The following is a 72,089-nucleotide window of genomic DNA, read 5'->3' on the forward strand; positions in this document are numbered from 1 at the left end:
GATGAATTCTCTCTTTATTTTATAGCTTAAATATACGCACATAGGCAAAGAAACGATAAATCTTTGTTAAATTTCCTGCATATGTTGTTATTCATATGAAAATTACCTTTTGATGTAACCAATGAAGGCTTCAGATAAAGTTGACAACAGCTAGAGAGATATACAGATGACCTTCATGAAATATCAATGCGAATCCAGAACAAATTGCTAAAAGTTTGTGGATCTGAAAGTTGCAAACTAAAAGTAACCATCTGCTTATTGATAGTGTTTGTTATCTCTGCAGCTGTTGTAAGTTGCACCCATACTTCTGCACTTTCACAGCACATTCCCTGCATCTTCACTTTCTGCACCCCTTTGAATCATCTCACCATCGACCGCATATCCTATGCACAACACTCCATCTCACTGTTGCTATGCTCCACCATCTTCACCTTGCTGCACACTCAATCTCACATGCACTATAACACTTGTCCTCCCTTGTGCACAACACTTCATCTCACTGCTACACTCTCATGTTATCATGTAACTCCCTGTGCACCTGCTACATAACATCTCACTGCCACCAGCTATGGCTTCATCACACAACACTTCATCCCACTATTACCTCTCCCTTTTAGTACCCTCACCACCACCTTTTGCTGCCCATCACTCCTTCATGTACTTATACCTACTGCACCCAGCATCATCTCTTTACCATCCACCTCTCACACTATACTTTAGTCACGTGTGCCCATACTTCTGCACTTTCACAACATTCATACCTATACATTATTGTGTATTCATATTCCCTGCATATTGTTACCTCAATGCTCATACCACCTTTGTTTTTTGCAAACAGCATACTCACTACATCTAGACATCTTACACTCTCACAACATCTCCTTCACACCCACAACACTATACCTAGGGGTGGCAAAACCTGACACGACCCGCCAACCCGCCTCTTAGGCGGGTTCAGATTTGGCTTAAACTAACCCGTTTAATAAACGGGTCGACCTGCCTAACCCCTTTAATAAACGGGTTGGGTTCGTGTTAGGGGTATGCCAACCCGCCAACCCGGCTGACCCGTTTAATAAACGGGTTAGACAGGCGGGTCAACCTGTTTACCCGAACCCGACTCGCCAACCTGAGCCGCCAACCCGCCCGCTAACCCGCCAACCCATTTACTCGACCCAACCTGTTTATTAAACAGGTTAACTGGGTCGTGTCGGGTTACCCGTTTGATAAATGGGTCGGGTTCAAGTTTGCGACAGTCGACCCGTTTAATAAACGGGTCGGTTCGTGTTGAGGTATGCTGACCCGCCGACACGACCCGCCAACCCGACCCGATTGTCACCCCTAACTATACCTATATGCTCCACTACACTCTTCACAACATCACCTTCAGCACATGTACTTGCACAACATATCTTTTGCCACATGTTATGTAAAATCAATTTGCTATTGTAGCCTCAGTCTAGGTATATCAGTGTTACCATTTTCACTTCCTATGTTGTATACATGTATCTATTTCCAATCCAGCATCTCATATACATTTTCTATTCCATTTTATCATATCATATGTATTTCTTCATTAAGCATAGGGTATGTCATGTGCATTTTCCATTTAGCTTAAGCATTGCATTTGGTATATTCATTTCTTCATTAGAATAAGTATTTTCAGGTATGTCTTTAGCTTTAATACAATATTTTTCAATTCTTCCCTATATTTTGCCTTCTGTTGCTCTGTGCTAACCCTGTTTTTGCAGAAAAAACATGAAAGATCATATTTTCTTCCTAGATTAGGGAATTTTATTATTTCAATTCAAAGATTGTAATAAATTGATATTAATGAGAATTTCTCCTTTTTAGTTTAGAATAGAAGGTACGATCATATAGATCTCATAATTGCCTATGACATCTCATTTTACTTTTATTTTTATTTCAAAAATCCACAATGGTGAAACACGAATGGCACGTGCACCTTTCTAATAAGAGGTAAATAATTCTAAGTAAATGATTCACATTTATGGCCATAATCAAAATGTGAACAATACTTAGGATTTTTATCTTTTATGGAATAACATTTGACCTCCACTTAGGTCTCTTTTGAAAATCATCATATTTTTCTGAAATATTATTTTCTTCCTTTATCAGAATTTAATATGTGAATTGACTTAAGATATATTTGTGACAATAGTCATGGATATATTAAAAATTAATTTCATTTTAAATCCTATAAAGGCACAAAAATTTATTTTATTCTTTATTAGAACTTAAATAAAGAATATATTATAATACATTTATGACCATAGTCATGAATGTATTATAAGTTAATCTTATTTCAATTCTACTAAAGAATAAAATATGCTTTTAAATTTCAATCTTCAAATAAATTTCAAAGCATTCATCATTTAGGATAGAATTGCATTCCTTTTTAAATTATTTCAAATCATTTTCCAAATTCCAAGTGATTTTTGAGATAAATTTTCAAATATAGTTCTCATTTCCAAATTCAAATCATTTTCAATTTTCATTTACAAATTCAAATTCATATTTTATTCTCAATTAGTCTTACATCTTATTTCAAAATTCCAACTTTCAATTCTTATTTCTGAATTTCATATTTTAAAATTTCCAAATTCAACTCATATTTTCAAGTTCCATTTTCAAGATTTCACTTCAAGTTCCAAATTTCATCTTTTTCAAATCTCCCTTCTTCGATTCGAATTTCAATTTATTTCAATCTTTGATTATTTCAACTTCAGAATTTCAAATCTCCTTTTTCAATTCTCAAATTCATTTCAAATTCCAAATTTAGATTCAAATTCCAGTTTTCCAAATCACATTTAACTTTTTGAATCATTTCTTCAAAGATGTTTTCAAACTTATTTCAAAATCAATTGGAAAAGTCCCAAAATTTCTGAGGCATTTCTCAAAAGCATACATCTTTGCATTTTTATTGCACAAGCATGACTCTATGTGCATTTAGAACTTCGAAATAATCATTTAGATAATTTTTAAGGCAAAGCAAAAGGCATTAACTCGATCCTTAGTTCAATGACCCCTGGTAAAGGCGTCAGGAACGGTTGAACCTCGTACCGACGAGCGAATCCAGTCTCTCCATCTTTTCTAGCAAAATTTTCAAAAACGAAGGTGAGTTAATCTTTTCAAAATAATTCTTTTTCAAATAAAGGTCAAGTGAGACCTTGCAGAAGATTTTCTTTTCGTTCTTTCTTTCTTTTTCTTCTCTCTTCTTTCTTTCTTTTTTTCCTTCAAAAAGGGAAAAAGGCGGAAAGGAAAAAGAAGAGGAAAGAGAGAAAATGGAAAAGGAAAAATTTTGCAACGATCACAGAGCACCATCCTCTTCATTGTCTCGATTTGCCCCTCCATTCATGGCTTCATCTGCTCCTCTATGCTGATCATCTCCAGCATCCTATAAGAGAACTGAAATGTTAGTATTGATAAACAAAATATAATGAAATAAATGATATGCAATGCACCTAATCTAAGGCAATTAAAGTAACATGGTTGAATGACACATAACTAGCAATAAAGTGAAGGACATTAACAAAATTCTGAGGCCAACAAAGAGTATATGTAGAGTCCCTACAGAAGAGCGCAAAGGCAGGGACTCTGCTCCGACCTGCAAGAAAAACAGAGATAGAGCAAGCCTCTATCTGCCAGGCAAAACTTAGAGAGAAGGAGATGGGGGCCATGCCCCATCCCAGCGAAAGTAAGGTGGCAGGGAGGGACCCGGTCACTCACCTGCATCCACAGAGAGAAGCAGAAGAAAACTGGCAGGGGGGATGAAGCCACCTACCTGCCAAAGACAAAGACACAGGGAGGGCTTCTACTACAGGGGTCTCCTACTATCAACTGCAGCAAAGATATATGCATCCACCACAATTTGTGGGGTCTGGTTCTTGTAAGCAACTAAGCCAGCTTGAACGGAGCCTCCTACTAAAGGAGCATCCTCTACGTGGACCTCCATCCTTCTCTTTTTTTACCAAAGGATGGGAGTTGAATCCTGTTATTTCACCAAGTCCAACACCATCTGCTTGTTCTTCAGGACATCCATTAAGCAAATTTTCTTGCATTGCCATCCCATAATCAGATGGGGTGCCTTCTGTAAAAGAATTTCCCACACCCTTCTGGTCTTGAAGAAGCTTCATTGGATGGGCTGAAGAGGCCTCATGGAAGAGCCAAGAATGCTAGTCTTTCTAAGGATGAAGCAAACACACCATCACCAATCTCCAAAGAATGTTCAGGATAAAGATGCTGATTTTGATGCAGCAAGTCCATCAGCAAATGACTTTATCTCGGTTCCTCAGCGGCATGATTAACTTCACTATTTCTTTATTGCAGTTCTCTTTCAAGATGCAACTGGTGGATATATGCTTCCATCCAATTATCTGACTGTTGTCCAGGCTGTAGAAGATTGTTGAATGGCAAGTGTTGTTCTGGCCAACGACCATCCAAAGCATCCCACTTCACACCATGAAATGAACTGAGATTGGACCGAAAGATTGGTGGGTGAATTTCTTGGTTGAATAAATCCAGTTGACCTGCAAGTTGTGCCTGAGCATGTCATTCCTGTAAATCTAGACCTTGAAGATGAGCAAGAGTGTTCACCAAATCAGCATTTGCTCTTGAAGTTGCATCTGGTATAGAGGTCAGTCTCTTAAATGGCAGTGAATTATGATCATATAGTCCACGCTGTGGATGTTGTTGTAGTAGGAGGCTCCGTTCAAGCTGGCTTGGTTGCTCAAAAGAACAAGACCCCACAAATTGTGGTGGCCACATAGATCTTTGCTTCGCCCCCTGCTGAATGAAAGAACCAAGGACAGGGGGCTCCGCCCCCTGCCGACTAAATAAAAACAAAGACGGTGGCTCAACCCCTTGCTGAGAAGCAACAACGACAGTTGGCGGAGTCCCCCTGCCAGCCAAAAGAGAACAAATTCAGGGGGCTGAAGTCTCTGTCAGTCGAACAAAAACAAAGGCAGGGGGCAGAGCCCCCTGTCGGTCGAGCAAACACAAAGGCAGGGGGTGCATAGCCCCCTACCGATCGAGCGAAAACAAGGGCAAGGGGAGGAGCCCCCTTCTGAAAAGGACCAACGACAGGGGGCGGGGCCTCTTGCCGACAGGTTGGATAGAGGGATAGGGGGGAGGTAGGATCCCCCCGCCGACTAGAGACAACGGCAAGGGGCTCCTCCCCCTACCGACCGAACGAACGAAGTGGCAGGGGTAAAGTTCTCCTACCGTCCGGACTGCGATGAGAAGTAAAAGAGAGATAGAGAGGGAGCTTACCTGAGGAGGAGGTCGACGGTGACAACTCCTGTGTCACCAAAAAAACATAGAAGAAGAAGAAGAAGAGGGCAACGAACGGAATGTCGGGGCACTGCCTGAGAACCCAAAAAGGGTACGAGGGTACGAGAGGCAGTGAACAGGCGAACTCACAGACGTGGTCGCTGGTGGACTTCGGTCAAGTTGCAGAAGTGGGAGGAACAGGCGGTGGGTCGCCGGTGGGGTCGCTGAGGGAACAAGGGGATATGGAAGCGATCGAAGAAAGGGTAGCCGATGGTCGATAGTTCTCGGTGGCAGCAAGGAAGAAGGAGACGATGGTGGTGTTCGGAAAGGTGGCCAACATCTTCGATCGTAGATGTCTGCTCGAAGGATGGGAGGCGTCGGGAGGCGTAGAGAGAGAGAGAGAGAGCATGGGGGAGGAGAGAATTTCATGCCCTAGATGAGCCATTTTATATCAAAAAGTAGCGACAGATTAATGACAAAAACATTTTGTCTCAAACTCCACTGCAAATTAGCGACAGAAAAAATTTATCGCTCATCCATCTTAAAGTTGCGATGGAGTTGGAGATATTATTTTTTGGCGCTAATTAGCAACAGATTTTGTGACAAAATTTTTTCGTTACTAATTCTGCAACTAATTCCAATTTTAGGGACGACTAATTTTCTCTAGCTAATCCATCATAAATTTGTGATGGATTATTTTTGTCATAAATTTTTGTCGCTAATTAGCACATTTTTTAGTGGATTGTGAATTAACTGCACATTTTCAAGTAGGTTCCTTGACACTTTTCTCATATATACATAGGCTTCTTCGCTTTTCGATGCCAAATCTATTGCATGCATAAATCACCTTCATAGTTGTTGGTAATGGGAGGCTATGTGGTACTTCTCATCAACACCAGATAGACTGACATTATCTGTATTCAACAGTTTAATCTTTGTTTGTCTCGTCCATCTTCATATTAAATATAACTCAGGTATTTCTTGTATCTTCTCTTGATTAAGTGCCTTTAATGCATGACAACATAAAATACCTTTGAATTCATACATTTTGCATGTACATTCAATTGTTCTGTTGTCAACATTATACGTAACATGTGCTTCTTGCCTTTTTGGATGCTCTTCGCCCTCCCATACAATATGATATTTGTGTATATTTTTGGTTTGCATACGTCCTTCTATGTTGTAATTCATGACATGTATAACCTTATTCTTAATTCATTCAAATACAGTTAGTGTATACAGATCTGCAGATCACATCAATATTTTCATGCTCAAAGTTACATGGCGTGTGTTAAAGCATTTCACATCTTGTTTAAGCTTATTCTGTCTAAGACCGTCTACAAATAATTCATATTGTTTCATGAAGCAAAACATTGTTAAACATGAATACAAGGTTTTCTTTAGTGTGGCATGCATAGATTCAACTCTTTGTGTGCTTATCATACATGTACAGAAGTATTGTCTTCCATATGACAATGCTCACTTCTCTTTGTCTGCATATAAATTTTGTAACCACACACAGTCTTCAAGGTCGTACATCTAAATTATTTTCTCTCAATCAGACATAAAGGTGACATCGTCTACGCTCTCAAGTACTGTAAGACCCACAAAATTTCAGGTATTCTTATTATTTTTCTTTCAATTATAATTTGTGTTTCTAAGATCTAGAATAAGAAACTGATAGAACTAATTAAACATAGAATGATTAGTCAAAAATGGATTTTTAGTAAAATATAGCCTTATATTTGAATTTCGGAAAAATATAACCTTGTATTTAAATTTTGGGAAAATATTGTCGTGTATGAGAATTTTAGAAAAAATGTAACCTTTTATATGAGTTTTGAAAAAATATAACATTGTATTTGAAATTTTGAAAAGTATGACCTTGTAAATGAATTTTTGAAAGTATAGCATTATAATTGAATTTTAGAAAATATGAAATTTTCATAAAGTAAGTAATAATATTTCAAAGAATAAAAAGTACATAGTTAGAGTAAATGGAAAAGGCAACTAAATTGTTATAATCTAACTACAAGAAATAATACAAAAATTGAAGTAACTAGAAAGTAACTAAGAAGTACATATTATGTAAACACTACCAATTAAATTCAAACTAAGCGAGTACACTAATGATTAGATTGATTTTCTAAAATCCAATGAAATATCTACTAAATCTAAAAATATCTCCTACAAATTTAGAAAAGCTAGCTTAATAGGTCTTCCTAATAGGGTCAGGGGTTATGCTTGGGAGAAAAATGTCGGAAAAGTAAGATGAGTTAATCTCTACCATTGATTCCTTGAAATTCATCTCAACCCTTCATTTCAAAAGTAATCATGACTCTCCTCCTATAAATACCCCCTCAAATGGAGAGTTTAAGCATCCAAGAGCTCCTCTCTTCCTTCTCTCTCTTGTTTTACTCTCTTTTTAGTTTTAGTTTTTAGTTTTTTAGTTTTCTCCTTTCTTCACTTAAGAATAATGAAGGATGCCTCTCTATAAACTCTTCCCTATTCTCATAGTGCTTTAAAAGAGTCCAAGCAAGAGGAGGTCCAAGCTTAGATCCCAAGTCAAGGTAAGTGAAATTATCCCTTATGCATCTTGATATTATTCCATTTCTATTCTTTTTCCTAATTCCTATTCTCATCCATATAGGCAAGTGTTTCCATAACAAATGTAGGGTTATGAAATGAGTTGTTATTATGCTTTTGATTTTGTCTTTGTTATTATCCCTATTCAAGATACATGATTTCTCTTTATGATGACTCTATGAAAAGATGAATGAATTACATGTCCTAATGATAGTCCATCACATTGAATATGCTTAATTAGTATTATGAAGCAATTTCTTGATATATGCATTCATGCATTTTAGAATTTTGCAAGTTATGTTTCATTCAAGCTTTTAAAAGATTTTTTGAAAATCCATGGGCTAATGACAAGAGGGAAATTATACTCTTGGAAATTTGTATGAAAGGATATGTCTTGATCCTAATTCAATTGTTGAATTTGATTCATGTAAATATGGGAGAATGAATGCTCGAAATTCGTGTGATATAAAAATTTGTTTTTTTGAGAAATTCGTACAACCATGATCTTTAGAGTCATGCCTAAGCAAAACAATTTGGATAGTTGTGGTTTATTTTAATTAAAAATAAGATTCTTGATCTAATTCAATAAAAATCAGATTTTTTGGAATGACTATTGTTTTTTTTTAACTAATAGATTTATGGATTTCAAAATTTGGATCTTGGATCCATCCCAAGTAGATTTGGATTTCTAAATTTGGATCTTGGATCCATCTCAAATTGATTTGGATTTCTAAATTGGATCTTGGATCCATTTCAAATGGATTTGGATTTCTAAATTTGGATCCCGGGTCCATCTCAAATGAATTTGGATTTCTAAATTGGATCTTGGATCCATCTAAAATGGATTTGGATTTCTAAAGTTAGAACTTGGATCTATCTCAAATGAATATGAATTTCTAAATTTGGATCTTAGATCCATCTCAAATGAATTTAGATTTTTAAATTTGTATCTTGGATCCATCTCAAATGGATTTGTATTTCAAATTTTGGATCTTAGATCTATCTCAAATATATTTGGATTTGAATTTCTAAATTTGGATCTTGGATCTATCTCAAATGGATTTGGATTTCAAAATTTGGATATTTGATCTATCTCAAATGGATTTGGATTTCTAAATTTGGATCTTGGATCCATCTCAAATAGATATCGATTTCTAACTTTGGATCTTGGATCCATCTCAAATGGATTTGGATTTCAAAATTTGGATCTTGGATCCATCTCAAATCGATTTGGATTTCTAAAATTGGATCTTGGATCCATCTCGAATGAGTTTGGATTTCAAAATTTTGGATCTTGGATCCATCTTAAATGAATTTGGATTTTTATTTGGATCTTGGATCCTTCTCAAACGGATTTGGATTCAGATTTTTCTAAATAAGATCTTGGATCCTTCTCAAATGGATTTTGAATTCGAATCAACTCAGATGAAGTTAGATTTATCCAAGAAAAGCTTTGTAAATTAATATTTACTTAATGAATTTCAAAAAATTCGTATTCACCCAACCACACCATGGGAAGATGTCAAAAATATTCTACCAAAGGAATACTTCCCAAAAACGAGTCTTATGCAAATCCTTAGAATGGATTTAATGTGATACCACGCACCTTGAGGGTGCAATGCTCAAAGGATTGAGGCTACCAAGAAGAGTACATGGAAGTTATTATGATCTCAATCACCATACGATTTGTGAATATCGTTGCCACGAGAAGGCTAAAGCTTGTCTATATTTAGACTACAACCCAATGTTGAAAGGAGTTCACATATACAAAGATACATGCTATGAACTCAAGCCTAAGGGCCAATATAATAAGGTTGCATGTGAAAAATACATATGTGTGCTTACAAATATGATGATGGTGCATTGACTTAAACATACAACTATACTTGAATTACATGTTTGTCTATACATTAAAGTCAAACATCATGTGATAATGTATGATGCCTACGAACATAAAAGAGGTAGGCAAGCAAAGATGCACATGAAACACACAAGTAACACATGTTACATATAGGCTAGTGATATTGATGTCCATACTTTCATACATAATGCCTTTTGTAAGATGAAACATTGTTGCACATAACATAGCATACTACTTATTGTTGCATTGAGACATGATGAACATCTCATATGTGTGCGGAATGAATTAAATTGTAAATGACAATAGGTCTCTATTGAGAGCTGAGTGATTGCACCCCGTGAGATAAAGTCTCACTACTTTTACCAACTCCCACACATTAAATCTGATATTTTTGCCTTCACTGGCAAGGTGCCTTTTCCAAGGGGGCACGTGATTTGGGTTGGGCATAGACCTTATCATGACATGCTACCTTGCGTTAAACCTCGTACGACACTAGAGCATGACCACTAACACCTATAATAAATATTGAGTTGCCCAAGTCACCCATTCACAAATAGGTTCATCAAGAGAGGGTGGATGGTACACCTCGAGTGACAAATGTCGCATGTATAGTTTTATAACTACATGTCATACTCATACCAACTTGAAAAATGAGAAGCAAAGCGCCCTCACACCTCCGTCACTCGAGGCATGAAGGTCTGGTCACCTGAGGGTGTACCTTAGATGTTGCAGCAGTAGGAATTGAAATCCAATTTGCCCATGAACCAGTTATCTCTCTCGGTTGTAGGAGGTCGTGGCATGGGAACATGGATCCGGGCAGCAAAAGCTATGGCAAATTTGCCCATTGCATAATAAACACCATAGTAACTCTCGCTATCGTGATGACCACCTTTGCATACCCGGAGGAGTAAAACTATCGAAACTTATTACTAACATTGCTCACATACTGATATAGCTAGCTGCAATTTATTTGATTATATTGTTGAAATAGTGATGTTCTTATTACTGTCTTATTATCATCTTGCTACTGTTGTCAATTCATGATCATTACATTTCATATGACTCTAGCATGTTATATACTATATAATAGATATTGATGCCTTATCATAATGCATGATATTTATTTTTACTTACCTGCTCACAAGAGTTTGACCCCATTTGTTATGGGGCGCAGGTAATGAAGAATGAGGCAGTGCAAGAGCTAGATGCACGATGGGACCCTGAGCCAAACCTCCCTAAATAAGTTTCGATCTTGAAACCAACTTTTGTTTATCTCATTCTTATGTGATATTTTGATTAAACCATAATGATGTATAAACTTTAATAGCTTGTTTTATTTACAATACATGGAATGACTTTCATGATTATGCAACTCTGTGTCAAACATATTTCTCATCTCTGCAACACTGCCAAAATTATCTGACTCTTTCAAAACCCAAACTATTTTCGCTGTGCTATTTCAAAAAAAAATTAGAGTTAAAATTCTATGTTTTTAAGTTAGAAATTTTGTTGCATTATAAGTACACACCTTGTAACTTTTTATCAAACACTGTCTTCTGTTTAAATATGTGTCTTATGTTCTTTACTGCATTTTGAAAGATATGCCACAAATATAGGCAATGCTGTACATTTGGTCATGCATGAGACACTGCAGCCACAATTGCATGATCATCATCTATAAGTATAGCTTCAGGGTGCTTCCCATTCATTGCCTATGTAAATACTCTGAACAACCACTCAAAGGTTTCCTTGGTCTAGTCATACAAAAAAGCGTCGCCTAATATGCAACTCTGTGAGTGATGGTTCACTCTGATAAACTGCGCAAATGGCCACTATTCGGTATTAATCTTTACTGTCATATAAAAAATAAGCATATCATTGAAGTATTCATAATCTACTCTTGACTTTGAATATGCCCAAAACATATTCACAGCATATCCATCTTCATCCAGTTGCATTGCACTAAAGAAACTAGGGTCATTGCTTGAATGCTTCTATAGGTAATCAACCAAAGAACATATTCCTTCATTATTCATGTTGTTTGTCATCTTCCTTCTCAAGTGGTTTCTTAGACCCATTAGTGTAAATGACACATTCTCGCGACCACCTTCTATGTACGTGCATAAATTATGTCTTTTTTGGTGCAATGCCGATGCTATCAGCTATTTCAGCAATTACAGCAATTACAGCATGTGCTTCAGTTACTTTACGATGTGACTTTAACATAGGAGTCATAAATGAAGCTGCTAATTCAGGGTTATGATCACTGTATAAAGTAGGAACTATATATTTCCCATTCAGAAGTCTTCTTAACACCATTCTCGCTGGACAACCACATCTTGAATTTGACTTGCTTCTTATTGGATTTCCACTTTACTTCTTCCAACCTTCCTTAGAACAAACATATGTCTTTCTCACCACAACACCCTGTGCATTTCTTGATCAAGAATACCTTCTGACATTGAAGCCAAGTTTTAAGGCATAATCTTGTAAAATTTGTATGCAGCTTCTTCATTATTAAACTGCATTCCTTCTGCAAGAACATAGTCAAGTGTACTATCATATACATTCTCAATGCCTGCACATTTATCAAGTGTACTATCATGATTGTCTACCGCTTTATCGAATTACATTTCTTCTGTTGTAACATTCAAGTCAAGAGTGAATCCAATGCCTGCACCCTTCTTATCATGTACATCATTAGTGCACATGTTCACTTCTTCAAGTGCGTCATTAGTACAAATGTTCACTTCTCCATAACTTTCCAAAGATTGAGATACATCATCTTCACTGCTAACAAATGATAAGCTCACCACTGTCATAAGCAAGATATCAATTTGTGTTAGCCAACACATATGCTTACTACGATTTATTCAAGATGCATATAACAATGAATATCGATTAGTTAACTAAGTCAAAGAAACGATTGAATGAATCACAGTATAAAAGCAACGACGATTTGTTATTTGGTTATACTATGCATCAAGTTGTTTTTTACTATGCCAATAAAAGAAATGATTTATCGTATATGTGTGTTGACGATAGCGATTTACGTGACAACGATTTAATTGTATCTATGACACTGTGAAGCGATTTTAATAGAAATCGCAAAATGTGCAACGATTTAAATATGCAAATCGCTACCGCAAGGGCGCAACAATGTAAAATCTACACGCACATGTTTTAAAATTATACTACAAATATCTTACAAGTCGATACTAGAAAACACATAATATCTTATAAATCGATATATATGTCACATAATATATTACAAATCGATATTAACAAACAAAACAATATCTCACAAATCAGTAGTATGTTACTACCGTGATTTGCGTTACATTATATATACTGAGTGAATGAATGATACTGGATGGGGTAGAGACCCTTCCACGCATCTGTAACCAAGCATTATTGTCAAGAGGTCCCAACGTCTTACAAATGTCTTTAATTTTTCAACCGTATAAAAGCCAACTTCCACCTGTAATAACAAAACAACTATTAATGGCACTCACGACGACATATGTCCTTCAACAATAGCATGATGACATGGAAAGGTACTCATGACGCCTTAATGGCACTTGTTGGAATGTTTGTTCGTCATTGCTTTTTTTCATGTTGCCTAACGAAAATGAAGAAGAAGAGAAGTGTGCAAAAAAGAGATGGCCGACAAATCCCACCAATGATCGAACCAGTCAATCGATTTATAGTTATCGTCATGAGGTATGAACGAACCCGAGAATGTTTTATAACACATGACAGGAACAAGAAGGCGACAATGTGTTGTAACACAAGTTAAAAAAACAAGGTGGGAACCTGGACTTGCGGGAATGTACAAAGCTATTTACGGGAGGACATTTCTGTCAAATGTATATCTATCTTACGAGAGGACATTTCCATCAAACACATATCTATCTTTCTTATATGCTATTTATCTTTTTTATATGTTATTTTATTATAAAATCATCATGGGTAACATTGGCATATGAATTATTGCGGGTCCCAAGATATTCCTCCATACACACCCAAACACAATAATTTGTGTTCGGGGGAGAACACACAACCCCTTCTCAAGATAAAGACACCAGATCCAACCTCACTGGCACATGTGTGTGTTCGCAGCTTTCAGATGTAGGTCGCCTAAGGTAGGGTGGTTGTGGGGCCTCACCCAGGGTTTTTCTTGTTTAGGTAAGGATTCTTCATCATAAAAAAAAATTATTGGGACGATTTGCTTATTGCTTTGAATATCGAGGAATCCTATTGGAGACAAAAGTCTCATATCACTTGGCTACGTGATGGTGATTCCAATACTACAATTTTTTTCATGCTTATACTTGAGCTTGAAAACCAAACAACATTATCCATAACTTGCTTCATGAAGATCATGTTTTACATGACTTTGGAAAGATTCAAAAAGTGTGCAGTGACTTTTATAGGGTTCTTCTCTTAAAAGATCCTTCTTGTGGGGGCATGTTTCTTGAGATGGCCAATGGTCTGAAGGCGTCTCTCTAAGAAAATAGGTGCTTGCTCCAACCTGTCACTACATAAGAGGTTCGTTTTCGAAACCCCAAGTGACAAGGCTCCTGAAAAGATTTCTTGCTCTAGACCCCTACCAGATATCTCTTAAGGCCCTATGTGGCAGAGGGATTCGAACCAGAGCCTTCAGCTTGGCACAGGACACTTACCACTTTTTGGGACATAGTGAGAGAGTATGTCACTAAATTTTTGCAAAACTTTTTTTAAAGTAAATTTTTTTGTAAGGTCAATTTCTCCCATTTGGTGCTTATCTCTAAGGCTTTTGATGCGACTTCTCCTTTTGATTTTCGTCCTATTTTCTTGTGTAATTTTCTATATAAGTTCATTTATTGTGTCATTGTCGAAAGGATGAAAGCATTCCTACTTGTATTATTTCTCACAACCAGGGGCCTTTCTTGAGGGGTCTTAACATTCAAGAGAGCATCCTTCTTTCCCATAAAGTGAGCAATTCCTTGTGTTCCGAGCTGATCTTTCAGAATACAACATATGCAGTGCAGAGATCTACTGAGTGAAAAATGCATCGAGTGTAGGAACACACAGTATGCATTCGCTTGATTGGTGACGTGCGTTGGTAGCACGACATACGATATGCATCAATATGATCATGAGTGCATTGTTGTGTGGCGACATAGACGTAGAGCGTTATTCGGTTAAGTAGTACCAACAGATCAGAGGATGTTGCCTTTGAAGATTTGGTTAAGGACCTCTCGACTTGCAAGATTGGCCCATGCGTAGCGGTTGGATGCACGGAGGTGCATGTGGGTTAGGGCTAATTCCCCCAGGAATCACCTTAGGTGGTTCCAAATGAGTATGGTGACTCGGAGCTAGGCGATTGAATGCCTAGGCACCGATGAATGAGTCTGGGTGGTGCTCTTCGCTATGATGTTCAATCATCAATAGGTTTTTGGACTGGGAGCCCTAAGGTCTTGTTTCATCGGTGGCAAGGTTTTGCTGTGTCTTGCGTACAATACACTTCATGACACACAAGGCTAAGAAAAAATTTATGCCTCTTTCGAAAGTGATAGCTGAGATGGGACGACTATGCACTAAGCGATAGGGACTACATGAAATAAGCATTTGGAAATGCGCTTGATCAGCTTCTGCTTGGCAGCTGTGCATGGGGTGGTGCGCAGTGCCAATAAAAATGATTTACACATAGAAAGGTGTTGGTACGCTGCCTTTGACCGTTCGACTGACCAGCTTGGGCAACTTGGCGCTTCGCGGGTTTGCGAAGCATTCTATGCTCGTGATAGAGCGATAGAAAGGCTTGCGACAGTAAGGACCGTTGCGTCGTACTGTCTTTTTGAAAAAAAGTAAGTCTGTGACACCTTATTTGCTTATAATATTTCATGCGTTCATAAAAATTGGTCTATCCAAAACATGTGATCACGTCTGTTGGGATTGGATCTCCACCATCTTTGTGTTTCTTTACCTTCATTTTTTGTCATGGTTAATGGATCCATGGGAGATTGGTTTAAGAGTTCCTGCAACTTGCGCCAAGGGAACCTCGTGTCTCGGTGTTTCTTGTCCCTATGGAGTGTCTTAGGCGGCGCCTCCTTTTTGCCCATGATGAAGGACAACTTCATCCTAATTTTCTCCATAAAACGGAGCAGGTAAGTGCCATGACTATTCTACTCAACAAATCACATGACAACATTGTATGGGGTCACAACTATAAAGTGCATACCCCACATGTATGTAATGCTATCATGTGATTGGCTGCATCGAATAGTCATGGCACTTGCCCGATCTCTAGATCCTTGTTTGTTGTCATCAGGTGATTTTGTTTTTGTTTTTTCGCTCATGATGCTCTTTTTGAGTCAGTGTCTATTTTCATATCTTTGTTGTGTTAAATCAATTCTTGAAGAATTTAAGAATTTTGCATGTATGAAAATGAATGATGATAGAAGCTGTTAGTGCACGTCTCCTAGTGGTGGGACGTTGCAGGTTCAAACCTCAGTGGTAAATTGAATAATAACTGGAGGGGGTTTTCTTAACCCCTGCTTGCCTCTAGAAAAAAAGGTGAACAATGATAAATCTCTTGTGATTCCCTTTCAAATGGACGATAAGGCAGTGTGGGAGTTGAATGTGATCCTTGGATGGTGAGTGGGTGAGTTTTCACTTAAATACCTTGGCAAGTGGGGGCTTTATTCTTTCCTCATAAACAAGGGGAGGGATTGGCTCCCCTTGGTTTTTAAAATTTAGAAGGGAAGTATCATCATATGGTGACCCCTCATCTATTTTGTTAAAAAAAAACACAAAAAAGGAAAAAGAGATCGGGTGCACCCATGAGGACTGCGTTCCGCTTTCCTTCTCTATTAAAAATAGTATCAAAGAAAGTTGAAGGCCCAGGATCGAATCCCCCTGCCACATGAGGCGACAACTGTTTTGGTAGGGGTCTGCCTAACCCCAGATTGCCTTCTAAAAAAAAAAATAGTATCTAAGAAAGTTCATCGGCTCACCACCGATTAACCCTATAACAACAACAACAACTACGCCTTCATCCCAAAACAATTGGGGTTGGCGATATGAACCAAAAAAGAAAATCATTTTGGGTCTTCCACGTGAATCCTTCTCCTCCAATCATTTCTATCCAATGCCATGTCCTCGGTGAGGTTCAAAGCATTCATATCCTTTCCTATCACCTCCATCCATGTCTTCCTAGGCCTACCCCGACCTCTTTTAACTAGTATATTTTCCCATTTCCCCATCCTTATAACTGGAGCATCATTAGTCCTTCGCCGAATATATCCAAACCATCGTAAACGATTCTCTGTTTCTCAGAATGAAAGGAGATGGTGAGCAAGTGATCCCTTTCTTCTCTTTATAAGAGGAGAACAAAAGAAGTAAGGCTCTGTTTGGAAACAAGTAGCTGGGATAGGAAGTGCCATTTGAGGAAGTGAGAACTGCCAAATCCAAGATTTGGCAATACCTGTAAGAGGTGGTAGCTATGAATTCCATGCTTTAGTGTAAATACAAAGCTGAGAGGACTTCACTTCCCATCTCAAATGCATTAACTCCTGTCCCAGCTACCAGTTTCCAAACGACCACCACAAGGTTGTCTTACCAAGTTTTTGATAAATTCCTTACCTACTATCCCGGCTCCTAGTTTCCAAACAGTGCCTAAGAAAAAAAGGAGTAAAAAAATTGAGATATGGGTGTGATCACGAGGACCATGACTTTATCATAGCTCTTTTTGTTTGTAGTACCGATATATATATATATATATATATATATATATATATATATTTTGATACTTAGCTTATTTTTGTATATTGTTCTTAATAACTTTTAGTGCTTAGAAGTGTAAAATAACATGTTGTCCACATTTTTTATTTTGTCAAAAATTTAAATAATTTTTTTGTCCTAATTTGTTGAGATTTTCTCGAGATTTTTTAGAGAAAAACAAAATGTTCAAAATCTCTGGAGATTTTTCCTTGCCGAGAAATTCTCGAGGACGATAATTGTACTAATGAGAAAACAACATATGGCATCATTGTTGCAACTGTTAAAAAAAGCCTTGCAACATTTTTTTGCCACGTGGAGAAGCAATAAAACCTTTATAGGAATTTCTGTTAATGCAAGAAGGTTAACTTGTTTTTTAAGGAACTTCAGTAAGTCATTTCAGCGTCACGTTTACGCAACTCAAACCGCGGTAACTATAAGGGCATCGACGGGTGCGATCGGACGGGGTGAGATTCAAGTTTGCCCTAGCAATTTTGGCGCCACAAGGCGGGATCCCTTCTCCCCCCTTTTTCCTGCTCTCTCTTCTCGTTACGAAAGAATCAGTCCATCGTCTTGAACCACCAATCTGAAATCAATGGCTTCCTCTCCGGGCGTCGATGTAACTCTCTCTCTCTCTCTTTATTATCAGAGAATTGGTTCTGAGTTATTTCTACATGTAATGGTTTTCCTCAACTCAGGATGACGATTTTGGAGGCGATTTTCCCGGAAGCCATAGCGCTCGGCGTGGTAGGTTTCATCTCGCCTCTCCCCTATATTTTCTACGTTTTGAAAGCGTTTTAGGGCGTTGTTTCGTTCTTTTTTCACCGTTCGTATAATCGGAGCACTTTGTAGTCTCTAATTTGAAGGAATTGCAGGTAGTAAAAGGACTTTCGGTGATCTCGATGACGAAGAGGAGGACATATTTTCATCGAAGAAGGTAATCCTTTCCATCCGTCGATTGTCATCCGTGCAACGATTTTCCTCCCATGATTACAATTTTAGGGAGTGTTTGCATGCACCATCTTATCCTGAATAGTTGGATAATTGGGATGCTGAGTTTTGGAGAACGATATGGTACCCCAAAGGGTCGGTGTTTTATGGATATAGGTAGATGCATCCAAAGTGCGTCCAAACACGTAAATGATTTCTTAGATGAATAGTTTGGATGCTTTGAGAGGGTTGCTGCATTTCACTAATGCCGCAAAACGCAACGCAGGCACCATTGTTCTCTCCGGTTTTAGCTTAAAACAAGAAGGGGCATGAGCGTTATGGAGATTACTTTATTTGCTTGGTCATGAAAGCAATATGCACTGGGGCTCAGATTGAAATTATGCTCATCGTTTGCCTTATTACGAGTCTTTGCCGTTGACAGTTGTCTATGCCAAATTTGTGTTTACTTGGTCCTTATTTTCTGCCCGATGGTATGAATTCAGGAGAAATTCAAATGCTAACCGCGCTTTTGGAGATGTTTATGTTCAATAATCCAATGGATACCATAACATGGCACTAATGCTAGTAAGGGCTAACCACATTAAATGGAAGGTTATCCATTTCTAAGGTCATTATTGGTACTATATTGAAAGTCACATTACTCTATTCTGTTCGTGGCAGTGTTGTGAAAAGCATCGAGGGGTAGCGAGGCGCTCCACCAAAATCTGAGGCGAGGCGTAAAGCGTAAGCCTCAATTTTTTTTTAAAACTTAAAAAAACTAAAAAAAATATCTAAAATTATAAATAAATAAAAAATTCTTTATTGATGAAGCAACAACCAACAAGAAATAAAAAATCTCAAATAAATACTGAAAAATATGAGATTAACATGTAAAAATAACATTAAGGCAACAACTTGATCTATGTAAGTATCTAAGAAATAAAACATGAGCATTCATTAAATAAAAAATTAACATTAACAACGAAATGCATATTAGCATTAACAATATCATTTCATAATTAGAAAATGCATTTTAGCATTAACAACCAAATGTTAATATATATATATATATATATATATATATATATATATATATATATATATATATATATATATATATATATATATATATAGGGTTGTGACTGCATGTAATTGCATGGCTTGATTTTGCCACTAAAAGGGTTTAACGTCATATTCTAGAAGAGATTATTGCTCCTACGAAATTGAATACACTGAACAAGTTGACACAGTGATATTAATTTTTTGTGAAACGAAGCAACTAATTAACGTGGTTGCTTTGAGTGTCTATTAGATTGCAAATTGGTGAACCTGCTACTAAGGGTGTCAATGGATTGGGTATGACCCGATCCTGACACATATTGGATCTTATAGGGCCAAGGTTTGGTTGCAAAAGGGATTCTGATTAATTATTCAGGTTGGACCCATGAGGTCCGATTATTATATGGGTTGGGTATGGTTTATAAAATTTTATACCAAACCAGGTCTGACCGGAGTTTCGGTTAAGATTCTCAAATTTTCAATGTAAAATAATTAAAAATATTATTTTGCCAGGTATGGACTGGGTCTAGTTTATGTAATTTTATCGGATCTGGGGTATAGTTTTTCTTATAAAAATCCAGTGAAACCCGAATCTTGATTTGATACTTATATTACTTAGTCGGATTCAGGTTTGGACTCACTCATTTTAACATAGGTCCAACTGATGAGTTGTGGAGCCTAATTCAGAGTTTTTGCCCTCGCAGTAAGGGGGGTCTGGGGGCTCCCCTCGGCACGGGTCCCGCTGCGGGTTCAACGGACGGGGATTAGGGGGGCTGCCCCTGGCGGGGGTCTTAGGGGGGCAGCCCCCCCCGAAGATTTTTTTTTTTTTTGGCTTATGTTTGAGACCCAGTGTTTTTTACTCCCTCTCGAATTTGTGGGGAGGTTTTTCCACGTAAATTTGTGTGTTCTTGCTGTGTTTTGTTTCCTTCGATTGTTTCTTGCTCGCGGTTTTCGTAACACCAACCCATTGACACCCCTACCCGACACTGTCTATGCATTTATCATGCCTTTTTTTTTTTATATTTACACATAGAAACCACCCCTAGGATCAGAGACCTGGCCGTGTTGGCTTTGCCGAACGTACTTACGGTCAGCAGGCATGAACAAGGTAGTAAATGCCCTTTTTACTAGCAGCTTAGTTAAAACTGTGTAAAAAAAACCCCTAATTTTTGGTCAAATGAGGGCTTTGACCCTCATTTGACTAAAAAATTCAAGGCGTGTACGCCTCAAGGCGTATGAGGCTCACGCCTCGGGGCTGTTGCGCTTTGTACATGCGCCTCAAGGCATAAAGCCCCTTGCCTTGAGGCGAGGCACGCTTTTTGCGCCTTGAGGCACATTTTTAATAACACTGGTTTGTGGTCTTGTAGGTTTCTTCCAAATGGGTTCACGTTATGGTTATATGTAAATTGTCCATGTTTTTCCTGGCTCTATATTTTGTCCCATTTTTGTAAAGCCTTAACCTTCAGTCTTTTCTAGGAGAAAGTTGTATTTGTAATTCTTGATAAATGACCTACTGAATTATACTATCTAGTGTTTTAACATAAGCATCTCCTTTCACCAAGTCAATAGTTTGAGAAGGAATATAAGAGGTGCAAAGCAGACAATAACGTTGGTCTATTGGACTAAGCGCACACACATATTGGGAAAAGAAGGGAAAGTTTTTTATCACATCTTGAGGAGCTATATAACCCAGTGATTAAATCCTTTTTATTCTTTCTAAATTTGTTTATTAATGTTGGATTGGAATGACTTATTTCTTTCACCATCCAATATCCTTTAGAGGGGAAAAAGCAGATGGCCAGTCTCACGATGTGGTGGAGTAAAATGTTGTCTTACAATGCTTCATATGGCCAAAGAACTGACTATTGGACCTAATAAGTTTCATTCCATTCTATTTTTCTCTCTTTTTTTATCCCCTTTTATCTCCCTCATTTGTACAGTGCTGGGTAGACTAGTGCTAACCAGAATAACATGAGGCTGTTGGCCTTTCACGCAAGCGGACTGGTTGACTTTTGACAACATAAGTTGCTATCAATCAGAAATACCTGCTTTTTTTCATAGTGTTTGTAAGGCTTACTCCCTCAGTGCTCCTTAATCAGTTCAACCTTGTCTTCATCCTTTAAATATTTGTCATTATGGGGACGTTTGTTTAAATTCAGTGAGAATCATTTACTCACCCAAATGGGAGAATGATTCTCATTGTCTCCATTCTCTGACATCAAGGCAAACTGTGAGAGAATGGAGCATGAGAGAATGATTCTCATTTGCAGGGGCAAATGAGAGTTCTCTCATTTGTACCAGAAACAGAACAGCAAGGGGCCCCTAGCAAATCTGAATCACATGATTCCAAATTACATGCGATTTGGAATCATTTCTGGTGGGGCAAAACAAACATTCCCTAAATGCATTTTGGCAGTGTGCCCATGCATGACCCTACATGTCGTTATATTGCAACAATGGATAATTCTTTTATATGCATATGGCAATTTCTTTTGAAAGATAAAGATTTATGTTTCTTTTTCAAGGCTAGAAAAGGCTGATGTTATAGGTAATTTTGTGAAAATCTTGACTTTGTTTTGTTTTGTTTTTTTAAATGAAGGGGCATGGAATGGTGGAAGAAAGTGCACCTGGTGTGGCTACGGGGATGATTTTATCTCTTCGTGAAAGGTATTCTAAACTATCTACAATTTCAGCGAAGTTGTTATCAACTACATGTGAAGAGGACAAAAAAGGGCATCATTAGCCACCCTTACCCCCCTTTTATATCATCTTAATTAACTTATTTTTAATGAATTTGCTTTTCTCAGCCTTCAAAATTGCAAGGACAAGCTTGCAACTTGTCAGGTATGTTGACATTCTCTTTTTCTATTAAACGAACAACTCTAAAAATTGCTCCATTGTTCCTATTCTACCTATTCTTTTTTGACTTTTAAGCATGCTTGCTTATCCTATGCCTCAAATTTATCTTATGCAAAATAAATATAGTATTCTCTTGTTGCATTGCATTTAAAATTAAGAGTAAATTAAAATGATGTAATATGTTGCAGACTTGAAGTTTTATGGTTAAGTTTTTTTATTTAGTTTTTAATAATTTGTGTTTTATTCTTCTCAATAATCAATAGTAATGGATGCATTAGGTGTTTTCCTCACCAGTCAATTAAATTGATGCTTGGGTCATACAAGTGTACTCTCTAAATGAAGCACGGGAATGTAAAATATACCTTTTTGATTGTTTCTTGCAGTTTTTTTCTTTCTTTTTTTCTTTTAAATCTTTGATCGCCTATGCCAATCTGCAAAATTCTTAATTCTTCACACAACCAACATATTGATGTGTGAGATGCTACTCAGCAGTCAGGCTAGCTACATTCTGTTAATACAGATAAATAATAGTAACTGTCATAAATCTTTCGTTCTGTCTAATCTTCTAATTTGGAAGCTAAGGGGATTGGTGATCAGGTGATGATTTACTGATATGGTAATCCAACATGCCTGGTATGTGAACTTTGTAACCTTTTCTGCTTAACATTTCTTGGTGAGGCTGATATTCCATATCTAACCCAAGTTATTTATGCCCATTGATTGTCAATGTGTAGGGAACTCATATTTCTCATAAGTTTTGCCATGAAGCATGACTCAGTTAAGCCTGCCAGCATACATTTGGACCGTTACAGGACCATATCCACTTCTCTACTTATCATGAATCATAGCTACCAACTCATAACGGGCTTGGGTCAATGTCACTAGGTTTTAGCTGGTAATTTTTGGGGTCTATCCTTATTGTCTTGTGAGTATATATCAACTTTTCACAGTTGAACTCCAAAAACTTGTTTAATAATAAAGGACAAGTCAACTTTACCATAATACTTGGTGTTGATGTTCAGAGAACAACTTGAAGAATCACTGCAATGCATAAAACCATAGAAAGATTATACAAATTGTTAAACAGTCAAACAGATCCTGGATGCACATGACCATAAGTTTTTTTTTTAAATGTTCCCCTTTCAACAAGACAGTACAGTTGAACGTGCTTGTTAGTTCAAAAGGAACAAGAGTCAATTTACTTCTTTTGGGATCTCCTCTTCGCGGATTTATTTACAACTTGTTGGTTGCAATTTGCTGCATGGATTTTGTAATCTTATCTTAGTATCTAGGCAATTGCCTCTTGCTTCTGGTGACCTTAGAGGGTGAAATCCAAGATATAGCTTCTTCTATCCTGGCACTTCTGGTTGTTGATGTTGCTTCCTGATTCTTCTAACCATTACAGTGAACATGGGAATATCTCCCCTCAAGAACAGAATATTAAGTATTTATATGTTAAAAATTGAAATTTGCATTCACACATGTTTCTGAATCATATTTTCTAAGCATCAAAGTATACGATTGTCTGTGCCTGTTTCCAGCACCAAGAATTGTTCCTGTGTCAGTTGGTAGAATGGTTCTTGATATGTACACACCTAAATGACAACAATTGGGACTGTAATAGAAAGTTCATTCCTGCTGTCTATGATTGTAACTGGCATGCAAATTGTAATGGAATGAAAAATACACAATAAGGTGCCTCTTATGGGCTTACAATCATACAAAGAGAGCACAAGCAAAGACCAGTTATGGATCAATACAAATCACAGGCACAATAGCCTCTTATGGGCTTGGAACACTATAAAAATATAAGATTTTATATATTCAAATGTGCTTGAGAACAAGCATCCATAATAAAAGGAGTGACACCCTTTATATATACAAAGGAGACCACTTATATCTGTTGGGATGCTCCCAACGGCTATAAATATAGCTGTTGGGAGCTCCCAACAGCTATAATGGTCAATGACTATTAAGCCTTTACAAGGAAAATAAAAGACAGAAATAAAGAAAATAAAAATAAGAACATACAAAGGAGTAAAGTGCCCCTAGTGGACACAGTCTATTACATGGACTGAAAGACCAAAATACCCCTAATGGTTATAACCTATCACAATGACAGAATATATATATCTATATCTATATCTATATATATATATATATATACACACAAATCCTAATATATACAATTTAACACAAATATCATTTTATCAGGTATCTTATTGTCTCTGCATGCTTAAAGATACAGCAAGATATTTTAATATTGTTTACAATCATGTATGCTTTATTACAATCATGGGCAATTGTAGTTAAGTGTTCTTTCAGATATGCATACGCAAACAAGTTGGATTATTGGACCTAGATGTCTTGGGTGGTCACACAGATCTAGTGGAGTCTAGTATAGCCTGGCAAATGCATTATGTGCATCTATCCCAGACAGTCCAAAATGAATATGTAACCTTACATGTTGAAATTCTGTCTTTCACTTTAACAGTCGATTGACATTAAGCTGGTTGGCTAGGGCCCAGCTTGTGTATCTGTTGTAAATATACTTAGTCCTTCCTCAGTACAAACTACAAATGCATTTTATAGTAGAAATAGAAACTTTTGCCAGTTTGTCCATTACATTGTTCTGAACCAATCTTTTAAGCCATAATCTTGTTTCTTCCTTTCGACTCTGCATCATGGACTACTCATGATCGATACTCTGTGATATGTGATAGACTGAAAAATAGGGAAATGCATGTATATTCTTAACGGGTTCTTCTTTTCAAAAAATCTGTTGGTTTTTCACAAAAATGTGCTTTTCAGCTAGGCATGTCCACTAACTGTTGTGTATGTAAAACATGTATTTTATGCAAAAGAAGGTGGCATCACCACATATAGATTATAATATATGATCATCGATGCTTTTACTACATGAATGCTAATGTTATATTGTTTCTAGAAATACAGAGGAGTCATCCTTTGTCTTATCGAAATTATGAATTTGTGGTAAGATCCCATTGTTTCTATTGGCATTTGGCTAATGAGTTTTGTTTCCTCAACTTGCATATGCTGGGACATTCCTTGTCATGATTATCTGGCTGCATTCAAGGTTTTGATCAGCGTGATTTTTCCTTTTTCTCTAAAGGAAATTCCTCTTGTTCATTTCAGACAGAGCTTGAGACAACCAAATCAGAAATCCAGAAGTGGCATTCTGCATTTCAAAATGATCCTGCTATTCCTTCGGGCTCATATCCTGGTCTGTGGCTCTTCAACATTAATATTATTTCTTTTGGTTTGACTGAGTGATTCTTAAAAGCCAAGAATGGGTTCTTTGTTGCCTTTTCTTTTCGTGAAGTTTTGTGTTGATGTTCAGGCATACTGATTATGAGAATTTGTCACTATAGAGCCGGGATTGGTGGTAAACTATTTACAGAATTTGAGATCTTCTGAGGAGTCATTGAAGGAGCAGGTTGGTCTCTTCAGTGTTGCAATCTGAATAGGCAATGCCATGATTTTCCTATTTATTTGTTGATCTTGTTGGTTTGATCAGCTCGAGAAAGCAAAGAAGAAGGAAGCTGCTTTTGTTGTCACTTTTGCTAAAAGGGAGCAGGAAATTGCTGAACTAAAGGTGACATTTTGCTATGGATAGACATTTTCCATCCTGCTGTGTCCTATGCTGATTCCTTGACATATACACCCCATTTGGATGTTTTTATAAAAAGCTTCTTGCTATTTATGTTTATTTTAAATAGCATGTTTTGTGCTTGGTTGTATTACTTTTATTTATTTATTTATTTATTTTATAAAAATAAAGAGAAAGCACCTCTTTTTTTTAACAAGAGGGTTGTAATGTCTCTTTTTCCTACCACTACTAATTTTCTTGTGTTCCATCATGTACCATCACAATCACCACTACAACTTCTTTACCACCAACATCATCACCATCACCACCAACATCATCACCATCACCACCAACATCATCACCATCACCACCGTCCCCACCATCACCACTTCTTCACCATCATCACCATTACCACCATTTCACCATCATCACCACCACCACTGCCAAAACTTTGATAATAATTTTCTTTGAGACATTTTTTATTTCCCATTGCCTCATTGTGCTTAAAATATCCTATTGCATGGCATTTATGTACCTTTATAAGTTGAATATGCATATATCAATGATGTTGCTCTCTGTGTTCTTTATTGCCTTGAACTAGGGGATGCCATTGTAGTTCATATTTTTCATATTTGGACTGAAGCTTTCACATTAATTTGCTAACATTGCAGTCTGCTGTTCGGGATCTGAAGGCACAAATGAGGCCACCGTCAATGCAGGTGTCATTTGTTTCACGTTACCAATGAATGATGTTCATGATGTTGTTCAAACTTATTTAGAGTGTTGTCATGTGTTTTTCTATATTCCTTTATTGCAGTAAAAAAAGTATTGCTTTTGGATGCATTTTTATATTTGGATTAGCTGAGAGTTAAGTAAAATGTTTTTTATTATTGTTTTGGTTTTTTCTGAATTTTACATATGATACCTTTTCTCATCCCTTATTTTTGAACGTATTGTTAAATTTTCTACCTTTTATATATTGTTGTGAAAAAATAGTGCTAAAATCTGTCTTTTTTTGTATACCATGCTTTGTGTTTTCCTTGGTAATGTCAAGATTTTTTCGAGATTAATAACAAAAGAGAAAATATTCTGTGACCTCATCAAGATATTGCTGACTGATCATGCTGATTATGCCTTCTAGTAATGTTATACTCCCTGGTACTGTACCTCACTGAGATGAGGTTGGTAATTTTAGTATGTTTTCCCATCTTTGTGGTTCATATTGCCGACCCCAATTGTTTTGGGATGAAGGCGTAGTAGTAGTAGTTGTTGTTGTTGTTGTTGTCCCATCTTTGTGCTGCATTCAGGTGTACACATAAGGGAGCATTAATGATGTGCTCGGTTTCCTGTTTTTGCACCTGCTCTTCATGTTAGCTGATAACTTGATAAGCAACTGCGTGGTTTATGATTTTATGGAATATTTCGTTTGAATGTGGTTTTGTGGTAGCCTTTCTTGTCATTCTTTGTTGTTCATTGGATAGTAAAACTCTAGCAGAACTATCTCGATAAGCATAGATGGATGGACTTATGGATAGTTAATGGTTTTTTGTAGATCATGCATGGATCCTTGTAATATCTTGAAACAGTTTGGCATATCTTATGCATTGAAATTCCTGTAGAAATTTGTTATATGGACACGGGAGGGGCATTTGAAAAATTACCTTTCAAGATTTCTCAATACCTATGTCACACGGACTCTTCTAACAGGGCACCACACCCGTGTGCACTTGGACACGGCTTCCTTTGTGTTAGGTGAAGTCAACCACACTGAGGTCCATTTCTATCCAAAAGTAGATTCTGTTGACCCTAATCAAGTCCATTTTTATCTATATTATATATATAAATACATAAATGTACACAAATACACATAGTGTTAACTTAAAACTGTTAAAAATTATATATATATATATCCTCCCCGCACCCAAGTTTTTTTAAAGTGACCCATCGGCACCCACACCCGTACCTATGTGACATAGCTCAATACTACCGGACATTTCAAAAGTCAATCTAAGAAATTTTAAATTTGTTTTTATCCTTTCTATGCTCATAAAATTTCTATGAAATTTTAAATTTGTTTTATCCTTTCTATGCTCATAAAATTTTGTTATTCACACACACCTACCCAAACTGTGGTTTTGGGAATTTTAAATGGTACACTTCGTCAATCTTCTCGTATATCAACCATATTCCGTTTTTTTTTGTTGCAAAAAAGGTAATCACTTTCAAATCATTATCATCACATTTTAATAATAGTAAGTAGAACTGCAATGAACATTTTCTTTCTCAGGTGGGTAAAAGTTTAATAGATGATTTTCCTTTTCTTACCAATTTCCTCAAACTCACGCACTCATTTGCTCTAATTTTATTATCATGTTTAGCATTTGAAGAAATTTTATATGCTTTCATTGTTTATTTTTTACCTTAATGAAAATTCTAGTATCAGTTAAATTCATCAGGAATAAACTTTTCTATTTTGTGTTATTTTTTCAAATACTCATATTTTCTATTTTAGAATTATGCAGACAGACATTGGAAGCAAGAGGTTTTAGGTTGAGTAAGAGTAAGACAAAATATATGGAATGTCGGTTTAGTAAGCAACGAAGTAGTGATGAGAGTGTAGTGAAGCTTGGTGAGCAAGAAATACCGGTGGATGACTGTTTCAAATATTTGGGATCTATCATTCAAAAGTACAGAGAAATTGATGGAGATGTAAATCATAGGATAAAGGTTGGGTGGATGAAATGAAAAAGTTCAACTGGAGTGTTGTGCGATCATAGAATGCCATTGCGGTTGAAGGAAAAGTTTTATAGGACGACAATTAGGCCCGCTTTACTATATGGTACGAAATGTTGGGCTGCCAAGAGACATCATATTCAAAAAATGAGTGTAGCTGAGATGCGTATGCTTATATGGATGTGTGGAAATACAATAAAAGATAAGATTCGAAACGAGAAGATACGTAAGAAGGTACGCGTTGCATCCATTGAAAATAAGATGAGAGAGAATCGTTTACGGTGGTTTGGACCAGAGTTACCGGAAGCGCATAAGTAAAGGGGGTCATCAGGTCGGGCTGGCCTGATCTTGCTGGCTAATCTGGTCGGCCAGATCTGAGTGATAGATCTGGTCGACCTGAACAGATATTAGAAATCAACCCCTTCCCTTTTTTTTATTTATTTTTTGTTTTTTATTTAAGCAAAAAACAACAACTAACCTATGCTGTGAAAATAAATTAAGCAAAAATCTGTACTACGCAGCAAACTAACATATAAAAAAAACTAATACATGCAGCAATGAATAACACTACCTATATGCAGCAATATGTAAAGAGAAGGGGGAGAAGAAGCGCACATGGGGTTCGCCTCCGATGGATTGGGGAGAACAGAGCGGCCTTCCTCCCGCTATCAACGTGTATCACCGCACCTCCTATCCAAGAAAAGAGACTCCAAACTGGCGAGGAAGAGGAATAGAAATGAAGAAAAAAGTGGTTAGGAGAAAGAAGAAAGAGAGGGGAGGGGGCCGATTGTGAGAGAGAGAGAGAGGGAGAGAGAGGGGCATGTTTTTCTATGAGGGAAAGACCCCCTCTCTCTCTAAATCATCATATTTATAAAGTTAATTAGGGTTAGGGGGTGTTTTCAGATTTTTTTCTAAAAGCGTCTTAATTTTCCAGAATTTTACAAAACTTCCTATTTTAAAAAGTAATTTCTAAAAACCTGTTAATGAAAATTGAAATTTTCTAAAAAGAACTCACGTGGGTCCAACTTGTTTATTTTTTTCTGTAATTGAGATCAAATGCTACCCTGCAGCACAATGCACAAATATCAGTTAAACATGGGTTTTTAATGCTAATTTTGCAGTATATCAAGCATACAAAATGTATAAAATTATTAATAAATTATGCATGATCAAAAACCTATAACATTTCAAAAATTTTCCTTGTGAAGTGACCAATTTTTTCTTTATGTTTGTGTACACTTGTCTGTCAAGCTTGTTATAGACTTTAGCCTTTCCCGGTGCCTTGATTATTAGATTGGCTATAAAACTAGTAGGATGCCATTGGATTTCCAGGCAATCTGATGACAAAATGGTGCTAGTCAAAAGGATTGGTTTTATTTGGTTGAACCAGATCTCAAAAGTCTTGGAGTTTGTGCCAACCCCACCAGTTTCCTGCATTCCGCGTGGAGACCGTTAGTGTATATAGGCTGCCATGGTATAGCCACAAATTCTTTTATTCATGTTTCATGTTTGTTTACTACAATAAGCTGGTTTATAGTTGGTTGTCTATGGTAATCATTCAAACTGAACAGGTGCAGGTTTTTATCCATTTGTCATAAGATTGCCGTATGTTACTGGAAACCTGATTTTCATGTGGATGTGTGGTGACAAGATATTGATACTGTAGTTAGCTTTGTGAGATAACATTGATGGTATCTTATGCACTGCAGGCTAGAAGGTTGCTGCTTGACCCTGCCATTCATGAGGAGTTCACACGTCTAAAGGTGCTTACTTGAATGTCATGAATATGATCTATATGTTATAATATTGGTTATACCTTATAGTCCATTATACATGGAAATTATTTTCAACTTTAAACTAGATGGTTTTGCCTGCTTATTTTAATTTCAGTTCTCAAATAAAAATTTGTCTTGTATGCTATTTCTCCCTTCCATGACACAGTTTTTGCAGGAACGAGAGTAGGGTAGACTCAATTTCTTGTTGTTATGGTTGTTTCTGGATATGTCCCTCCTGCGTGCTTATTATTTTTCCAATGATACTTATGAAAGCACAGAAGATTATCAAGTTAGTTATTCATTGAGGCTATTGTGATAAAAAGCTGACGATCTTTTCTTCTTGGGGTTTTCACTTTCCATACGTGCTTTTAACAATGGAAGACTTTGGTTGAAGAGAAAGAGAAGAAAGTAAAAGAGTTGAAGGACAATGTTGCTGCAGTGAATTTTACCCCTCAAAGCAAGATGGGGAAGATGTTAGTGGCCAAATGTAGGACATTGCAAGAGGAAAATGAAGAGATTGGAATGATGGCCTCAGAAGGAAAGGTACTTGGAATCCTTATTGCTATTTGTTCGATATATATTAGCAGATCAGTAATATTCCTATTTATCCATGTGTTTTCAATACTGGATCTTATTACTGGAAATAAACTATTATAAATTTGGTTTATGCTGATGCGTGTATGCATGCACAGAGTGGTGTGGTCATGGTGGGCAGGGATTATATGTAGAACTTAGAAATCATAATATTGCCTTGTTGCCATGTCTGCAAAGCTTTGAGCTGTTTTGTGCAGTAACAAGGGAAAGGAGATTCTGGAGAAAAAAAGGTCACACTTTCCCACTGGCATCAAATTTGTGTTTGGACTAGTTTCTAACATAATAGGTCAGCTAAGCATTTTCCATATTAAAAAAATAAGAAAACAAATTTACATTTATATTTGTATTGTGTGTGTGTGTGTGTGGAGTTAAATGATACCGTGCCATCTCTCTCATACTCACACTCTCACTCTCACAAACTTACAAATGTATGTATGCGTGTTCTTGTGTAGAGCAATGTTGTGAAAAGCGTTGAGGCATAGCGAGGCGTTCCACCAAAAATTGAGGCGAGGTGTAAGCCTCAAAATTTGTTTTTGAAAACTAAAAAAAACTATAAAAAATATCTAAAAATACAAATAAATAAAAAATGCTTTAGTGATGAAGCAACAACCTAAGAAATAGAAGATCTCAAATAAATACTAAAAAATATGAGATTAACATGTAAAAGTAATTGAGAAACTGATTATATAACTGAAAAACTGATTATATAATTGAGAAACTAATTATATAACTTAGAAACAAATTATATAGCTGTGCAAAAAACTACACAGCATAACAGGATTAAAAAAACTGATTAAAAAAAACTATAAAAAAGTAACTAAGAAACTGATTATATAACTGAGAAACTAATTATATAATTGAGAAACTAATTATATAACTTAGAAAAAAATTATATAGCTTTGAAAAAAACTACATAGCATAACAGGATTAACAACAAAATATAATGTCCTAACATATATGTATATCTGTTTTCCACACAAATACACACAGATTTATATGATTAATTAAATATATAACATATATAATTGAGAAACTGATTATATAGATTTTTTTTCTTAGAAACTGATTATATAATTGAAAAATTCTTCTTCTTCTTCTTCTTCATGCCTTAGGCTGGTGCCTTGAGGCGAAGAGGGCCTCACCTGAAGGCGAGGTGCACGTTTTGCGCCTCAAGGCGTGCTTTTAACAACACTGGTGTGGAGTTAAATGTGTGTGTGTGTGGAGTTAAATGACACCGTATCATCTCTCTCACACTCACTCGCTCGCACAAACTTACATATGTATGGGTGTTCTTGTGTGTGTGTGTCCTAATCTAACTTATATTTTTGCGGCATGGGAGCTTTCTAAAAACCTTGTGGATCTGAAAAACTATGGCCACATCAGTATGCCGTGATCCTGAACTCATTGAAGACTTCTGCTTGCCTATTTGGTCTGGTCAACCCCTCCATTCTCCCGCCAGACTAACTGCGGCCAAGAAAGAAATCTGTCTAACTAAATTTCAATTCTGTACAATACACTTTCTGGGGAGGTGCCACATGTTACCTGGTTCAAATGCTTTCCAAACTTTGCAGTTTTGCAGCAGTAAATATGGGTTGTGTTTGAGTAAAAATTCTCATTATTGGCTTGCGACTTAGTTGATCTACAAATCCAAAGTTTTTCAGAATATTGTTTCTTTTTTTTATGAGGGCAATGTGGTAGTTGCCTGATTCACATTCTGTCATATCCAAGCGCTTCCTGCTGGTAAAGTGCTTTATTATGATGAACTAGTATTTTTATTGATTTAATTGTACTGTCAGATTAATTGACACAGACTCTATATTTTTCTTGATATTCTGTCATCTAGATGGTGAAATACAAAAAGCTTCTTAGATAGGTGGGAAGCACGCTTCCTACAAACTTGCTTCGGAAGCGCAATATTCCTTGCTTATGAAACTTGACAGGAATCTCGATTCTCTCATGCTTCTAATCTTCTTACATTTTTTATTCATGCTTCCTACATGCTTCCTTTATGTTCTTTCATGTTTTCTATGTGCTTCCTCATGCTTTATACTCACTTCCCATGTGCTTGATCTAAATTGGTGTACATTTTTAAGATTTGACAAAAAAATTAATGTTTATACTTTATACAAAAAGATCATGAAATTTAAGAATAATCATTTTATTTTAGTTTTTATTCACTTCCCATTTGATTCCCAATTTGCTTCCCATTTGATTCTCATATTACTTTCTTTTTTATTCCCTTTCTCTTTCAAATTGATTTTTTGCTTCTCGCTTCCTATAATTTTTAAAATGCTTTGCTCATCGCTTCTTCTGCTTTTCTTATCATTTCCCATTTTTGCTTGTTGGGCAACCTCGGTTTGACATGCTTTTGATGTTTATATTCAAATGCCATGTTTTTGTTTAATGATGGTAGTATTTTCTGCACTCTAACCCTATTCTTCTCTTTAATCTAGATACATGAGTTGGCTATGAAACTAGCTCTACAGAAGTCTCAGAATGCAGAACTAACGCAGCAGTTCCAAGGTTACTATCATGTAATGCAGGATTTCTGTTTTGTGGTATTCTTGAAGCCTTTTAATGCATATGTTCTTGCTTCTAAGTAGGTACATATTACCTCTAGATAGTCAATTGCTTTGCAAGAAGTTGGCATCTCTATGTCGTGTGGGGGTTGTATTGGGGGCAGGGGTGGGCAAAAAGCTTGACCTCATTTAAGATTTTGGGCTTGGCTTCCGTTCCTTCATTTAATAATTGAAGCAGGCTCCTTTAATTAAATAAGCCGGGCTTCACCCTGAGCTTAAGCTTCTTAAGATCTTTGATAAACTTGTTTGAGAGCAATGCGGCACTTTAAAAAAACCTTGGGTGTGGGGGTGCTGGAGGGTATATATATAATTATATATAATTGTTAACAGTTAACAATAACACTAATGAAATAAAAACAACTATCATATCATCAATTCATCATACATGCAATAAATCAAATTAACAATCTACCAGTGTTATTAAAAACACGCCTCAAGGCGCAAAAAGCGCTCATCGCCTCAAGGCGAGGGCCTTTGTGCCTTGAGGCGCTGGTATAAAGCGTAAAAGCCTCGAGGCGTACGCCTCACACGCCTTGAGGTGTACGCCTCGGGGCGAAATGCGCCTCAATGTGAGGCATATGCGCCTCTTTTTGTTGGTCAAATGGGGGTCAAAGCCCCCATTTGACCAAAAGTTAGATGTTATTAAATCAGGGCCCGACCCTAATTAGGGTCGGGGCCCCTAATTTCTCATTTTGTCTCGCAGTCTCTCTCTCGTCTCTTGCAGTTTCTCTCTCGTCTCTCGCTCATCTCTCTCTCGCATGCAGTCCCTCACTCGTCTCTCGTAGTCCCTCACTCGCCTCTCACTCATCTCTCTCTCACGGTCCCTCACTCGTCTCTCACTCGTCTCCCACTTCTCGTCTCGGTGTCTCCCCTCTCTTCGTCTCGTCTGTCAACCTAACCTGAGCTTGGGTTTCAGAAGAAGAAGAGAGGTACATGTTTTATATATTTGTATATATTTTTCTTTTCTGTTATTTTTTTGTGAGAAATTTCAGTCTGCAGTTTGGTTGAGTTCTAATCTCCTTTAGCGTTAAAATTTGGGTGCCCTGTTAGTACCTGTAGCAACAACATCAACAATTATGCCATGTTCTCTTTAGATACATAAAACAATTGTAAAATGGATAATCAACAAATGACAAAGTTCAAAACATCCATTGACAATGAAAGAAAGATTACCTACAACTTGTACAAGCCTGTTATTTTTTTGTGAGAAATTTCAGTCTGCAGTTCGGTTGAGTTCTAATCTCCTTTAGCGTTAAAATTTGGGTGCCCTGTTAGTACCTGTAGCAACAACATCAACAATTATGCCATGTTCTCTTTAGATACATAAAACAATTGTAAAATGGATAATCAACAAATGACAAAGTTCAAAACATCCATTGACAATGAAAGAAAGATTACCTACAACTTGTACAAGCCTGTAGATGTCTTGCTTATTACCCGAACCAAAAATCCTGATTCTCACAAATGAACCAACAATTTTGTCCTGGAATTTCTCCAGATCATCTAGCAAATCCTCCACCAAGTTCCGTCTCAAGTAAATTAAGTTTATGTTGTGCACATTCACTGCTGCATAATTACTTAGATTAGCCTGTGGTATACTCTCCTCGGTCTTTTTCTTAGTTCTACGTTTCTTATCTGACCCTGTCTTAGCCATTGCACTTCCCTCAATCTCCACTTGTGCAGTCTCATCATCTTCATTTCTTCCTTGGATTTCATTCACTGGCACTTGAGAAGAGGTCTCCTTTATAAGAATGTGAGACTCGATAAGTTTTAACATTTCAAAATGCCCAACACGAGCCTTCCCAAAAAGATTTTGGAGCCTTGCATCACAAATTATCTGGCACTTTTTTTAATACCACGACAATATTTTCTTTCAAGATAACCTTAGTGGCAGAAGTAGTATGATGTTTTCTTTTTATGGTTTCAACAACTCGAGCACTTTTTTCCCAGAAGGTGAATTCAGTAGCATTAGTAATAAAGTTGGTGGGTCGAAGCACCCTATTAGCAATCTTTAATTTTGCATTCACTGCTCACATATTACAGGATTTCAAGTTCACTTGAAACAGAGTTATTCAAGACAAAAAAAGTTGTATACTCTTTAATATTTCCTGTACTCATAAGCATGACGCTGAGATAACTTTTTTGTTCATTTAAAAGTTTAAGCACCATGCTCTTTGAATTGTTTGGCAAGTACAATATCGAGATTGTATAAATCTTGTATGGCTTGGAAAATTTTATTAGTTTTGTAGTAGAGATTAGAAGGAGAAAAGAAGTTGTATACTCTTCGTTCCCAAGTTATATATGTTAAATCTTATTGAATATGAATATGAATATGAATTCATTGGATTATATGTTAATTTCATATTTTTTCAGTATTTATTTGAGATTTTTTATTTCTTGTTGGTTGTTGCTTCATCAATAAAGCATTTTTTATTTATTTAGAATTTTAGATATTTTTTATAGTTTAAAAAAAAAAAATTGAGGCTTACACTTTATGCCTTGAGGCTTACGCCTCGCCTCAAATTTTGGTGGAGCGCCTCGCTACGCCTCAACGCTTTTCACAACACTACAATCTTCAATTGCTATTCTTCATCAATAAAAACTAACACCACAATTAAACCTAAATATATTATGACTACGCTAAGTGAATTAAGAAAACAACAAATAATTAAACAAGTAAAACATAAAAGAAGTAAATTATACTAATAAAAGAAACAAACAATGCATAATTATATACCAAAAGTATATCCTATACAATGTATATGACGATGAGGTAATGATTCTAATAATTTTTTGTTTCATCATAAAAAGGAAGAGTAAACTCAGATAAGTCCATATTTATAATGTTCAAATCATGCTCCCCTTCTAAGTCACACTACTCTGGGTTTACATTCCAAAATTTGGATGATCCTTGTCTGCATTACAATTAAAATTTAAAAATGTTAAATATTTCATATTTAAACGAAGAAACTACGAAATAGTCAAATAACTAAGAGAGCAATTAGTACCTGTATTCTTCATTTGTTCATGAAAGTAATGAAATATGAGAATAAACAAAGGCTAAATCCTCTGCACGCTTGCTGGTGAGTTTGTTTCTCTTTATGTTGTGGATTTAAGCATATATGCTCCAATTTCTTTCGCAATAAGATAAACTAGCAGGCTGAGATAACAATTTCAATGCAAGACGTTGGAGAAGAGGTGTTTCTGATATATATGTTGACCACCATGTGATAGGATCTATATCCTCCTCCTCTCTCGATATTAATGCCTGTCCATATAACCTCAAAGAGGAAAAATTTTCAAACTCTTGTGTGACTTGCTTTATAATATGCGATTCTCGATAAAGTCTTGCCATACACATATTTCTATGCCTTGATAGCTCTGGGTCTAAATTTGAAGGGACACGAGCAACACTACCTTCCTGCCACTTCTTTGCATAATATTTGAGTTTGAGAGAATCTGCCATACAATGCAAAAGAGTGTTGCTCTTATGCCATCTTCTAACTAAAATTGAATTTATATGATTAAAAAATTCTGAATCATCAAGACTTTTTCTATCATGTTGAAAACTGTAACTTGAATTTTTCAGTCATATTATCTCACATTTTGTAAACTTTGTGAAACATGAGCTCATCCTTATCAACTTCTCTCAGCATTTTTTAAATAGGTTACGTAAACTCAAGTACACGACTCTATCTTAAAACTCATCATCAATAATGAATTTCTTAATTTCTTGAGCCTTGGCAACATCATCAGCACGATAAAATGTCCAATTATCATCCGTCACCATGTTAACCAAAGTATTATTGACTTCCTTAATTCTTTTCACTATCACAATGATAGTCACAATACGTGTTTTAGCAACCTTCAACAATTTCGGAACATAATGCCTATTAAATATGATATTAACATGATGGTGGTTGACAACAAAATTTCTAATGTTTTTGACATTTTTTCTAATTTCTCAATCCATGAACATAGAGCATATGTTGGTGTTTTTTTTCTTCTTTTGGGTTGCAGATGTATAACTGTTTAGTTATACACTGCCGGTCTCAAGTCCGGATAAAGGAGGAGGGTTGCGGTAGGCCTGTGACAGCCAGCATAAAAACATAGTCATACCCTATGAATATGAACCAATATGAGAATTTCGTTGGGGCGTTCCCTACTGAGCGACGCGCTGTACTCTGTAGGCCCGGAGGCAGTGATAAATGGGCAAGGGTTGCTAGGTCGTCGCCCATAAGCGACGCGTCACACCGGCGCCTGGGTGAGGTGTCAAATAGGCAAATGTTCCCTCATTTTGTTGGATGAGTGGGGGTAAAGAAGTTAGTCCAAGACCATAAAATTAGGTTAGCCACTTGGAACATAGGGTCTTTAACTGGTAAGTTGGTAGAGTTAGTAGATGTTATGTGTAGGAGAAAGATTGATATTTTATGTCTACAAGAGACCAAATGGGTAGGATGAGAAAGCAAATAGGCAAAGGTTCCCTCACTTTGTTGGATGGGTGGGGGTAAAGAAGTTAGTCCAAGACAATAAAATTAGGTTAGCCACTTGGAACATAGGGTCTTTAACTGGTAAGTTGGTAGAGTTAGTAGATGTTATGTGTAGGAGAAAGATTGATATTTTATGTCTACAAGAGACCAAATGGGTAGGTGAGAAAGCAAAAGTGATAGAACCTTGGGGATATAAGATTTGGTATACATGAATAAATAGGAATAGGAATAAGAATAGGAATGGAGTAGGGATTGTTATGAGTCGTGAGTTTATAGATAATGTAGTTGAGGTCCGTAGCAAGGGTGATAGGATTTTACTTATTAAATTAGTATTAGGTACGGGTATTATTAATATTATTAGTGTTTATGCACCTCAAGTAGGTTTAGATGATTCCATTAAGCGTCAATTTTGGGAAGATTTAGATGGAGTAGTACAAGGGATATCTTATGGAGAAAGGTTTTTTGTCGGCGATGACCTTAATGGGCATGTAGGCATTAGTAGGGATGAATTTGAGAGTATCCATGGAGGCTATAGTATAGGAGAAAGGATTTTAGATTTTGGTTTGTCCTATGATATGATCTTAGTAAACATTTGGTTTAGGAAGAGGGAGTCTCACCTAGTAACATTTAAAAGTGGGGTTAATACGAGTCAGATAGATTTTTTCCTACTTAGAAAGAGAGATAGGGGTTGTTGCATCGATTGTAAGGTTATACCGGGAGAAAGTGTAGCTACACAACATGGAGTCTTAATTTTAGATCTTAGAATTAGACAATGCCGCAAAAGGGATAGACATAGGATAGATCATAGAATTAAGTGGTGGGCACTGAAAGGAGCTAAACAAGAAATGTTTGTAGAGCAGGTAGTTAAGGAAGCTGATTGGTGTCTCGAGGATGATTCAGAATCAATATGGAATAAGATAGCGGGTGGCATGAGAAAGGTGGCTAAGGAGGTATTGGGTGAGTCTAAAGGCAGTGCACCGCTAGGTAAGGATACATCGTGGTGGAACGAGGATGTCAAATTAGCTATTAAGGTTAAAAGAGAGTGTTATAGAAATCTAAGTAAGAGTTGTGATAATGAGAATTTGGAGAAGTATATGATAACAAAGAAGGAAGCTAAAAAAGTAGTTCGGAACGCGAGGGATAAGGTATATAAGGAGGTTTATGACAAGTTAGATGCCAAAGAGGTCGAGAAGGATATTTATAGGCTTGCAAAGATGAGAGATAGGAAATCGAGAGATCTGGGTATGGTTAGATGTATTAAAGATGAAACACAAAGGGTTTTAGTCAAAGATGAGGAGAATAAGGAGAGATGAAAATATTATTTTGATAAGCTATTTAATGAAAGTCATGCTCAAGATCTTGGAGACTTCTCTATTCTTTTTCATGAGATGAATCGTGACTTCATGCGCAAGATTCAAAAGAAAGAAATTGCAGAGGCTTTGAAGAAAATGAAATCAAGAAGGGCAGTTGGCCCAGATGATATACCTATCGAGGCTTGGAAATGCTTGGGAGAGAAAGGTTTAGCATGGTTGACAAATATTTTTAACAAGATTTGGCGGACAAATAAGATGCCTAATGAGTGGAGGAAGAGTACTTTGGTGCCTCTATATAAGAATAAAGGTGATATATAAGATTGCACAAACTATCGTGGTATAAAACTCATGAGTCATACTATGAAACTTTTAGAGAGGGTGGTTGGGTTTAGGTTGAGGAAGGTTGTCATGATATCAGAGAATCAATTTGGTTTTATGCCTGGAAGATCAACTATGGAAGCTATACATCTTCTTAGACAACCTATTGAGAGAAATAGAGAGAGGAACAAAGATTTGCATATGGTTTTTATTGATTTGGAGAAGGCATACAATAGAGTACCTAGGGACGTTCTCTGGTGGACAATGCTGAAGAAAGGTGTTTCTCTCAAGTACATTAGTATAATTAAATATATGTATGAAAGGGTAGTAATGAATGTCCGCACTTGTGGAGTGGTGACAACCAATTTTCCTATAACGGTTGTGTTACATCAAGGATCTGCTTTAAGCCCTTTCCTATTTGCTATAGTGATGGATGAGCTTATGAGATCAATTCAAGAAAATGTGCCGTGGTGTATGTTGTTTGCTGATGATATTGTTTTGATTGATGAGTCTAGGCAAGAGGTTTACAGAATACATGGAATGTCGGTTTAGTAAGCAACAAAGTAGTGATGGGAGTGTAGTGAAGCTTGGTGAGCAAGAAATATTGGTGGATGATTGTTTCAAATATTTGGGATCTATCATTCAAAAGTATGGAGAAATTGATGGAGATGTAAATCATAGGATAAAGGTTGGGTAGATGAAATGGAAAAGTGCAACTGGAGTGTTGTGCGATCGTAGAATGCCATTGCGGTTGAAGGAAAAGTTTTATAGGACGACTATTAGGCTCGCTTTACTATATGGTACGGAATGTTGGGCTGCCAAGAGACATCATATTCAAAAAATGAGTGTAGCTGAGATGCGTATGTTGAGATGGATGTGTGGAAATACAATAAAAGATAAGATTCAGAACGAGGATATACGTAAGAAGGTAGGCATTGCACCCATTATAAATAAGATGAGAGAGAATCGTTTACGGTGGTTTGGACATATTCGACGAAGGCCTAATGATGCTCCAGTTAGAAGGATGGAGAAATGAGAAAATATATTAGTTAAAAGAGGTCAGGGTAGGCCTAAGAAGACATGAATGAAGGTGATAGGAAAGGATATGAATGCTTTGAACCTCACCGAGGGCATGACATTGGATAGAAATGATTGGAGGAGAAGGATTCATGGGGAATACCCAGAACAATTTTCTTTTTTGGTTCATATTGCCGACCCCAATTGTTTTGGGATGAAGGCGTAGTTGTTGTTGTGGGTTGCAGATGCTCTTGAAGGTTAGATTTAAGCTGTGTGCTATATAGGGAGTTAAAAAAATGTGAGGATACTCACCCTCCAAACTCAATGCTGCACTTTTATAAATTGGAGCGTTGTCTGTGATGATTTGCACTACTTTCTGATCACCCACTTATTTTATTACTTCTATAAACAACTCCTTCAAATACTCAATATTCTTATATTGCTCAGGTGTATAAACCACTTTCAAGAATATTGGGCTACTAAGCGAGGAAACAATGAAATTAATCAGTAGACGCCTTTGAATATCTGTCCACCATTAGAAACAATGAAAGCTTCATTTTGTTCTCATATAAAATTCTTAATCTTTAACAATCTCTCAACATTTGCCCAGTTTTATGCAAAAAATTATCGTTCGTAGTTTTTCTGAGCTTGGAGGTATATAACCACTCAAGTTATAATTTGCCAGTGAAGGAATTAAATCATTTCAATAAGGATTTCTAGTTGCATTAAATGGAAGTGAACTATTATAAAAATACCTTTTTATTTTTCTATCCATCTCCTCCCTTTCATATTTATTGAATGATGCTTGTATCGTTCCTCTTCCTCTACGTCTTAGATTCATTTTTTTTGAGCATCTTTTTGGTGGCTTAAAAATGGTATATTGATTGCACAATAATCTCTCATTGTCTTCTTCTTCTTATATTCATCTTGTATTTTTTTTTGTATTGTCTCCGCATTGCTTTATCAACTCTTTTGCATCCTTAAATGCCATGTCCTGATATCTTCAACAAATGAGCCTTAACTCTTGCTAATACCCAACATAATTTCTCTCATAATGCTTGCATAGAAATCTTTTATTTCCATCACCTCCAATTTTTTCAAGCTTATCCACATGTGCCCACAGTGGGCTCTCATCACATGATGCAACCAACGGACGATAATCAACACTATCAGTACCACTACCAACAAAACTTACATGTGGGGAGGATGATGACACAATTCTTTTCTTTTGTTTGCAAGTCTTTTCCTTTTATCCGTTATTTTCATCTTTAAAACAATGAAAAATTATTAAAATATCTGCAGAACTAAATAAAATAAAATTCATGCATAAGCAGTGCGTTCGATAGAGTCAAACCTGTAATGAAATGGTGGTCTTCAACAAATGCACGAATAACTCACAAACAAGTGTCTATTGGAGACACTACAAGCATGACCCTTGAAAGGGTATAAAAGGAACAACACTTGAAAAATAAATAATACTTTATTCATGAACAAAATGCTTAAGAAGCATAGTAATTTACATTGAAGGGGTTCACCCCTATATATACAAAAAAGTGGAAGAGAGAGGAGAGCTCATTTTGAGCTCTCCAAAAGAGACGTTAGACTGCAACAACATTTATTATAGCTGTTGGACTACAGTCCAACAACTATTTGCACAGTCAAGTTCCAACAGGAACTTGACTGGATCAAATATCTAGTTTCTATTGAACTAGATGCTAAAAAAGAAAATCGAAACACCTGTAGCCTTTTTGATTATCAGCATATCCTAAAAAGGCACATGGGATTGCACAAGGAGAGAGTTTGTCATTTTTGTTGGTGAAAACAAACCATTTGCATCCAAAGACTCTTAATCTAGAATAATCTGGAGTTAATTTAACAAGCTTTTCTATTGGAGTTGTATTATTTAATGAGGAAGATGGCATCCTATTAATGAGGTAGGTGACAGTTAGAACCGCTTCGGCCCAAAAACTTTTTGGAACTTGATTTGCAGTTAGCAATGTCCTAGTAGTTTCTATAATGTGCCGATGTTTGCGTTCGGCTAGGCCATTCTGCTGTGGAGTGTGTGGACATGATCTTTGATGTGTAATACCATGTAAATTGAGATAGTCTTTGAATTCGTTGGACATAAACTCTCCCCCTGAATCAGTGCGAAACACGGAAATATCATTTTGAAACTTATTTTTAATCATTTTATGAAATATTTGGAAGTTAGCAAAGACATCAGATTTATGTTTAAGAAAATAAATCCAAGCATGTCTAGAAAAGTCATCAACAAAAATGACATAATATGTATAACCCACCTTTGAAAATAACTGGTGCGGGGCCTCAAACATCCGAATGTATTAACTCAAGTGGTCATGAGGAAACAAAAGTTCTACTAAGAAATGGTAACCTTTTCATTTTGCCAAGAATGCAGTCTTTACAATTTTTTTTTTCAGAATTACAAAATTTTTCCAAACTTGGAAAATATTGAATTTTAGACATATGAGGATGGCCAAGTCTTTTGTGCCATAAATCCAATTCTAATTTCTGAATATTATAACAAAATGCATTCTTGGGTAATTCCAAAAAGTTCATGTAATAGAGTCCTCCTTCTCTATGACCTTCCCCAATCAGCTTCCCTGACTGGCGATCCTGTACCCAACAAGCATGAGAAGAGAAGGAGATATTACATCCATAATCAGATATTTGCGAGACAGATAAGAGATTCAAATTAAGTTTAGGGATATATATAATTTCTGGGATAAATTTTTTTTTGGATTTTTGAAGATTTTCAAAACATCATATTCCTTTTACTTCAAGAGATGTGCCATCGGCTGTAAAAACCTTTGACACACTTGAGTTATTTTTAAGACATTCGGATAGACTATTAACATTTGGGGTCATGTGAAAAGAAGCACGAGAATCTAAAAACCAAAGAAAGTTACCTGGACCGGAGAAAGATGCAACTGCCGCTCCAGTTGAGGCTTCGGTTGAGGAGGATACCTCTTTGAGAAGAGGTTGAAGGATATCCATCAGTTGAGCCATAGACACAGGTGCATCTTGATCTTTTGACTCGGATTCAACAGATGCAACTCTTTTTTCTTCTCTTCTTTTTAACTTTGGACATTGAGGCCTATAGTGCTTCGGTTCATGACAATGATGACAAATAACTTTTCTTTTATCAAAGTCGCCGTTTTGCCTTTCAAAATGAGGCGGCTTGTAAGTACGAGTATGATTCCCCGGTCTAGATACAGCTAAAACTGAGTCATCATCAACTTTTAGAGTATTTTTTCTAAGTCTATTTTCTTCCATAGTGAGCTCTTCTATAGTGTCAACAATAGAAGGAATTTTTCCACGATGTAATAGGGCCGATTTGGTGGATTCAAACTCCGGCCTTAGACCATTCACAAATTGATAGAAATGTTCCATATCGAGTTGCTTTTGGCGAAGCTCGATATCTTCGACACAATGCCATTTGGGCTCAAGAAGAGTCAACTCTTTCCAAAGTTCGGACAACTCATTATAATATTCTCGAATAGTTTTATCTTTTTGAGTCATTGTTCGAACTTTGTCTTGTAAATTGCATGCATGTGCAATATCTTTAAGGGAATACATGTTTTTGAGGTATTCCCAAGCCTTATCGGCATGCTCAAACTTAGCTAGACTAGAGCATTTTTTAATGTCTATGCTATTGATGAGCCATGACATAATTTTTGCATGTCTATGCTAACGCCTTACTCTTCTCTTCTTCCGTTAGAGGAACCTCTTTATCACCCTCTTTCTTGGTAAGAGATAGTTTAAGTTCCAAATCGGAACCATCCACTATACCCCATAAACCTTTTCCCCAAATGTGGTGCTTTATAATCGAAACCCACATTACATAGTTAGTATCATTTAGCTTCATAGGAATGATGGTGATCTTATCATTGTCATCCATCTTTTACAAGGGTAAGAGAGGAATAAATAGGAGGAGAGAGAGAGAGAAAAATAAAAAGAAAAGAAAAAGAGTAGACAAGGGAATAAGAGAGGATACAAAACCAAAATTTTTTGTAGCACAAGTTCGCCTTTCTTCAAACAAATCTTCTTGAGCCAAGAACAAGGTGATGAAACACTTTTTGTAAATGTGGCACGGAAATCGAGGCGGAAGCACTTCAAGATCTAAGGATTTCGTAGCTCTGATACCATGTAATGAAATAGTGGTCTTCAACAAATGCACGAATAACTCACAAACAAGTGTCTATTGGAGACACTATAAGCATGACCCTTGAAAGGGTATAAAAGGAAGAACACTTGAAAAATAAATAATACTTTATTCATGAACAAAATGCTTAAAAAACATAGTAATTACATTGAAGGGGTTCACCCCTATATATACAAAAAAGTGGAAGAGAGAGGAGAGCTTCCAACGTCTCTTATTATAGCTGTTGGACTACAGTCCAACAACATTTATTATAGCTGTTGGACTACAGTCCAACAGCTATTTGCACAGTCAAGTTCCAACAGGAACTTGACTGGATCAAATATCTAGTTTTTATTGAACTAGATGCTAAAAAAGAAAATAAAGAAAAATAAAAAAAAATAATAAAAGAAAATATAATAATATTAAATAATATATATATATATATATATATATATATATATATATATATATATATATATATATTACAGTTTACATTTTAACAAAACCCAGAAGTTCAGCTTCGCCGAAGCCATCCCTTGGTTTGGCTCTACTGAACCCAGCCCTGTTGAACCTTGAACCTAGGGGTTCAGCTCAACAGAGCCCAACCCAGGGGTTCAGCTCTGTCGAACCCAACACTTCTAGGTTTGGCTCTGCTCAAACCCAGCAGGCCTGGATTCGGTAGAGGCGAACCCTTGGGTTCAACATTACTAAACCCAGTAGGGCTGGGTTCGGTAGAGGCGAATCCTTGGGTTCAACATTACTAAACCCAGTAGGGCTGGGTTCGACAGCCCAGGGTTGGGAGCCAAACCCAACCCAGAAGGGCTGTGTTCGACAGCCCAGGGCTGGAAGCTGAACCCAACGCAGAAGTGCTGGGTTTGACATAACCGAACCCAACCAAGGGATGGGAGCCAAACCTAGCCTAGCGGAGCTGTCGAACCCAGCCCCGAAAGCCTAGGGATGAGAGCCGAACCTAGACAAGAAGAAGGAGAGAGAGAGAGAGAGAGAGAGAGAGAGAGAGAGAGAGAGAGAGAGAGAGAGAGAGAGAGAGACCCTACAGTCGGAGGAGGAGGAGAGGAGGGCTTGGGGAAGGCCGTCGTCGGAGAGGAGGGATAGGGGAGTTCCGCTGTGGAAGAGGAGCAGGAGAGGAGAAGGGGGAGGGAGTTTGCCCTAATCTCTCATCCAGCCCCCTTTCGTAGTTTTTTTGGGTCCAAAATGGACTCGGTCAAAGTTGTCTGAGTTCATTTTGGACAGTTATGACCCTGGGTGCGGTTGACCGCACCCACGGTCATTTTGACTGCACCGGGTGCTGCACTCGAATCACATCGTGTCGCGTCGACGTGGGTGCAGCACCCTGTTGGGCGAATCTCTGTGAGATAGTCTAGTAGATGTTAGTCATTTGTGGCAATAGTGGTGCAATGGTAATGTTGTTCTCCCTCAAGTTAAGAGATAATGGGTTCAAATCCTGCTTCTCACCTTTTTTATAAAGTAAAAATGAAGGTTTTCTATTAAGTGGTTTGACTCGAGCTTGGGCTAACTGAACTCAAGCTTGGTGAACTTGAGCTCGAGCATGGCGTGTGTTACGGAGCTGATATTCAGGCTTGGCTGGTGGCACCTGCAGCCTAACTGAGGGTATCGTTTCAATGTACAAGATTAGCAGGTGTGTCTGTTTAGACCAAGTTGCTTTGATTGCCTGCCATTGTTATTCTGAAGGCTACGAAGAGGAGTTTGGCCAGTAGTCAGTCATTGATACTGGTCATCCTGGGATACTGTATCAACATCTGTTTGTGTCCCATGAATATATTCTATTGGTTAACATGCTTTCGGTTTTAAACTTCAGAATTTTTGCAAATCTTATTGAAAATTACCATAGAATCATGATCTTTTATTATGTTGTGTTTTTGCCTTTTCTTTTTCAATTTCCTTTATTTTGTCTTTATTATTTAATTTATTTTTTAATAATTCTGTGAGATTCCTGTAAAAAATGAAAAGGTTTTAAGTCTTCCAGGATATTCTCTTGCCAAAAATATTCCGAGAATGATATTTGTAACATTGGATTAAAGTGATGCTGTTGTGGCATAACTTTATGCAGAAGTGACAAAGATTCATGGGCCAATTGTTATTTGCTTGGTATAGGTGATATGAAATAATGAAGGTTTCCTGCAGATCACATCAACCTGCCATACTTGTTTTCCAGCAAAAGTTTTGATGGTTATTGCTGGTTGATTGCATATGCATGAATTTATTCATCATCTGGGTTGTGTTTATGGAGCCTTGGTGGTACTGAGCAAATGCAGGAGCATTTTTGGTGTCCTGAGAGGTTTATGCAGCATGTGTAGGATTTCAGACAGGATTCAATATCTGGTCAATATCCATCCAACTACGAGGGTCAAGAATTGTATACAAATAGGGATGCACAAGGATAATGAGGTTCTGTTGCTTTGCCATATAATCTTCTGCCTCCAAAAGCTAAAATTTTTAAATCCTTTGAACACTCCATTTCTTGATTTATCTGTTTTCTTTTCTAGAATATGGCTGTAAAAGAATTTCAGAAAATGCTCTGTTGGATTTTTTTGAAGTTTATGTGGCTTATCTTCCTCTGTAAACAGAAATTAGAGTTCTTATTAGGTATCATGCTTTAGCTAGACTATATAGTTGTCTAATTTGATGGTTCTAGTTATTCAGTTGTTATAATTACATTACTATTTTTGTTATTCACCCCTAAGGAAATTATTTTTGTTTGATCTCTGCTTTATAGGACTTTATGACTATACGGATGAACTCAATGAAAGTGTCGAAAAATCAAATGAAATGGTAAATTCTTATATCCATGTGTACTTGTTCTTAATTTGTCGTTTTGGAGATTAGTGATTAATATTGGCAATTTTTGAATTTATTTTGATAATTTTAGTAAACATGAAATTCCTGATAAAATTGTGATGAATTCAAGTGATTGCCTGTTCTTGGTGTAATGATCGTATCATGATTTTATTGCAAAGCTTATGGCTTCTATTTTTATTTATTTATTTTTACAGTTTTTGCTTATGTTTTAATTCACTGAGATTTCCAAATATTTTCCCCACAAAGCAAAATTTGGAAATCATTGTGTGTTTCCCGTGTAAATCCTGAGAATGATTTTTTTTGTCACTGATTTGGAGCATGCTGTTTTGATGGTTTTGTAGAGTTGTTTTTACTTTTTTATCTTCTAACAAGAACTACAATGTCCTCAATCCAAACTCAAAAAGATTGAGGCTTCAATACCTTGTGGGAGTTAGCACCAATTTTGTTGCTGCATGGTTCCTTCATGTGCTACGTACCTGCATTTTAGGACTTAACACAATTTGTAGCTGTTTTTTTACTATGGCTTTAACAAAGCGGGAACTGACTCCATTTTACTAGTGGAGTAGATGTATCCTTTGATTCACAAAGGAATAATTCAAATGCTTACAGTGAGTTGTTTTTACTTTTTTATCTTCCAACAAGAACTACAATGTCCTCAATCCAAACTCAAAAAGATGGAGGCTTCAATACCTTGTGGGAGTTGGTATCAAGTTTGTTACTGCATGATTCCTTCATGTGCTACGTATCTGCATTTTAGGACTTAACACAACTTGCCGCTGTGTTTTTTTTTGACTATGGCTTTAAGAAAGTGGGAACTGACTCCATTTTACTAGTGGACTAGATGTATCCTTTGATTCACAAAGGAATAATTCAAATGCTTACAGTTAGTTCCTAAGGTTGTCAGGAAGGGAAATGGAAACAGGGAAAGTTTTGGGAAGCAGAAAGGGAAAACATTAGGCTCGTGAAATAGAAAATGTGTGTGAAGTCTAAATATGGTGATATATATGAAGAATATTATAAATCTACACAAACTTGTTTACCAACATTATGGTAAGTGGTAACCAATAAGAATTAATAAATTAATTTACAAGTATGTGAATACCTAGATTAGAACGATAGAACAATTACACAAGTTGATTATACTTCATGTAAATGAGTGTACAGTTGGGTTACTTTTAATCAAATATTAAATATCTTCATAAAATATTTAAGGCTGTAGATTTGGATAGAATAGAATCAAAAGAGAAATAATAGTGTGCTTACATTAAATTATGAGATTCTCTTTTTATCTGGCACGTTACATTTTTTTACATTAAAAGTATGTAAACAAATATATTTCTTGAAAACAATTAACTAGAAAACTTAACACGTCTCAACTTTTTTGTAGAAAAAAGATTTCTTATTCAAGTGAAATGCATAGGAAATGTGTTTCTCATATAAAGCAAATACGTTTTACATGTGATGAAAAACATGCTTCTCTTTCTATGAGGAACGTGTCTCACAAGTTTCAGAAACATTAAGTTTCATGTTTCTTATATCGTTTCTCAAGAAATGGGTTTTCCACATGCAAGTAGCAGTTCCAGTACCCTGGTTCTGGCACTGATGTACCTTTCTTTGCAAATAATGTCTTTCCTCTAGTGATGTTGAATAAATTAGTCTTTTCTTAATGATAGGCATCCTGAGGGATAACCCACTTCAGTTGGCATTTGGACCTTGTGACCCTTTGGTTATAATAGTGTGACCTAACTATCCAGCTTATATCATTCAATCCCAAATATGGTAGCTGGTTAAATTGCACTATCCGAAGGTCTATGTTTGAATCACGTCAACAACCAAAAATATAAAAAGGGCTTCGCCCTGGTTCTACTGCAAGTTCCCAATAAGGTCTTTCCTATTTTTTTGATGATTGTCTCTCTCTCTCTCTCTCTCTCTCTGTGGCAAGCTGGGTGATAACCCTCATGGGGCTTGAACAATTGCTGAACACTTCGATTTCTTAAGCCTTTTGTGAAGTGTTTTACAATAATAACCCTTTCTAACATTTCACGTAAAAATTCGATAGTATCCTCAATATGTTGTACATTTGCCAAAGATTCCAAGAGAATCAAATTCTTTCGTATTGATGTAAAGTGTGCACTTTGAAGTGAAAAATGTGGTATTCCCAGGTGAGAATTTTGCGGCAGAGACTGGAGAAGAAGGAATCCGAGCTGCAAAGGCTGAAGGAGGAGTTTTCTGGCAAACAAGCGAGCAAAGAAAACAGAGAACAAGGTGATGATCAGGAGGCTGCTCAAGAAATCGAGCTTGAAGACACGGGGAAAGATTTGATGGACCTAAAGCAGTCTGTCTAGTAATTTGAATGCATTGCTCCATCTCACAAGGAAAGTGATAGAATTTTATTAGCTTGTACCAAACTCACATAGCTTTTGATGAGAATCACTTTCTGAGCTGTGTGCTGAGAACCAGAACGCTTATCTGTTGTGGCTATGTCCGTGGCCTAGAGGTATTGTAAATTTCTGTTGCCCATCCTGTTGTAATTGGGCTATCAGTGGTTCAGTTGACCTTCACCTGGCTAACCACAGACTGTGCACAGGGGTGGGGGTATATTGCCCCTTGACATCATTAACCTAGCATGAGGAGAAATTGTAATATTTGACTTCTGCTCATTTTTGGAGCCAATGACATTTTGTGGGCGTTTGATTGCTTAGATTTCAAATTTGAATTGTGATCTGAGATTTTAGATATATACTTATCTTTTGGCCTGAAGCCACGTGTATCTTAACTAAAATGCGAATCTGGAACTATTAGGAATACCCAAATTCCAGAAAATTCTGTATCTTGGTGAAGTCGTGGACGCTGTTAAAGTCTAATGATAGCTCTTTGCCTTCGCGCCATTCCAACTGGGAGTGGAGACGCTTGGAAAAACAGGATTTTTGTTTTTTCATTGGCGCCCATGATTAAGATTTAGGAGATCTTTTGGAAGTCGCTGCCTCCCTCTTGGCCTTATCTATATGGCCGTATTAATTCAATCAGATTTGGCTTTTAATAGGCGTTCATTCAATTATTTACGTGGTGGTCCATAGGTGCTAGACTTAATGTCTGAACACCTTTTTTGCTCTTTATGAATGAAGCCAATGCTCATAGTACTAGTCAAACTTTCATTCCAAGTTTGTTCGACCCATGCATCTCATGAGTTGCAGTTTCTACAAGGATTAAAGGGTAACTGATATATAGGTGCCTAATGTATGTTGAATTTGTATTTAGTTGCCTCAGGTTTCAATAATTTAAAGAAAACGACTTACTGTTTTAGAAATTGCTGGGCTGGTTACTTGTGTTGCTTTTACTCTCTGGAGTTGCTTATTTTCTCTAAATTATAGCCACAAAAATGGGTAGATATAAAACTGATGCTTGGTAATTGAAAGAAAAAAGGTTAAAACTCATTTCAAAAGTTAACTAGAGTTTGGTCAAATAAAAGAAGCTCAGATAGCTGTTTCAGTAATTTACATAGGCGTTCATCTTAATTATTTAAAACCTAAGGCTGTTAATTGAGTATTCATCATAAGTTAGGCACCTGTATGTAAAATAAAACTCACCCATATGTAGATACAAATTTTACATGGAAGCCGAACGTTGGAGGCCTCCATAAAGAGGTTTAATCTATTAATCTCTTTCATGCCATACAGAATGGATATGATGGAGATGAAGTGCAGTGGGAGCTTATGGTGGCTAGATAGGTTTTAGAAGCTACGCCACCATGTGCCCTTGTAAGGATTATGCAGATTTGTGGATGGAAATCGACCTTTCAACTCCTAAACAAATAAGCCACTAGGGTCATCGACTGTGTATAATGCATGGTGCAGATTACATGCCCAAGATACATTATTGTATCTCACAAATGTCTCGAAGACCAGTGCTAATGATTATGTAGGTGTCAGAAATGGTGATCCACATGCTTCGTCTTTATATGGGCCATGTTTTCAGGGGACCTTGTTGGCTAGCATGGACGTGCAGGCTTTACCTGAGGTAGGCTTTTATTTCTGATGTAGTATATATTAGCCAATCTGAACCGCATAAGATAGGTTCACCTCTTTGGCTTTGAAAAGATAAGAAGGTTGGTCAAAGAAGTCTTCCATGCTTATCGGGCTGGGTTAGGTTCACACACATCTTCATCCATTGCGATGAGCCGCATCAGACCATGGTCAGATTGCTTATGCTTCAGATGGAATTACAATATCTTTCAGAGCCGTTAATAGTCGCAATGAACGGCATCTGCAGCACAATAGATGGATGGCTCAAACAAAACCACAAGGCTTCTCTTGATCTCTAAATACATTTCTTTTTCAGACAATTACATAAAGTCTTCCTGTTATGACAAAAGAAGTGGTAAAACCTCTGGCATGTGGGGTGATAGAAACTGCTAGATTTTGGGTAAGTCCATTTTCTCACCTCTTGTACTATTTAGCATGGACCACGGACCACACAATAAGATAGAAACTACCAGAACAATGAAACCTGACCTGTCCTGACCGGTTTACTAGTTGGGCTTAAAGGGTACTGTGGCTCGATCCATCTAAAACTCAGACCAATAAGATCTGGATCCTGCCTGACCCCAACAACAGTTGGGCTTTCAGTGGGTCTGGGTCACCCTAAGAGGCTTCGGGTTGGATTGGACCCCATGTCCACCCCTGGGCGTTATGACGAGCCTCAGCCATAAAGGCTTTGGAGCCTGATGCTATGGCTAATACACATACTCTGCACATACACGAGCTAAGAACTTAAGCTGCCTGAGCTTGATCTTGAGTCTAATAGTTTTGGCCTTGGCATGATTCAATTCATGATCAGGAAAGTTTTTTTTTTTTTTGATTTTTACTCGGAGAAACTGCCCCAGGCGCAGAGACCTAGCTGCGCTGGCTCAGCCTGCCATACATAAGGTCGCTGTCCTATCAGCGTAAAACTCCTAGGGCTTACCCCTCAACCCCGGGGAATTATCAGGAAAGTTGGTTAGGTGGGGAAGAGACCAAACATTTGAGCCCAACCCCAGAGCAAAGAGAGCCAGGTCCCTAAGACCATTGGACCACCGGTTCATTTGCCCATTGATAATCTGAAGCAATAGTCACGAACTTGGCTCGACATAGCAACAAATGTTAGATTAGATTGATTATTAATTATCTAAAAAACGGGTGGTCTTAATGCTTGCAAATGGTTGGCTGCAGCAAAGTATTTCAATGGCAATGGTGTGATATCTAGCATGGAACAGTATTGCAGTGACTTCATGTTTCTTGGCGCAGAGACCATGCCTTGGCTGTGTTGGTACCCTGTCTATGCACTCAAGTATGCACATTAGCATTAACTTCATAACTAACTACATCTCTTAATTTACCTATACCAATATGTTAGAAACATAGCCCCAGCCCTACTAGAAGGGCTCTGCCTTCTTGTTTAGAGGTAACCGTGGTTTGTCATTTTGCCATAAGATGATCATGGCTCAAAATCCTCGAAGGCTGTCACTTGCTGGAAGGTCAAGCAGGGTGTATTCCCTGATGAGTGGGGAAGGCCTCAAGAGTTTTAACAATCAGAGGCCAGCCAATGTGAGGTTGGTGATTAGGGTTGCAAATGGGTCGGATTCAGGAAGAAGAATTTATAAAATTTCTGTCTAGGATCCGAACCTACCCGATTCCCCAATATATTTTGGGATCCGAAACCCAACCCATTTGCAACCTTATTGGTGATGGGAGGCTTTCCCTTAGCCTAGCCAAAGGAAGAAAAAAGGACAACCCCCTAGAGTTGAGGTCTTCTTGGCTAAGTAAAAGGGTTGACATTCTGTCCACCCCGGGTGTCTCATTGTCTAATCACCAGAGAGCGTACTAATGACTTTACGAAGAGAGCGATAATGGTGTTAATGTTACTTCTTCTTTGACTTACCACCCAGGGTGAGGTTCGATGTGGCTCGACGCTCTGTGGGTTTCTAGTCATTGAAACAATATTTTTTTTTTATGACGAGAAATCCTCACTGAGAACCGAGTCACTTAGTGCATGGGCCAGCTCCCTGCGAGATAAACCTTGGATGGGGTCACTAGTCACCACACCAACGCTCAAGCCCTTACGGAGCCCACCTGTTAAAGGCACCTGCAAGTTATTTATCATTATTGTAAATGATGACTTCTGGTGCACCGACCCGTCTGGTGATCCAAATGGGAGTTTTGGCTGCAAGGGTGCTACTTGGTCCACTGTGCCTACAACAGTCTGTGGATGGCGCAGTTCATACACCCAGACTGGGACATGTTCCAGTTCACTCACCCCTGCCATATCCGAGGGGTCCCATCTATGTCAGTGATTCCGTTGGGCACCATGACTTCCGACTTCTCAAGAGCCTCGCTTTGCCAGATGGATCCATCCTAAGCTGCAATTACTGTGCTCGGCCTACTCGTGATTGCCTTTTCCAAGATCCCTTCCAAGATATGGAACTTGAAGAAGGTGATCGATCGTCTCTCTCTCTCTCTCTCTCTATATATATATATATATATATATATATGAAAAATGGTAGCTACTTAATGCATTTCGTGCCTAAACAAAATGCACGTGCCTACTGATGTCCAGTGCACAATTGAAGCAGGTTATATGTCCCCCCTGAAGACGCAGGTGCGTGTTCGGGGGTCCGAATGAGCGCCACATATAAGCATGTGGGGTTTATATTCCCGTGTGTGTCGGCATCACTTAGCGTGAGAGTTCGGTGCAGTTGCAAAGACTTAAGTACCCTTTCTCGCCATGAAATGACTGTTCAAGAAAAAGACAAAACTGTCCTTTATCTAGAAAAGTGAAACGCCAGTTCGAGAAAAAGACAACAATGTAATCCATCCAGAAAAAGAAGGATGATGTTAACTCTTCAAAATCCAAACGTTTCGTTTTTGCCCTAAGTAGTTAAAGTTTGCACCATCTGCTGTAACAGGAGCTCCCTCTGATGACACACCCTTTGTCGTCGTCTGTTGTCGCCGGAGCACCCTTTGCCGTCGTCTGCGCAGTGAGAGCATCGTTGCCACCATCGACTGCATCTACCTTCTGGGTGTTTCTCCTCCACTGTCGGATTACCAAAACTCATGGCATTTCAGTGAGTTTCGCTCAAGGTTTCGTTATGTAAACAAATCAATTAGTAAATCTGAATGCTAAATCTTACAACTGGTTGTACTGTTCATGCTAAATAACACCTATTTTTATACTAAAATAAATCGATTTGTAGCTATCCACCTTCTGGGCATCAAAAAACAGTTAGCACGATTTGTTCTTATGAAAGCCAAACATTACAACAATATGTACTTATGAAGGCTAAATTTCTACAACGATTTGTATGTTGGAATGCAACAACGATTTATACATTTAATGCAATAGCGATTTGTATGTTCAATGCAACAACGATTTATATGTTTGAAGCAGTAGCGATGAGTATTTATGATTTATGAAGTTACCATAATTTGTACTTAAGTTTGCTAAAACATACAACAATGTTTACTTATGAAGCCCAAATGTTACAACAATATGTACTTTTGAAGGTTGCAATTTCTATAATGATTTGTAAGTTTGAAGAAACAATGATTTATACATTTAAAGCAGTAACAATGTGTATTTATGAAGTTACCTCGATTTGTACTTAAGTTTGCTAAATCTTATAACGATGTTTACTTATGAAGCCAAATATTGCAACGATTTATAATGTTGGTGATTGTTTAACGATTGTGATAATTTATAATAATATATACTTGGAGAGGTGGTTGTAATATATAATGATGCGGTTAATTTTATGTGTTGTGCAGGTTAGAAATGACTAAAGTTTGTAAGACAAGAAAGCCCCTACCGTTCGATGGGATGACTATTGGAGAAATTATCCACCAGTCTCATATATATGAGAGTTATGAAAGGTACCAAAATATAATGAAGATTGAGAATGATAAAGACACTGACAAAGCATTGGAATTATATAATGCAGAGCATTATCCATCAGATATTGAGGCTGAACAACAAAGGAAGAAAGATTAAGAAAAACTAAAGATGAAGAAGGATGACGAAGAAAAGGAAAAATAAAGGAAGGAGGATGAGGAAAATGAAAAGCAAATGAAGAAAAGGCAAATGAAGGAGGAGGAAGAGAGGGAAAGGCAAAGGAAGAAAAGGCAAATGAAGAAGGAGAAGGAGGAGAGGGAAAGCCAAATAAAGAATAAGGAGAAGGAAGAAGAGAAAAAAAGGCAATTGAAGAAGAAAGAGGAAGAGAAGGAAAGACAATTGAAGAATAAGGAGGAAGAGAAAGAAAGGCAAATGATGAAGATGGAAGATGAAAGGCAAAGAAAGAAGCATCAGGATGGGGAAGAGAAGGAAAGGCAAAGGAAGAAGAAGGAGGACGAGAAAGAGAATGAAAGACAAATAAAATAGAATAAAAAAGAGAATGAGGAAGAGAAGAAAAGGCAAAGGAAAGAGAAGGAGGACAATGAAGATAATGAAAGAGAAAGGAAGAAGCAAGATGAGGAAGAAAATGAAAGAAAAAGGAAAAAGCAGGAGGTGGAAGAGAAGGAAAGGAAAAGTAAGGAAGAAGTAGAAAAGCAGAGGCGAGACGCAAAGGAGCGAAGGAAGGAAGAAGTAAAAAAGCACAGGAAGGAGGCGGTAGAGCGAATGAGCAACAAGAAAGGCAGAGGAAGAGAGGAGGAGGAGAGAATGAATGAGGAACAAGAAAGGCAGAGGAGGGAGGAGGATGAGCGAATGATGGAGCAACAAGAAAGGCAAAGGATGGAGGGAGGGAATAAAGAGGAGAAAAGTATGACAAAGGTACGTAAATCGCTCCTATCTGTCATGATTTACTATGATAAGTATTATTATGTATAGCGATTACTGTGATAACAATTGCTATGTATAACGATTAATGTGGTAACGATTACTATGTATACCGATTACTATGAACGATTTACTGTGATAGGTATTATTATGTATAGCGATTACTATGTATATCGATTACTGTGAACGATTTACTATGATATGCATTATTATGTATAACAATTACTATGTATAGCGATGACTGTGATAGCGAGTGTGTAACAATTATTATATATAACGATTACTATGTACAAAGACGTGTAGAAGTATAAATGAGACTAATTTTAATTTGATATAAATAATATGCTATTTTGTGTTACAGGAAGGTCAGAAAAGAAATGGAGCATCAGGTGAAAAGCTCAGAGGGCGATATCAGTAACCTGTAGTTCTGTCGTGATATGGAGAACTGAGTGAATATCAAAAGGATCGATTACGAAATATGCACTTCGGCGGCCTTCTGGACTAACATTATTTTGAAACGTGTTGGAAAACCATGACCCACCTAGTAAATAAGTAAAATCATAAGACGAACACATTCCAGTTTGATTCTTTTGAGATCACCATGACCCTAGAAGATGTGCGAATTACGGGTCTTAAGTGTCATAGAAGTGTTGTCCTAGCACGAGATTCAAATTATAATGCAAGGGACAAGTGTATGGCCCTTCTAGGAATGTCAATGGAGGATTGGGGTCATTGTATTTCTAGTGGAAGCAATTCCACATCGATGAAAGTTTCTTCTTTTCGTAATAAATGGGAAGACCAGTCCGCTACATGTGTATATGAAAGAGCTGACCAAGAGTTGTGCAACTTGCTTCTTTATTTTTTTGGACTTACTTTATTTTCAGATTTGTTTGGTTTAAGGTTAAGTTACCTGATGCTGCAGTTCTTGAAAGATTTAGATGAAGTCAACAACTATACATGGGGTGCTGCTATGCTCGCACATTTATATAGTCAACTTTACCGTGCGAGTAAGGATACAAATATCATCGAAGGTTTTAACCATTTATCCAGGTAATTGTTTATTACATATTTGATAGTTGTAGACTAAAATCATTGAAGGTTATAGTCTTACTAATATATTAATTTTGTAAGACTGGGCGTGGGAGCATATTGTCACCTTGCGTCCTCAGTCTGACCCTGCAATTTGTGGTTTTCTCAAGATCAGCCAGTGGGCCAAGTTCATTTTAGATGGTCTGCAATTAAATGAGGTAAATAGTTTAAAATTGTTAACAATTTTTTCAACATTCATCATTCATTAGTATAAATCGTTGAAATGTTTAGCATTCTTAAGTAATCATCACTGCAGGATTTTGTCTTCGTTAGTACAAATCGTTATCATATTAGCATTCAGTAGTATAAATCGTTCTAATGTTTAACATTCTTAAGTAATGATCATTGTAGGATTTTGTATTCCTTAGTACAAATCGTTATCGCTTTAGTATTTAACTTTCATTAGTGTAAATCATTGTAATCTTTAGCATTCTTAAGTAATAATCGTTACAAAATTTTGTCTTCCTTAGTATAAAGCGTTATCATTTTAGCATTTAGCATTCGTTATTCTAAATCATTGTAATATGTAGCATTCATTAGTGTAAATCATTTTAATACAAAGCACTCATTAGTAACAATCATTGTAATATATTTAGCACTCATTATTATAAATTATTTTAATATTTAGCATTCATTAGCATGAATAATTATGTCTATACCTAAACCATAATCTCTGATATACAAGTTGTCTAGAGACCATATGGAGATCGGGAGGACGAGGAATAAGAGGTTGTTGCTGAGGCTGCGAGACTGTCTGGCTACAATATTTGGCTGTTTAGCAAATCTGAAGCCAAGTTGCAACATGGTATTCGAGTTCTCCTACAAGCTGGCTTGGGACAGTCTATTCCAAAGCAGCCTGTGAAAGTGAGAAGAAAGACGAATAGTGGTGGGGCCAGGAACGTGAATTGGCACAAACGCTTCAAAAAACAATTGGATAGTTGGTACAAAGAAGGTGTTCATGCCATAGCATATGATTATAAAAAAAAACAATATGATCCAAACTATTTCAAAAAATATTGGGAACCCATGTATCAAAATCTGGAGATTGAGAAGAAGCAACGTGGACATATTGGGAACCCATGCGTTCCTCCTGTCCCCCATCATGTCGTCTCCCAGTATAGAAAAAATGTCTATCGTGTCCCTCTGACTACAACAACGATTCTCTTAGTTGCGTATAACGTTGAGCGAACACAGCTTACAAAAAAGAAAGTAGTCTCCGCCATATGGTTAGAGATGTTGGAGATGGAGAATAAAGAGTTACAGAAGGAGGTGAGGAATTTGGGAAGACAAATGCGGTTACAATATGATACACTAGTAAAAATGATTACCAGTGATTTTAATAAGATCGAGGGAACCAAGAGGCCACCGAGGAAAGAGAGTCTACCAAGGAAAATAAAGAAACAATTTGTATGTCATAGTCCATTTGAGTCGTCAAGTGCCATTGAATAGACATTATGTGATTTTTTTATCTCGATAATTATTTGTTGTAATTCTATAATTCTTTGTTGTAATTCTATAATTTTTTTTATAACGTGACATTCTATAAATGTATAATTCTTTTTTTAATAAGTGTAACACACAAGTGCCACTGAAAAAATCATTGTAATGTTCGACCTTCATAAAAAAAAATCGAAAAAGCGTTTAGCATTGTATACTGCAGAAATTATGATTTGCTTTTACGAGCTGTCTTCCCATCACGATTTACACAATGATTGCTAAAAGGCTGAAACGATTTGTATGTATGAAGGCTAAGTGCTATCACAATTTGCTTGATACCGATTGCCTTGCAACCAGTTATAATTCTTTGTTATAATGTAACATTCAATACTTATATAGTTCTTTGTATAAGTGATCATGACTTTTTTTTTGTAGAACTGTTCTATCATGATCTGTACAGCCACAGACATAAAGCGGAAATGATTTGTTCTATCGCGATTTGCATTTATTAGCTTTGTCTATATGAACAATATGTTGTATCACGATTTACACAATGACTGATTCATAAAAGGTGGAAAAGAAAAATAATAAACAATTCAACACAATGTTTAGACTTAGTAAAGTAAAAATCGATTTCACTGTTTCGTTCACAATATTTTAGTAATAGTTGTAAACCAATATGAGTTTTGTCTATGTGAACGATACATCCTATCGCGATTTATAAAATAACTGATTCATAAAAGGCAGAAAAAAAATAAATCGATATGATGTTTAGACTTAGTAAAGTAAAAATCGAGGTAACAATAAATAAATCAATACAATGATTGATAAAAGACTGAAACAATTTATACGTATCACGATTTACACAATGACTGATTCATAAAAGGTGAAAAAGAAAAACAATAAACAAATAGACACGATGTTTAGATTTAGTAAAGTACAAATCGATGTAACTTCAACGATACAAATTGAGGTAACTTCATAAATACAAATCAATTTCATTCACGAAGACAAACAAAGACATATTGTTGTCGCGGTAACTTCATAACAACAAATCGATGTGATTTACAATCACATCCATTTACAAAAGTTATGAGGTTTAGGGTTTAGGTTTTTGGGTTTTAAGGGTTTAGGTTTTAGGGATTTGGGGTTTAGGGTTTAGGGTTTAGGGTTTAGAGTTTAGGTTTAGGTTTTATGTTTTAGGGTTTAGGGTTTGGGGTTTGGAGTTTGTGGTTCAGGGTTTTAGGGTTTTAGGGTTTCAGGTTTAGGGTTTTAGGGTTTTGGGTTTCGGGTTTAAGTTTTAGGTTTTAAGTTTTTGGGTTTTAAAGGATTAGGGTAGGGTTTGGGGTTTGAGGTTTAGGGTTTAAGTTTAGCGTTTTACGGTTTAGGGTTTTAGATTTTAGGGTTTAGGGTCTAAGGATTAGGGTTTAGGGTTTAAGTTTTGGATCTATCTAAATTCTAAATAGATCATACTTAAATAAATAGAATTTGGGTTCATTTGATACCCAAATAAATTTAATTATATATATATATATATATAGTAGTTTAGATTGAGTTTGGATTTGATGAGAGCTAAATAGGCCTCACAGCCAACACAATACAATCACTGCTCCACCTAAACCCATCAATTCAATCAAATGCATCCCATCCCACCAAATTCGTTTGAATATCCTATTGCGATTTGCCTATTTGAGCTTTGTCTATGTGAACGATATGTTGTATCATGATTTACACAATCACTGAATCATAAAAGGCAGAAAAAAATAAATAAACAAATCGACATGATATTTAGACTTAGTAAACTACAAATCGAGGTAACTTCAAAGATACAAATTGATTTACAACTTGATAACGATTTAAGTTTTATATTAAAACAATATTTTAGTAACAATTGTGAATCGATATGAGTAAATCGCTATATTACATATTGATATCGCTCACATAGACAAACAAAGACATATCAATTAGGGTTTAGGCTTTAGGGTTTATAGTTTAGGCTTTAGGGTTTATAGTTTAGGCTTTTGGGTTTAGGTTTTTAGGGTTTAATGTGCAATATAATTTATTTGCACATGATTTTTAAAAATGAGCGGTATGTGAAACAACGTTTCCTTTACAAATGAATGACACATCACACAAGTTCAAGAGGGTGTCACTTCGCTTTGCTTCATCAATAAGAAATATATGAACCGACGTTTCCTTTATAAACGATGTGTTCGTGGGTCGAACATATAACCTGCTTCATCGCAAAAGGGGTATTGATGTTGAGGAAGAAGACAACAATAACTACACGACCAGTGATGGCGATTCAGGCGTATATTTTCTAAACCTCATGACGAGTTTCTTCAAAAATTGTCTCTTTTATATCGTATATTCGATTTGTTTTGTGTACTATATAAAAGAATTGCAATATAATGTGACATATCATTTATTGAATATTCTGCTAATGTCAGTGGAACATCTACAAAAAATGGTGCCCGAAAACTCAACAAAGGACTCCAAGAGAACATCAACCGGCTGTAAGATGAATTTGCAGAATGAAACACTATCAGTAATTTTGTACGTATGAAACCACTATCAGTTATATATTTACGTATGCCATGGGTATATAAGTTAACACATGCATATTTGTTGCAAACAACTATATACGATTTCATCATGTATATTCAAAGCAATGCAACAACCAATACTAGACGCGTCGTCACCCCTTATTTCATGGTATATCGGTTCTCTTATATGTTTATTTTTTTTTTCTTTACTCTTGTTGCTTCATGTTTTAACCTTACTATTATCACTATTTCGTTCAAGAGAGTTTTGTCTGCCGACTACCATACACCATTGGATTTCAAAATGGACTACAATGCTGGGGCAACGATGATCACTGCAGAGACTTTTGGTCAAGTGAAAAGGTAAGTGAAGAAACCTGTTGCCTAAGATATTAAATCGATTTAAGACATTATTTTGATTCTTAATGTCGATTTGTATGTTGATTCTAAGCTATCAATATGAATTTTTATATCAATTTGTAAGATATTTTATTGTCAATTTATAAATATTGATTCCTACATTGTGTTAATCTTGTGAGCATTGGGTCTTATACGTGATGGATTTGTGAAAAAAACAAATATGGTGCTACAACTCATTGAATTTTCACATTGGTATACAACATGACATTATTCATTTGGTAAGTTTTTATCTATAAGTGTATTGTATCTTGTACGGTGGCCCAAAATTTACTTGCTTCTACATTAACCATAGGAGGGATTCGTCAAAGACGCCTTGGGTGTTGACATTGGCGAGTAGAGGTTTCACTGCACACACGATGCTCCTTTATAAAATAATGGCATCGATTATGACATATTTGTAATGAAGTATATTAAAGCAAAATGCAATGGACACGAACCTGATTTTGATGCTGTATACTCTACACTTAAACATCTTTTATTATCTTATATTATTGGGGAATCAATTTATATATTGGTGTCACATTACCTTTTTGTTATAGGATGATATACTTGGATTCCACGCAGAACTATGCAAAAAATTGACAGAGTTTCTAATTGAGGAAGAGAAAAAAACTTAGCCTGCAAGAATACCTAGAAGACAATGAACGATGTGACCCCCAGGAGTAATATGACGTACAGAGATTTCTAACAGATTTTGTAGACCGTATACAAATTTTGTAAGACTGTGTATACAAATTATGTAAATCTCTTTCAGTTGAAATAAAAAATAAATTTTACTAAACGAGTATAAAAATTCATAACTACAAATCGACATGATTTACAACCACATTTATTTATAAAAAAGACATATCGATATCATTCACAAAGATAAACAAAGACATATCATTGTCGCAGTAACTTCATAAATACAAATCGATGTCCCAATAATTATTTTTTGTAATTCAATAATTATTTGTTGTAATTCTATAATTTTTTTTTGTAACGTGACAATCTATAAGTGTACAAATCCTTTTTTAATAAGTGTCCTATTGCGATTTGCTTTCACGAGCTTTGTCTATGTGAACGATATATCGTATCGTGATTTACACAATGATTGATTCATAAAAGATGGAAATGAAAAACAATAAACAAATTGACACGATGTTTAGACTTAGTAAAGTACAAATCAATGTAACTTTAATGATACAAATTGATTTACAAATTGATACCGATTTAAGTTTTATATTAAAACAATATTTTATTAACAATTGCTAATCGATATGAGTAATTTACTATATTACATATCAATATCTTTCATAAATACAAACAAAGACATATTGTTTAGGCTTTAGTGTATAGGGTTTATAGTTTAGGCTTTAGGGTTTGGGGTTTATAGTTCAGGCTTTGAGGTATAGGGTTTAGGGTTTGTGGTTTGCGGTTTAGGGTTTAGGGTTTAGGGTTTATAGTTTAGGCTTTAGGGTTTAGGGCTCAGGGTTTGGGATTTGCGGTTTAGATTTAAGTTTTGGATCTATCTAAATTCCAAATGGATCCTACATAAATAAATAGAATTTGGATTCATTTAATACCCAAATAAATTTAATTAATATATATATATATATATATATATAAAAATGTGTATATATATATAATAGTTTAGATTGAGTTTGAATTTGATGAGAGCTAAATGGGTCTCACAACCAACCCAATCCAATCACTCATCCACCTAAATCTATCATTTCAATCGAATACATCCCATTCCACCAAATCCGTTTGACCTATCGAGGTATTTGTACAACCATAGATATAAAGCGAAAATGATTTATCCTATAGCGATTTGCCTTTATGAGATTTGTCCATGTGAATGATATCTTCTATCGCGATTTACACAAATTGACATGATGTTTAGACTTAGTATAATACAAAGCGCGGTAACTTCATAAATACAAATCGATTTACAACTTGATACCAACTTAAGTTTTATACTAAAATAATATTTTAGTAACAGTTGCAAACCAATATGAGTAAATCACGATATTAGATATCGATATCATTTATAAAGACAAACAACAACATATCGTTGTCGCGGTAACTTGTGATCATCGCAAATTTTTTTTTCTCTTGTATTCCTTCTCTCTTTTCCTCCTCTTTTCCTTTCTAACCTCTATTTCCCTTTTTGAAGGGGAAATAAAAGACATAAAAGAAAAGAGAAGAGAAAAGAAAAGAAAGAAGAGAGAGGAACTCTTCTGCGAAGTTCTCACTTGACCTTAATTTTGAAAAGATTTTGAAATTACTCGCCTCCGTTTTTGAAATATTTGCGGAAAAAATGGAGAGACGGGATTCGCTCATCGTTACGGGGTTCGACCGTTCCTGGCGCCTTTACCAGAGTTTATCGGACCAAGGATCAATTTTATACCTTTTTGCTTTGCCTAAATATTGTATAAAGAATTTTTTTTTAGTCTAGAAATGCACAAAGAATCATGCTCGTGTAATGCAAATGCAGAAGTGTATGCTTTTTGAGAAGAATAATTTTAGATTTTTTTTTAGATTTTCCAAGTAATTATGAAATAATTCTTGAAGATACTTGAAGAAATGACTCAAAGAATTGAAATTGATTTAGAAAAGTTGTATTTTTGGATATAAACTCAAAGTTTAAAATAAACTTGAGTTTTGAGAAAGATAACTCGAAATCCTGAAGTTGGAATCATATCTGAGATAAAAAAAAGACTTGAAAATGGCTTTAAGCTTGTTTTTGAAGAAGGAAGATTCAAGATTGAAGATAAGAATTTAAATAGAACTTGAAAATAAGAATGGGACTTGAATTTGAGATTGCATATGAATTTTGAATTTGGATTTAAACTTTGAAAAATAGAATTGAGAGGTGAATTCGGAAATAAAATTTGAAATTGGAAATGAATCTTGAATTTGAAATTTGAAATTGATTTTGAATTTCAAAGGAGTTTGAGATCTCTGAAGAAAGTAGGGTTGGAATTTTAAATCTAGAATTGAAAATCAAGATGAGATTTGAAAATTGGGATTGAATTCCAGATTTAAAGTTTAAAATCAGAATGAAATTTGGAAACAAAATGAATTCAAGAAATTCAAATTGGATTTAGAAATAGAATTTTGGATTTAAGAATGGAATTTGGTTGAGAATGGAATTCAAGATAAGATTTGGATTGGAAAGCTGGATTTGGGAATGGATTTTTGAAAATGGAATTGGTTTCAAGGAATCCAAATAAACTTTGAAAATAGAATTGGATTTTGGAAATCCAGATGGAACTTGAAATCGGATTTGAGAAATCTAAATGGAATTTGAAGATAAAATTGGATTTTGGAGATCTAGATGAAACTTAGATTTGGATTTGAGAAGTCCAAATGAAATTTGAAGATAGAATCGAATTTTGGAAATCTAGATGAAACCTGGAATTGGATATGAGAGATCCTAAAGATCGACTTTTGAAATTTGAAAGGAAGGATAGAAAATGAAACTTGATTTTCAAACTTGAATTTTGAAATCAAGAGATGAATTTGGAAATTTCAAAGTTGAATTGAACTTTGAAATTTGATTTTGAATATTAAATTTAATTTTGAAATTGAATCCTGAAAATGGAAATGAATTTCAATTTTCAAAGTTGAATTGAACTTTAAAATTTGATTTGAATTGAAAGTTGAATTTTGAATATAGAAGTGAATTTGAAATTTCAAAGTCAAATTGGACTTTGAAATTGGAGTTTGAATTTTAAAATGAGATAGAAAGATGAATTAAAACAAAAATTGAAGATTGATTTGAGAAGTGAAGAATATATCTCAAAAATCACTTGGATTTTGAAGAAAAAATTGAAATAATTTGAAAATATGATGTGATTCTATCCTAAATGATGAAATGAATTAAATATTTTTTGAAAAATTGAATATTTGAAAAGCATATTTCATTCTTTAAATGAATTAAAATAAGATTGAAGATATAATACATCTTTGACTATGGTCATAAGATGTATTATATAATAATTGTATTTAAATTCAAGTGAAGAATAAAACATATTCTGGTGCCTTTATAGAGTTTAAAATGAAATTAACTCTTCAATATATCCTGACTATGGCCATTGATGCGAATCGTCAACTTAGGATTTAATCACCTTTTATTAGAATGGTGTATGTGCCATTCGTGTTCCCATCTGTAAATTTTTGAAATAAAAGAGGAAAATGAATTAAACAAGCAATTTCTATGGTATATGCATGCTCATACACTCTAATCTAATGCGAGAAATGTAAATTCTTATTTATAATCTAGCTATTATAACTAAAATTTGAAATGATAAAGTCTTAGTCTAAGAAAGGAGATTGACATCTTCATATTTCCCTGCAAAACAAGGTTAGCATAAAAGCAATATACACGAGATATATGGGAGAAAAAAGAATATTATATGAGGGATATCCTGTACATGAAAAGTTTTATGCCAAATGCACATGAGAATGCATATATACATGGAGGAATAGGATATATATACCTAAAGGCAAGATTTAGACCTAATGAGAAATGCACATGTATTAACATGACAAGAGGGGAAGATGCATATAGGATGTAGATGCTGTGAGGAAAGTAATAAGGTATATGATGTAAATGCTGACAAAGGTGACTGAGTGACAGTGTAAGTGCTTCAACAGTGTTGCTGAGTGTGAAGCACCGTAGGCGGTGGGGTTGAAGGAGGTGTGAAACAAGTAATTACAGTGAGGCTGAAGTAGGAGAAATAGTGAATGTTATGAGAAATGAAGTGAGTTACTAATGTGATAGGTGGAAAGATGCAAATGAAAACGTTACAAGTGAGCAATATGATGTAAATGGGAAGCATATAGTAACACACGCATGTACTGTGAATGTGTGAGATGGTGAAATAGGCGGAAGAATTGTTCCCCTGCCTTAACAAGAGCCATTTAGTCGGGGTGCTTTCACCATTGATTCTTCCAAAGGTCCACGACAATACATGCTCAATTATTGAATTTGAACCTTATCAAATAAGGTTCCACATTTGATTACCATATGGGCTGCAGTCAGACTATCATTATTCAAGGAAACAATTGGTTGACCATTTTGTCCATTTGCTAACTGCCTGTGCAAAGCCATGAGTTCCTGCAACTCTACCCTAGCATAAATTGACTATGGAACAAACCCATGCAGACAGTCTCCATCAAAATTTCCAGAAAGGGTGCACAACAGAGAGGACTTATTGAAACTATAGACTTTAAAGGAAGCGCTCTTATTGTGAATGCAATTAAAGAATGTTGATGAACAGATGGAAATCTGTTCACCAATACCACATCCCTATCTTTAAGACTTCTATATAATGTATCACCTATTTGAAGATTGCTCATGCTATGTACAGGAACTAAATGTCCATTCCCTTAAATATGGAAATCAGCCTTCTGATGAAGGTAAGTTTCAACGTGTGCCTTCAATAGCTTCCAGTTGACTAAATTAACATGTAATAGAACCATGAGCTTTTGAGAAATCTCAGCTGGAATGCCAATCTCATGCAGATGAAGACATGGGTCACCAATAACAATCATACGAAATGTAAAATCAGAGCATTTACCAAGAACAACTTCTTTCATTCATCTCAAACCTGAACTACGAGTATCCGAATCTTGACTTGAGGATATTCTGGGGCTTAACTTGGATGCATTGAAGCACTCTAGTGCCTAACAGTGACCAATTTTCACTGTTTCCCATTGATGGAACATGAAATACTAGATTGTTAAATGTACTTCCATTCACTGCTATTGGCTGCTACTCCCTGCTGCACGTTGATCTTTGAACCGAATGCCAACAAATGCTAATCACTTTTAACGGATGCCAATAGATGTGAATCAGACCTAAGGCTAGCAAAGGTTGGTAAGTGTGAACAGTACTCAGAATACTAGATTCAGAATTACTCAGAATATAAACGCAAATAGCAATCCGAATATGGGCAAATGTAGACCACATAGATAAGATACAAGGAAGATATGCCACAAGGAGCTATGGTACGATGAATATAACTCTGTAACAAAATATTCTAAAAAAAAATGCACTTAATGCTGGATGATGCTATATGATATCAATGAAATGTAGAGGTGATATGCAAATGTACAGGTGTGATAGATGAAAGGATTCAACAACCCATCATGCCATGGTAAGTGAAATACTACTACAGATGATGATATACAATACATAGAGAACTAAACTGATATATAGGAAACTAATCATTGTGAAATACAGGTAATGGGGCGATTTACATGCACTGCCAGCAGCAAATCGCTTCAAGCAAACAGATTTTGGTGGCGATGGTTGGATTAATCTTTTATAGCTGGGACTCACCTGTTAGATTGCAGTATAAAGTCTCACATGAATCTGTCAAGCCATGACCTTAGTTGTCATTTAACAAGCTCATGATGCCTCAATAATTTCACATGGATACCCCTAGGAAATCAACATTAAAGATGGGGAAAGAAAAATCATATTAACTAATTAAACAAATGATTGCACAAGTTTGGCATTCCTTGGGAGTTCCCATATTATTTAACTACTGAATCCGCCACCAATGTGCTAAAAAAAGATATGCAAATCTCTCAATTCTTACCAATTGAGTATATAACAAAACATTATCAGCACCAGAGGGTCCTTCCTCCATTGACATCAGAACCTGGATAGAAATGCCAAGAACAACTCCTATTTTCTGTATCTCCTCCTTTAGTAACCCTCTTAAGGCAAAGCTTTGAGAAGCTGCTACTGAACAATGTCCTCGAAAAAGGGGATCTAAGCGATGCAATTGTTCAGCCTTTTAACCTTGAGCGTCCCCACTTCTTGTAACACTCGATTTAAATAAGTTTCATTGCCATAGCAAGTTCTGATTCTGTAACATCGTAATGTGTTTTTCAGAGGATATACACTGTGGGCATGAATACTTTAGCAATTTGTGTTTTTCTGGGTGACATACAGATGACGAGTCCCCATATAACCATGAGGACAACATGTAATCTTTACAAATCTCCTGTGCTTCACAGTAGCAGTCACATTGATGCAATGTGGTCAAACACGATGGAGTTGGAAGGCGATCATGACTGGATGTCGTGCTAAGCAGCGTGTAGATGTAAATATTGACATACATATAGAATTTGTAAATTGCAATGCATGAAAAAGAAAACAAAAAAGGAAAAATGGAAGCAATCTTCGGAAGGCAATATGCATGATGCAAAATAGAAGTGTAATGGATAGGATGCAATGGGGCTACGATGTTAGATGCAGATGAGAAATCATGGTGAACTCAGGAAATCTGAGCATAACAGATAATAAATACACGGAACAGGAGATCGAAAATCAAATAGTGCAAACAAAAAATCAAACAAAAAAAGAGAGCAAAATACAAACCGATTATCCAAAAAGGGAACCAGAAACCAGATGCAAACAGGAAATCGTAATAAGAAAGGGAAGTCAGAAGTAAAACAAGCTATACATTGAGATCATAAAAAAATGTGTTGGAATTGATTATTCCATTGATATTGCACCGTGTAGACCGATATTGCTATATGCAAATCAGGGTTACAGGATGTGCGTTAATGAGATAAAACCAGGAAATCCAAGAAATTGAAAATAACAAAGGGAAGAAAGGAGAGGTTCTTACCGGATTGTAGCTTCAGTTGAGAGAAGGAGGAATAGGTCAATGCTTCTGTAATTCTACTGATGTTCGACCGATCGAGGCTTTGAAGAAGGGAGCTTGGATGAAGGCGATACACAAAATGAGCAGGAGAAAGAAGAGAGGAAAAAGGAACTGTGAAAGAGGGGTGCTGGGGTGGGGAGCAGTGAAGAGGAGAGGAGCCTTCAGCTCCTTCTTATAACGGCGAGCCGTTACATTTTTTACAACAGGAATTCCCCATCTTTTCAGAAATTTTAAAAAGAGGTTTTCAGAAAAAGGGCTTTTCAAAAAGAGGTTTTAGCTAAAAGGGGATTTCATAAAGTGAATGAACTATTTTTTCTAAATTTTTTGAAGGAAGATACGAAAATATAAGGGAAGTGTAAGGATTTTAACAAGCGGGACCTAAATGAGGTTTTTGAAGCAATTTTAAAAAATTTTTGTTTTAAGATTTTAAAATTTTTCTGAAATAAGTTTTTTTATGAAAAATGTAGGATTTGTTTCAGAAAATGAACCTCAAAATGTATTTGGATCCAAGATTTTCAGAAAATATTGGGTTTGGATCTCAATTTTAGATCGACTCCAAATAAAACATCCAAGAAAATTCAAAGAATTGATTTTTTTGATTTTTTTTGAAGAATAAGAGATCCGGTGATCAGAATTAGACCCAGATATCCGATTCGGATAAGAAATTGGGTAAAAAATGAAAGTTGAGTCTGGATTTCAGTGAATCCGATAAATAAATGGAATTTTAATTAAAGATTGACCCGATTTATTCAGAGAATGGGCCCAGGGGCAAAAAGGGAAATCTTTTAGATTTCTAGAAAATTTGGGGTGTTCACATAACTTCATAAATACAACTTGATATCGATTTATTTTTTATAGAGGAAGTGTTCTATCACGATATCTTCTATTGCGATTTACACAGTGACTGATTCATAAAAGGCAGAAAGAAAAAATAATAAATAAATCGACATGATGTTTATTAGTAAAATACAAATCAAGGTAACTTCAACGATACAAATCAAGGTAACTTCATAAATATAAATCGATTTTGTTCACAAAGAGAAACAAAGACATGCCGTTGTCGCGGTAACTTCATAACTATAAATCGACGTGATTTACAACCATATTTATTTACAAAAATATGAGTATTTAGTTAGAATACATCATGACCAATGGTTTGACTTAAATGCAATACATGACTATCATCATCAAAGAAAACAACCATCATCATCAGTATCATCCCCACGTCTAAATAGTGATGTGCTTTGAAGGCATAACAAACAGTGAATATGGAGCTGCAGAATGTATGGGATCCCATCATCATCGATATGTTTCTACAGGCAGACAAGATGGAGCCCGCACGACTGTAGCATATTTGTTATGAAGTATATCGAAGATTAGGCAGATAGTTTGCGAACGATGGAGGGTCTGGCATATAGAGATCAAATAGATGGTCATGAGCATCACCCCTTGTCTATCATGAAGAATATTTGTGGTTGCTATGGTATGGCAACAACGATTAAGGATGATTATGGTCGTTATATTTTGCATAAACTTCGATATACTTCACGACAAATATGCCACAATCGTATGTGTCATGAATATATTGATGTATACACAGAAGATAACCACTATAATCATCACCGAATATTATCCAGATCTTTTCTCATGGCGTGAAACATCTAGGTTATCAACATCAAACCCCATTTATCAATCACAGGTAGAAGGAACACAGAAGAACAAAGAAGAAAGAAAAATACAAGAAGAAGAAGAAGAACAAGACGAAGAAGAAGAAGAAGAAGAAGAAGAAGAAGAAGAAGAAGAAGAAGAAAAAGAAGAAGAAGAAGGAGAAAAAAGAAGAAGAAGAAGGAGTTGCACTGTCGCAGAAAAGAGGAAGAGAGGTTAAATAGATTAGGGTTTTAGACCTGGACAACGGGTCGGGTCGGGTCGGGTCAGGTAGGGTTTTACATAGAATAGGATTTTACACAGATCTATATTAAGGTTTTATATAGAATATGATTTTACACAGATCTATATTAGGGTTTTACATAGATTAGGGTTTTATGCATGTGTATACAAACTGACACGATGTTTAGACTTAGTAAAGTAAAAATTGAGGTAACTTTATAAATACAAATCAATTTATAACTTGATACCAATTTAAGTAACAGTTGCAAATCAATTTCACTATTTAGTTCACAATATTTTAGTAACAGTTGCAAACCGATATGAGTAAATCACGATATTACATATTGATATCATTCACAAAGACATATCGTTATCGCGGTAACTTCATAAATACAAATCAACGTGATTTATAACCACATTCATTTATAAACAATATGTGAATGCTAGATGAGACAATGATT

General features: G+C 36.2%; 1 protein-coding gene across 3 annotated transcripts; it reads left to right on the forward strand.

Moving 5' to 3' along the window:
- Positions 1–17,961: 17,961 nt before the first annotated feature.
- On the forward strand, positions 17,962–50,534 carry LOC149845658 (FKBP12-interacting protein of 37 kDa-like). 3 transcript variants are annotated; one of them, XM_089995896.1, is made up of 14 exons: positions 17,962–18,116; positions 18,196–18,244; positions 18,373–18,434; positions 22,086–22,153; positions 22,294–22,330; positions 25,502–25,589; positions 25,738–25,802; positions 25,884–25,961; positions 26,627–26,674; positions 30,398–30,451; positions 30,845–31,006; positions 33,511–33,591; positions 47,692–47,747; positions 49,937–50,534. In XM_089995896.1, exons 1-14 carry the CDS (start codon positions 18,093–18,095, stop codon positions 49,938–49,940), a joined length of 876 nt encoding a protein of 291 aa, XP_089852022.1. In that variant the 5' UTR covers positions 17,962–18,092; the 3' UTR covers positions 49,941–50,534. The 3 variants fall into 3 exon arrangements, with proteins under 3 accessions (XP_089852022.1, XP_089852021.1, XP_089852023.1); XM_089995895.1 differs by having other exon boundaries at positions 33,511–33,580; XM_089995897.1 differs by lacking the exon at positions 33,511–33,591 and having other exon boundaries at positions 49,937–50,014.
- The last annotated feature ends 21,555 nt before the right edge of the window (positions 50,535–72,089 follow it).

The sequence above is a fragment of the Nuphar pumila genome, chromosome 2, assembly GCF_984573655.1.
Source record: "Nuphar pumila chromosome 2, dmNupPumi1.hap1.1, whole genome shotgun sequence".
NCBI classification, from domain to species: Eukaryota; Viridiplantae; Streptophyta; class Magnoliopsida; order Nymphaeales; family Nymphaeaceae; genus Nuphar; species Nuphar pumila.

What these genes read in the sequence shown, in the direction of transcription:
- LOC149845658 (XM_089995895.1), top strand. Translation starts at nt 18,093, where the DNA reads ATGGCTTCCTCTCCGGGCGTCGAT. An exon ending in ACATATTTTCATCGAAGAAG is followed by an intron (nt 18,435 to 22,085) that starts GTAATCCTTTCC and finishes TTTTAAATGAAG; the next exon opens with GGGCATGGAATGGTGGAAGA. An exon ending in TGAGGCCACCGTCAATGCAG is followed by an intron (nt 26,675 to 30,397) that starts GTGTCATTTGTT and finishes TATGCACTGCAG; the next exon opens with GCTAGAAGGTTGCTGCTTGA.